The following is a 60,948-nucleotide window of genomic DNA, read 5'->3' as shown; positions in this document are numbered from 1 at the left end:
AATAAAATTTCTTAATTTTCAAGATAAGATATCTATAATGCAGAACTACCTGTAAAATGCAGGAATGTAAAATCAATCAACATAGATTACTATTATTTCAGGATTTCTCTACAGAAACCTCAGCAAAAAGAAGAATAACGGCTCCATTTTGTACAAAATTTATTAATGCTAAATTCCCAAGCGAGATTAGTCTATCTGGCAAAAATTATCATTAATGTGAATGGTATTACTCGAGTCATTACGGAAGCTGAGGCTGCACAATCATTATGTAAAGAGCTTAAACTAAGCTAGAAGGAATAGAATATTAGTTTTCCTTTCCAGTTTATGTTGCCAGAAATATGAATGGTGTTCCGGATTTCATGAATGTTGTAAGTTTCTGGGTTTCTCCTTTTTTTTTTTTTTTTTTTTTCCCTCTCTCTCGCCCCTCCACTTTGATACTTCTCTTTAGTCTTATAAAATGAATATAAATAAACTTCAATTTTTATATCTGGAACGTGGGTGGATAACATAAAAAGAAAGTCCAATATAAAACATTATTATCCTTAACCCACAAGTAGTCATTTTGCAAGAGAGACATTTAAAACCTGAGGAATCATTAAAATTAATAATCCAAATGGGTTGGAAATATAGTATACTCACCATATTGTGGGAGGAAATGGGGAGTGGCGGTTTTATTCAATAGGAGTTTGCAGTGTGATATTCTCTCCCAAATTAAAGATCAGAATGGGAGATATCTTATTTTAGAAGTATCAATTCATGGAGTAAAAATGGTCCTTATGTAACGTATATGGCCCTAATAAACCCGATAAAGTATTTTGGGATAACTTGAAGGCTAAATTGATGTATTACAGTAATCAGAAAATTATAATAGGCGGAGACTTCAACATAGCACCCAGGCCTCGATTGGATAGGTTCAAATGTTTAAATAAATGCGAACATGGGAATAACAGGACCCTTTCTAATTCTATGACAGATTTAAGGCTAACAGATATATGGCATACACAATTCCCGGATGTAAAAGCATATACATGCGAATCAAAAACAATTTAGTACACTTTCGCGTATAGATTTTTTGTCTCAGAATATGCATTAAATCAAGTCATTAGTGCAGATATTAAGGACATTGTCATCTCGGACCATGCGGTTATCTCATTGCTGATAAGACCGGACCAGACTCTGGCCTTAATTTCTCTAGGCTCTCCTTCCCCTTTTATTTAATAAATAATTTACAGTTTACCAATTGGTTGACTGATAAGTGGTACGAGTATAAGCATAATAATAACTCATATTTGGTCAAACCTGAAATCTTTTGGGAAGCATTTAAGGCTTTCATTAGGGGTGAAATAAGAGCATATCTGTGTAAGTGGAGAAGGAAAGGTAAGGCCAGAGAAATTCAGTAACGAACCAGGTCAGGAATGCCTACCATCAAATATAAAAAACCATGTTAAACTAGCCTGGGACAAATATTCAGAAAAAAAAATGTAAGGGATTTATTTATTAAGCACAAGACTATACAAGAAGATTTAAATAGAGAGCCAAATATCGTGGGAATTATGGAAGATCGGCTAGATATCTCTCAGTCTTGATCAAAAATTGACAAAGTAGTAATAGAATCCATAAAATTAGACTGGCAGGTAAAAGTGTCACTAATCCTACGGAAATAAAAGAAGCTTTTTATGAATTTTATAAAAAGATATACAAGGGGGAAGAAATTAATATCCAGAATAAACAAAGCTTTTGTAATAATCTTAAAATTCCTAACATTTCTGAACAAGATTTAGAACTATTAAATCTGCCAATTTCAGTGGAAGGAAGTGACAAAGCAGATTAAAATAGCCAAAAACCTATAAAGCCCCCGGTCCGGATCACTCTCAATTAAACTATACAAAATTCTACTAGAGCACATCCCAGACACTTTAGTGAACCTTTTTAATTTATATTATACCGAAAACAAAAAGCCTTCTAGATATTTCTTGGCGTCAACTATCACCCTGATACATAAAAAGAATAAAGATCCAGAAAATTTGTCTGCATATAGACCAATATCATTATTAAACTGCGACTATATAATTTTTATGGCTATCAATGCAAATAGGGTAAAAACCCATATAGGGAATTTAATTCATCCAGATCAAGCTGGTTTTATGCCAGGTAGAAATATATCTAAAATTATTCGTCGAGTTTTGACGGTTCTAGAAGTTTTTTGGGCTTGAAAATAAGGGTAAAGCACACCGAGAGAGATCTCAAATGGCACTTCTAGCTATTGATGCCGAAAAGGCTTTTGATCTTATCAATTGGGATCACCTATTTTTTTTCGCTAATGAGTTTCGGATTTAAGGGGAATTTTTTGAATATGATACATGCAATTTATCAAAACCCAATTTCCAATCTATTAATTAATTCTGAACTATATCAAGATATCACTCTAGAAAAAGGTACACGCTAGGTATGTCCCCTTTCTCCCCTTCTGTTTAATTTGGCATTGGAGCCCTTTCCGATTAAACTGAGACAAGAATTATCCGGGATAATGGTTGGCAAGGTTAAAATAGTTCTTACTCTTACTACTTTTATTTTTGAACAAATCTGATCATTCAATCCAGCATTTTTTGACTCTGGCAAAACAATTTGGGTCTTTTGCATGCTATAAAATTAATCCAGAAAAATCTGAAATTTTATGGATCACTCAAAATGCGCCCCCAAGTCTAAGATATCCTTTTAAATCAGTAGAATCAATAAATTATCTAGGGATTAAAATACATAAGGACCCTACCGCTTGGTACAACTTAAATTTTACATCTTATTTTTGCAAATATAAAAGAGAGATAGATAAGTGGATGTCGCTTCCAATTTCACTTTCAGCACGGGCTGTTATGGTTAAGACTCTTTTTTTCCCCCCAATTATTATATTTATTGCAAAATCTCCCGCTTTTGATTAAGCGTAAAGATATAGTTTTGTTCAATCGTATTACAGCAGGGTTTGTTTGGAAGCAAAAACGGAGACGGATATCCATACATAATATCTCGTTACATACATACGTAGGAGGCCTGGCATTGCCAAACCTTAGATACTATAATCTAGTCACGCAAAGCAAATATATTTTAGATTGAATTACAGAAATAGAGTATTCAACTAATCTGTACTTAGAGACGGGAATTGTGACGGCCATATTCACTGAAGGCATTGATCCATCTAGACAAGAAGGATTTTCCCAACCGGTTGGCTCGGATGGGGACGCTGTTGAATCCTATCTTGGCATGGCATAAACTATGCAATGAATTTAAAAATTAAATGGAAATCCTCCAAATACCTTCCAATTTGTGGTAATCCTAACTTCCCATCTGGAATCTCCTCTAGAACTTTTAAGGATTGGTCTAACAAAGGTCTGCAAGATGTGATTCAAATTCGGGACGATACGTTAGATATGGCTAAGTCATTTGTGGATCTGCTGAAAGAGTACGGGATCCATAAACATAGCTTTTTTGCTTATTTACAGCTGAGACATATGTATGGGATATTATGGCAGGACAATAAATCAGATTGGAAGTTAGGAGATATTAACTCAGCAATTAATATTTATAAACAGGGTAATAGGTCCATTTCTTTTATGTATATTTTGTTGCTTAATAAGGTTGGCCAGATACGTCTAGAGGAGTTATTAAAGAAATGGAAAATAGATTTCCCCTTTATTTCCTCTGAAGAGATTGAGGGTAGCTTTAGTTTAGTGCAAAAAGCAACTAGTACAATTTCTTGGAGAGAATCTCACTGCAAACTTCTTAATTTGGTATATGTCACTCCTGCACATCTTAAAAAATGGTACCCAACTGGTGATAATATTTGTTTGAAATGTAGTAATCCGAATGCAGATATTATGCATTGTTTTTGGAGATGCCCGAAAATCAAACAATTCTGGAATAAGGTAAACTTCTGGCTATCCTTAAGTTTAGACGATCAATTTATTATAAGTCCTCAAGATATTTTCTTTATGTGTAATTATGCAAAAAAATAAACAATATAAGACAATTAACACACTGATCTTAGCCGGATGCAATTTAATTTTGCTTAACTGGAAATCAGGCAGGCCCCCGTCTTTCCAAACTTTTAAAGCCTCGATTGCTAATATAATTATTATGGAACAATACTCTAGTGACATTTATCTAGAGGGGAAATTGGAGAAGTATCTCCAAAAATGTTTGGGCATAATGAAAACTTATCCCATGCCACTGCAACAACAATTTATAACTATTATTAAAAAAACAACTCTCTTTGATACTTGGATGCAGGCAGGAAGATTGCCCCTTGAGTGGGCATAAGTGTGTTATAGCAGATAGTTAATACCCTTATTAGTATTAGGGTTCCTGCGCGGTTTCTTTGGAGTGGAGAGGGGTGAGGCAGGGGCGTTTTTTTTTTCTCTTCTTCTCTTTTCCCATGATGTGTATGACTGTATGGCAGTTTTCTTTCTCTTTTTTTCCTTTCTTTCTTCGGCGGATCACCGAATACAAAAAAAATATATAAAATCTTACCAACAGTGGTTAAAACTATGGGTAGAATTTGAAGTAAAATCACCAGAAAAGTTGACGCTCTACCCAGATGTCTGGGGATAGGTCTAATGTTTGTATGATCTACTTTTACTTTGAACCATTATAATGTTAGCTTTTAGTTGATGTCAAGTTAAATCAACCCCTGTTTAGAGAAGTATTCATGTCTTTTTTCTTTTATGTATTTCTTTAACATTTATGAATTACCCTGCGTGGTGAAATGATTATGTGATTGTAAATTAACCTTTGCTATGACACATTAAGTAGTGGCAACACTGTTGGTAATAAATAATTTTAAAAAAAGAATATCAAGAGAACAAAGCAAAATTGGTAATAAAAGTAAATTGGAAAGTTGTTTAAAATTACATGCCCTGTTTGAATCATGAAAGTTTATTTTGGACTTGACTGTCACTTTAAGCCCATCTCTCTCATAAATGTATGGCCTGCTCTTGGTGAACAAACTCTTGATCCAGGATTGAATTTAGCATCCTCCACCATTGGTCCAGGTCTTTGAGATCTAGTAAATGTCTTGTCTTAGGGAAAGAGTGGGATGTGATGGTCTTAAATGTAGCCAGAGACCATTTTTTTCCAGGTCCTCAGTAAACAGATATCTCTCCACTTGGGACACCATGGCTTCACATGTAGTGGGATTATTTTGGCAACCCCAATCACAGAGACTACATGGGAGTTTATACAAGAATTGGTCTCAGAGTTTTTTACATTCTGCACTGAATTTTGTGTCCCTGGTTTCAGCATTTCTGTAACAGATGAATTAGGTTAAACAGCCTTTCTTTAATTGAACTGCCAGTTGTTGAAATGCTGTGCTATTACTCCATGGTCACCGTATCTTAAAGATATGTCTCTGTATTGTCCCTGGGAGTCATTTTCTTGAGGCAGTGACTTGCCAGTATCTTGTTTATTGTGATAGCTTGCTTAGGTATTCGCTGGATAGTTTATCTCTTTAAAGTTGGCAAATGTCAATTTTTGTACCTCTACTATTATTATTATCATTAATTTGTAGAGCACCAAAAGATTGCGCAGCTTTTTACACTGTCCCAAGTTATGTAGCCAGTAAATAGTTGTGTTCAGGTTAATTATTCACTGAAGCTGAGGCTTGCCAGTAAATTCTTGCTGTGCATTTATTGAAAATACAGCCTGGTAGCTAGTTTTTTGTTGCATTGCTGTAGAGTGTAGCAGGGTCTAGAATCACCATGTCAGACACTTTCTTTTTCTTCTTCTCTCCATTTTTTTATATTTGCAATAAATTTAAAGAGACATGAAACCCATTTTTTTTCTTTCTTGATTCAGATTGAGCATGTGATTTTAAACAACTTTCCAATTGACTTCTATTATCAAATGTACTTCATTCTCTTGGTGTCCTTTGTTGAAGGAGCAGCAATGCACTACTATGAGCTAGAGGAAAACATCTGATGAACCAATGACAATAGTTATTTGTGTGCAGACACTATTCAGCAGCTAGTTTCCAGTAATTCATTGTTGCTCCCACATAGGTATGCTTTTCATCTAAAGATACAGAGAGAATGAAGCAAATTAGATAGTAGAAAAATGGAAAGTTGTTGAAAATCACATGGTCTGTCTGAATCATGAAAGAAAAATGTGGGATATCATGTCCCTTTAAGGCTTTCACTGAAGCATTATTAACTAACTTTCAATCAGTCAAACATTGAAAACAAGTTTAATAGTTTATTGACATTGTGCTTACAAAGTTTTTCTCTGAAACTGAAACCCATACATATTTCCAGGATTCTCTCCCTGAAAGCTATCTGCCCACTTAATGAAAGAGGGGACTGACTATTAAGCTGCAGGCTGATTCTATATATGAACTATGCTAAGTACAGTAGAATATTCATGCATTAAAGGGACACTCTAGTCCAAAACAAACTTTCATTATTCAGATAGGGCATGTAATTTTAAACAATTTTCAAATTTACATCTATCACCGATTTTGCTTTGTTCTCTTGGTATCCTTAGTTGAAAGCTAAACCTAGGAGGTTCTTATGCTAATTTCTAAGCCCTTGAAGGTCGTCTCTCATCTCAGGGCATTTTGACAATTTTTCACCACTAGAGTGTGTTAGTTCATGTGTTTCATAGATAACACTGTGTTCACGCACGTGGAGTTCCTAGGAGCCAGCACTGATTGGTTAAAATGCAAGTCTTTCAAAAAAACTGAAATAAGGGGCAGTTTGCAGAGGCTTAGATACAAGATAATCACAGAGGTTAAAAGTATGTTAATATAACTGTATTTGTTATGCAAAACTAGGGAATGGGTAATAAAGGGATTATCTATCTTTTAAAACAAAAAATATTCTGGTGTTGACTGTCCCTTTAAAGGGATAGGAAAGTCAAAATTAAACGTGCATAATTCAGATAGAGCATGTCATTTTAAGACACTTTTAAATTCACTTCTATTTTTAAATGTGCTTTGTTTTCTTAGTATCCCTTGTTACTGCTGATTGGTGCCTGCACACATTTGTCTCTTGTGATTGGCTAACTAGATGTGTTCAGTAGTGCAATACTGTTCCTTCAGCAAAGGATAACAAGATAATGAAGCACATTTGATAATAGATGTAAATTGGAAAGTTGTTTAAAATTTTAAGTTCTATCCAAATCATGAAAGAAAATGTTGGAGTTTCCTGTCCCTTTAATTACAGGAGAAAATGGAGAGTGTGTGTGTGTATATGAATGTAGTGTAGCAATGTGTCTGCATATAAACCTGACATTAGTGGCATCTGTAAATAAAGACACTGAAATACAAGGTGAGCAAGAAAATATAGAACAGACTATAGTAAATGCACTAACTTCTTAACAATGATTGTACATAAAAAGATCCTTAAAGCTGTAATTACACGGATACATTCTAAAGGCTATTATACTGCTATATTGTTTAGAAATGCTTTTTAGACTAGTAGCTATGAGGATATCAAGGAAACTCATACATACATGCAGTTTAGACACTGGATTAATCCTTATTTCTTGGCTGTCTTCTGTCAGCTAAAGCTATTTTCTTTTTCTACTTCCTGCTTCAAACTCCTCAGGCTAAAAATGTGTTCAGAGTGTCAGCCCCTCTCTGCAGAAAGACACTCCTCTTTTTCTAGTTTAGCTGATTGCATTATGATTTGGGTAGGAGACACTACAGGGTTGCCAAATAATATATATAATATAGCAATATACTACAACACAGTTTCATATTATTAACATTGGGCAATTCTATCATTGAGCAATTCTATCTTACAGCATTACCCTTTTTTACTCTAAAACAAGTGTAGAATGTGTTAAGAAATTGCTATTGCTACATTGACCAAGGGATATTGTAATAGTGAAATTGAGATATTTTTGGTTGAGATAGAAACTCATTTTTTAAAGGTATTCCACATTTATTGCTCTATAACTCGTGTCTTATATCTTAAAAAACTAGATTACGAGTTTTTGTTGGTAAGACTTGCGGTGCTAACGAGCCTTTTTTTTCTCTGAATGGCTGCGTTAGCCTCAGAAAAGTGAGCAGAGAGCAAAATTTAGCTCCACATCTCACCTCAATACCAGCGCTGCTTAAGTCAGCGGTGAGCTGGCTAAACGTGCTCGTGCACGATTTCCCCATAGGAAACAATGGAGCTGAGCCGGCTGAAAAAAAACCTAACACCTGCAAAAAAAGCAGCGTTCAGCTCCTAATGCAGCCCCATTGTTTCCTATGGGGCAGTAAAAGTTACGTCTACACCTAACACCCTAACATGAACCCCGAGTCTAAACACCCCTAATATTACACTTATTAACCCCTAATCTGCTGACTCTGACATCGTCACCACCTGCAATATACTATTAACCCCTAATCTGCCCCTCCGGACACCGCCGCCACCTACAATATACCTATGAACCCCTAATCTGATGCCCCCAACATCGCCAACACCTACATTATATTTATTAACCCCTAATCTGCTGACCGCAACGTCCCCGCCACTATAATACGTTATTAACCCCTAAATCTAAATCTAACCGTAAACCTAACCCCCCCTAACTTAAATATAATTTAAATAAATCTTAATAAAAATACTATTATTAACTACATTATTTCTATTTAAAACTAAATACTTACCTATAAAATAAACCCTAATATAGCTACAATATAACTAATAATTACATTGTAGCTATTTTAGGATTTATTTTTATTTTACAGGCAAGTTTGTATTTATTTTAACTAGGTACAATAGTTATTAAATAGTTATTAACTATTTAATAACTACCTAGCTAAAATAAATACAAATTTACCTGTAAAATAAACCCTAACCAAAGTTACAATTAAACCTAACACTACACTATAATTACATTTATTACCTAAACTAACTACAATTAATTACAATTAAATTAAATAAACTAAATTACGAAAAACAACAAACACTAAATTACAGAAAATAAAAAAATAATTACAATTTTTTTAAACTAATTACATCTAATCTTATCCCCCTAATAAAATAAAAAAGCCCCCCAAAATAATAAAATTCCCTACCCTATACTAAATTACAAATAGCCCTTAAAAGGGCCTTTTGCGGGGCATTGCCTCAAAGTAATCAGCTCTTTTACCTGTAAAAAAATTACAATACCCCCCAACATTAAAACCCACCACCTACACACCCAACCCTACTTTAAAACCCACCCAATCCCCCCTTAAAAAAAACTAACACTAACCCCTTGAAGATCACCCTACCTTGAGACGTCTTCACCCAGCTGGGCCGAAGTCCTCCAAGAAGCTGGGCAGAAGTGGTCCTCCAGACGGCAGAAGTCTTCATCCAGGTGGCATCTTCTATCTTCATCCTTCCGGCGCGGAGCGGGTCCATCTTCAATCCAGTCGACACGGAGCATCCTCTTCCATCGACATCCTAACGAAGAATGAAGGTTCCTTTAAATGACGTCATCCAAGATGGCATCCCTTCAATTCCGATTGGCTGATAGAATTCTATCAGCCAATCAGAATTAAGGTAGGAAAAATCCTATTGGCTGATGCGATCAGCCAATAGAATTGAGCTTGCATTCTATTGGCTGATTGGAACAGCCAAGAGAATGCAAGCTCAATCCTATTGGCTGATTGGATCAGCCAATAGGATTAAACTTCAATTCTATTGGCTGATCCAATCAGCCAATAGGATTTTTCCTACCTTAATTCCGATTGGCTGATAGAATCCTATCAGCCAATCAGAATTGAAGGGACGCCATCTTGGATGACGTCATTTAAAGGAACCTTCATTCTTCGTTGATGGAAGAGGATGCTCCGCGTCGGCTGGATTGAAGATGGACCCGCTCCACGCCGGAAGGATGAAGATAGAAGATGCCACCTGGATGAAGACTTCTGCCGTCTGGAGGACCTCTTCTGCCCGGATCGGATGAAGACTTCTGCCATCTGGAGGACCACTTCTGCCTGGCTTCTTGGAGGACTTCGACCCGGCTGGGTGAAGACGTTTCAAGGTAGGGTGATCTTCAAGGGGTTAGTGTTAGGTTTTTTTAAGGGGGAATTGGGTGGGTTTTAGAGTAGGGTTGCGTGTTTGGGCGGTGGGTTTTAATGTTGGGGGGGTATTGTATTTTTTTTTTTACAGGTAAAAGAGCTTACTTTGGGGCAATGCCCCGCAAAAAGGCCATTTGAAGGTCTATTTGTAATTTAGTATAGTGTAGGGAATTTTATTATTTTGGGGGGCTTTTTTATTTTATTAGGGGGATTAGATTAGGTGTAATTAGTTTTAAAAAAAAAATATTCTTTTTTTATTTTCTGTAATTTAGTGTTTGTAGTTTTTCGTAATTTAGTTTATTTAATTTAATTGTATTTAATTGTAGTTAGTTTAGGTAATTAATTTAATTATAGTGTAGTGTTAGGTGTAATTGTAACTTAGGTTAGGGTTTATTTTACAGGTAAATTTGTATTTATTTTAGCTAGGTAGTTATTAAATAGTTAATAACTATTTAATAACTATTGTACCTAGTTAAAATAAATAAAAACTTGCCTGTAAAATAAAAATAAATCCTAAAATAGCTACAATGTAATTATTAGTTATATTGTAGCTATATTAGGGTTTATTTTATATGTAAGTATTTAGTTTTAAATAGGAATAATGTAGTTAATAATAGTATTTTTATTTAGATTTATTTAAATTATATTTAAGTTAGGGGGGGTTAGAATTAGACTTAGGTTTAGGGGTTAATACATTTAATATAGTAGCGGCGACGTTGGGGGCGGCAGATTAGGGGTTAATAAATGTAGGTAGGTGTCTGCGATGTTAGGGACGGCAGATTAGGAAATAACATTTTTTATTATAGTGTTTGTAATGTGGGGGGGGGGGCTCGGTTTAGGGGTTAATAGGTAGTTTATGGGTGTTAGTGTACTTTTTAGCATTTTAGTTAAGAGTTTTATGTCACGGCGTTAGCCCATAAAACTTTTAACTACTGACTTTTAAATGCGGTAGGAGTCTTGACAGGAGAGGGTCTACCGCTCACTTTGTCCAAGACTTGTAATACCGGCGTTAGGAAAATCCCATTGAAAAGATAGGATACGCAATTTACGTAAGGGGATTTGCGGTATGCTCGAGTCGTGGAAAAAAAGTGAGCGGTACACCTGTACCTGTCAGACTCGTAATACCAGCGGGCGTTAAAAAGCAGCGTTGGTACCTCCCAATGCTGCTTTTTAAGGCTAACGCAAGACTCGTAATCTCAGTGTAAGTTTCCACACTCCAAGTGCTAGCTCAAGGTCACTGGAAGCCCCTGAGCTGAAAGAGGAAATTGTCCTCTATGCTGTAAATGTAATTCTGACTATGATAGAGCCACAAATTCATAGGCCTTTTAAAGTTACTACTCTAAGGGGCCGATTTATCAAGCTCGGTATGAGCTCCGTTGATGCTTCTGTTTCCTCGCAAACCTTAAGGCTCGCCGGAAACAGCAGTTATGAAGCAGCGGTCTAAAGACCTCTGCTCCATAACTTGTCCGCCTGCTCTGAGGCTGTGGACAAAAATCAACACTGTCGAATAAGATCGGGTTGATTGACACCCCCTGCTAGCGGCCAAATGTGCAGAATTATATAACATTATTTGGTGGGTTTACTGTCCCTTTAATCTCAAAAGCAGCAATGCACTATGGGGAGCAAGCTATTGATTGGTGGTCTCACATATACGGCTCCTGTCATTGGCCCACCTGATATGTTCAGCAAGCTCCCAGTAATGCATTGCTGCTCCTTTAACAGAGAATACCAAGAGAATAAAGCAAATTTTATAATAGAAGTAAATTGGAATATTGATAAAAACTGTTTGCTCTGTCTGAATCATGAAAGTAAAATGTTGTGTTTGATGTCCCTTTAAATAAGTATATTACACTTTGTCTCACCAACTGTAAGCTTGTGCGTTTGTTTTAAAATACACATCCTCTAATTAAACTATCAATAAATGCAAGGTAAGTCAGTAATTTGTGTTTGCTGTTATTAGTGCTGTCACACTTTCTCTGCCCTGTGAGATTTTGCATTTTAAAGAGGTTCATTTCTTTCTATGGTCCTGGTTGGGCTTTATAATGGATTACATTGGCTTTAAAGGAACGTTAAAACAGTAGGATTGCATGACAAATTTAAAAGTTCTTTAAATTTCCTTGTCCTCTGTATTATGTGAAAGTTATTAGCCAATCACATGTAACTTAATGTATATATTGTGAACTATTGCACATGCTCAGTAGATGCTGGTACCTCAGAAAGTTTGCATATAAAAAGATTGCAATAATTGATAATTTAACTAAATTAAAAAATTTATAAAATTTTCACGAATCAAGAAAGTTTAACTTCAAGTTTAAAATCACTTTACATTTGAAAAATCAGTAAAAAAAAAAAAAAAACATGGACAATTTGACACATATCTACTAAAGGTTTGAAATAGACAACTGGTATACATGATTAGAGGACCTGTTTTAATGAATTCATAAACTTGTTTGAACTGTGTATGTTTTACTCTTTTACAAAGATATCACATGCGTTGCTTTTTACAACATTGAGTTTGGAATGTTGCCAGTCTACAACCCTTTAATGACTTGCATTTATTGATTTCTAAACTCAGTAGAACTGCACTTATTGTGTCAGAAACTACTCACACTGCTATTGGTGTGTTACAGAATGCTGCCAGACTATACTGTATGGAACACCCACACATACGGTACTATAAATACACATAAGCCTGCTCAGGTATGAAAGCTGCAAACTTTGTACAGAGTAAAGGGAAATCCAGAAAAAGTCACAGCAATGCGTAATCTGGATAAGAGAATTTATACAGGATCCATTTGCAGAAGATAATGTAACATATTTGTATGATTCAGTGTATTTATATTTACCAAGTTATCATTAAAGGGACAGTCTACACTGAAATTGTTATTGTTTAAAAAGATAGGTAATGCCTTCACTACCCATTCCCCAGCTTTTGCACAAACAACATTGTTATATTTATATACTTTATAACATTTAAACCTCTAAATGTCTACCTGTTTCAAAGGCTCTATTGACATCCTCTTAATCACATGCTTTTTTATTTGCTTTTCACAACAGGAGACTGCTAGTTCATGTGGGCCATATAGAACAATCAGCTAGATTACGAGTTGTGCGTTCGTGTTTTAACGCTGAAAAAAATGGTAATTTTAGCATTAAAACAGCACCACAGCCATTACAAGTCTTGTCGGTATAGCTGTACCGCAAGCCTTTTAGCCTGTAACGCAACGTCAGTGACACACTCGTAAAAATTACGTTTTTTCATGGGATTCCCATAGCACTGCCATTACGAGTTTTGCGGTGAGGCTAAAAAACCTGCGTTACAGCCCAAAACAGCAACATTCTTTCCGCCATCTAAAAGCAGTAGTTATGAGTTTTACGCAACAAAACTGTTACATAAAACTCATAAGTAAAGTGTTACAAAGTACACATAAACTACCTATTAACTCCTAATCTGCCGCAAACACTATATTAAATTTATTAACCCCTAATCTGCCGCTCTCGATATCGCCGCCACAAAAAATATTAACCCCTATTCCGCCTCTCCCAACATCGTCACTACTATAATAAATATATTAACCCCTAAACCACCGCCCTCCCGCATCACAAACAATATTTAAATATAATTAACTTCTAATCTGCCGTCCGCCCACATCGCCCCCACTATACTATAATTATTAAGCTCTACACCGCTGCCACTATATTAAAACTATTAACCCCCTAAACCGCAAGCCCCCACAACGAAATATACTAAAGTAAACTATTAACCCCTAAACTGAAAGCCCCCCACATCGCAATAAACTAAATTAAACTAGTAACCCCTAAACCTAACACCCCCCTAATGTTAGATTAAAATTACAATTTCCCTATCTTAAATTAAATTAAAACTTACCTGTCAAATTAAAAAAACTAAGTTTAAACTAACAATTAAACTAATATAATTATTAAACTAAAATTAAACTAACTATAAATTATAACTAAACTTCACATTAAAAAATCCTAACACTACTCTAAAAATTACAAACGATCTAATTACAAAAAATAAAAAATACTAAATTACAAAAAATAACAATCACTAAATTACGAAAAATAACAAACGAAATGATCCAAAATAAAAAAGAATTACACCTAATCTAATAGCCCTATCAAAATAAAAAGCCCACCCAAAATAAAAAAAACCTAGCCTACAATAAACTACCAATAGCCCTTAAAAGGGCCATTTTTAGGGCATTGCCCTAAGTTAAACAGCTCTTTTACCTGTAAAAAAAAAATACAAAGACCCCCAACAGTAAAACCCACCACCCAACCATCCCCCCAACTTAAAAAAACTAACTCTAAAAAAACCTAAGCTACCCATTGCCCTGAAAAGAGCTTTCGGATGGGCATTGCCCTTAAAAGGTCATTTAGCTTTTTTACAAGCCCAAACCCTAAACTAAAAAAAAAAAAACATCCAAAAAAACCCTTATAAAAACCTATCACTATCCACCGAAGATCCACTTACAGTTTTTGAAGTCCCCGCTTGAGCGATCTTCATCCAGGCGGCGACAAGTCTTCATCTAGACAGCCTCTTCTATCTTCATCCAGGCGGCGAGAAGTCTTCGTCCAGGTGGCCTCTTCTATCTTCATTCAGACGGCATCTTCTATCTTGATCACGGGGGCGCGGAGTGGGTCCATCCAAAAGACATCCGACGCGGAGCATCCTCTTCATACGGTCTCCACAGTACACTGAATCTTCAATGCAAGGTACGCGATTCAAGATGGCATTCCTATTGGCTGAAAAATTTAAATCAGCCAATTGGAATTAGAGCTGCTAAAATCCTATTGGCTGTTCAAATCAGTCAATAGGATTTAAGCAGCACTTTTTTGGGGGGCAAACTGAGTACTGGCAGACAGCTGCCAGTACCCAAGATGGTGGCAAATACAGGGCAACGCGTTTCTCAGCTCTGATGAAACAGCCTAGAGCTGAGAAACGCGTTGCCCTGTTTTTATTATTTTAATAAAACTTTTTTTATATCCTGAACACTTGCTACCATCTTGTTTGCTTTCCTTCTATCCCTCTGTTTGAGAGGGAGGCTCTTATCCTGGGTTATCCTGACTACTGGTGGTCCTGACCTTCATCTGTATCCAGTGGGCCTTTGCATAAGTCTGGCGGGTGACTACATTGATCCCATCCTGCCTCTATAGCATCAAAGGAGATGCTACAACTATTGTGAGTACCATTTTATCTTACCACATTGATCACCTTGTCAAGACAATACTAGGCCATATAGGAACCTATGTCTCTTTATGTCGTTTTGATACAGACATCATATCATTACCGGAGGTTGGTCCCCTGGGTGACTGTAAGAGATCCCAGACTGTCTCTATAGCACTAATTGAGGTGCTTAACCAAATGTGAGTTCAATCTTTGTACATCTATCAATACATTTTGGACCAAACAATATTGGGCCATGTGGCACATCTGTCTTCTCTTGTCTTTGTAGATTGCTGCTTTGGATCCCGGCCTGGATCTCTACAGATAGCTGCCTTGATCTTCACCTTAGTGATTCCTCACTTTATATCAATAGAGACTTTATCATTATATGATTTTATATTATATATATCCAGTGCACTGCTCAATCAATGTACATATCATATTGAGAGTTTGCTTATTTAGGTCTAATCACCTGCTTATTATTATTGTTTATCAATCTATCTTTGTCTTTCTCTTAGGAGGTTGTGCTTTATATCTATTATATCTATTTTGATGTTACAATTGTTAGATTAGATTGTATTGTCTTCTATACTAACATCCCTTCTCTCTCTTATGAGGTTGTGTCATATATATTTATATCTTGCCTATATTGACGGCTATAGAGGACTGACTAAGTCTCTTATATAATTATTAGGATTATAGACTATCCCCCATTATGGCGCCCCCTCCTTTGTTGATCTATTCTCATATACACATTTCTCTTCGATGTGATTCATATACAAATTGTCGCCCCATCATATGCCAATTTGTATATGAATCACATTGAAGAGAAATATGTATATGAGAATGAACTATTTAAACAGTATGGAACCACATGATGGCGTTTTATCGACGATGTGTTTGGCACACATGAACTAGCAGGTTACTGTTGTGAAAAGCTAATAAAAAAGCATGTGATAAGAGGCGGTCTGTAGTGACTTAGAAACAGGCAGAAATTTAGATGTTTAAATGTTATGAAGTATATTAATATAATAATGTTGGTTGTGCAAAGCTGGGGAATGGGTAGTAAAGACATAATCTATCTTTTTAAACAATAACAATTTTAGTGTTGACTGTCCCTTTAAGCAAGTGAAAGAGATGAGTACACAAACATTGTATTAAACTAATACATGACATTTTGAAATAAAAATACACAGCAAATATTGTACTGTTAAATTATTGTTAATTAAAAATGTGTTCTTTAAAAAAAAAAAAATATTTAAAGGGACATGATAACCATTTTTTTATTTAAAGGGTCATAAAACCCAAGATTTTACTCTCATGATTCAGATAGAGCATACAGTTTTAAACAACTTTCCAATTTACTTGTATTCTCTTTCTGAATCATGAAAGAAAAGTTTGGGGTTTCATATCCCTCTAATAATTCAGATAGATCATGTCATTTTAAACAACTTTCTAATTTACTTCTAGTATCACGTTTTCTTTATCCTCTTGGGTATCTTTTGTTGAAAATCCATTTGCAAGAGCACAAGATGGCAGCAATATTTCCTGCTATGTAGTGCTCCAGATGCCTACCTAGGTAGCTCTTCTTCAACAAAGTATACCATGGGAAAGAAGCAACTTTGACAATAGAAGTAATATGAAAACCTTTTAAAAATTGTATGCTCTGAATCACAAAAGAAAACTTTGGGTTTCATGTCCCTTTAAGGGAAACATTAAAAGTTGTATTAAAATTAAACAAAATGACTTGTTGCTAATAAGACTATATAATTGTTATCTAAGATGATCCCTTTAACTGAAATATAGATCATTTTACAAAAAGACACTCCAACAAAAAAACTATTTTGCAAGACAAATGTCAGTATGTATACAGGTACACGTGTCACACAAGGACAAAACTAGACCTCACATGACCCCAGGGCAAAGACTATGGTGGGCCTTGCATTTGAAGAGCACCCTTTCTTGCTCTTTACAGTCAGCAGAAGTTAAGTCTGAAATTAGAAAATGGGGCTACTTCTCTGTGATTTTGGTTCATGCTTCCCCCTTGGTTAGTCTGTACAAGAGGGTATGCACGTGCACATCCTGTACAAATATGGTGGCAGGTTGCTCTGTACAGTAACACTGTGAGGCACATGTTTAAAACCCTGGCATGATTTTGTAAAGACAAATCCTTTCACTTTATTTAAACGGTGTGGCCTTTTTTGTAGGAGGGAGCACACAGGGTGCAAGGAATGATGCAGGAGGGTCCCCTGTAGCAATGTCACTAATGATTGCAGAGGCAGATAGGGACCCTAGAGCTATAGGTCTTGTCTCAATTGTTTTATAATTTATATTTAATATTTCAAGAATACACTTTAAGATGAGTAATTTTTCATGTGCGCTAACCTGACACAGCGCTAGACCTAAAGCGTGAACCTCAAAGTGCATTACTCATATTTTACATTCTTCACATACATTTTTTTTTAAAATATATATCTCTATATATATCTGATAATGTTAATGTAATATATATATATATATATCTATATGAATAGATATACAGGTATAGGTAGATATACGCCCACCATCTTGACGTCACTCGTTCAGCTGTATCCAAGCCTGCTACACATTCTACAGCTGATGCGGTATAGTGAAGTTTTTTTATACTGTTTTCTACGAACTGTATTACTCTTCCATGAGAGACACTGAGTTGATTTGACTCTACATTGACACCAATATTGGATATCTTGTCTGGTCTGTGGGGGATTTGTTGAAAGCTTTGAAACTCTGAATGACTCTCCCATGAGGATGCTAACGTTTTAAGAACCTTTACATACCTCATATCATTTGAGGGTTTTAAGTGTGAGTGTGTATCTGTATCAATAATTTTTTTTACTGGTTTTAAACATACTGCACTTAGAGGGTTTTGCGCCATTCTTTTCTTTTCTCTATGTGCATAGCCTCATCCAGCGTCCAGACCTGTGTATTCTGAAGTGGCTGCATTCGTGACCCTCCAGCTGACATGCTTTGAGACTGATTCAAGGAATAAATATCCTTTATTCAGCATTTTTCTATGGAGCGCTTCTAAACTTTGTCTTTTTTATTTATAGGTAGATATATATATATATATATATATATATATATATTTACAATAAACATTTTATTTTCCTCTATGTAAAGAACATTGGAATCTTAGGCCCAGATTACAAGTTTTGCGTTAGAGGCTGTGCGGTGCTAACAAGCAGTTTTCCCTCACCGCTCACTTACATGCAGCGCTGGTATTACGAGTTTTCAGAAACCCGTCGTTAAAAGGCAAGAAGTGAGCGTTGAGCAACATTTTGCTCCTTACCGCACTCCAATACCAGCGCTGCTTAAGTCAGTGGTGAGCTGGTCATACGTGCTCGTGCACGATTTCCCCATAGGAATCAACGGGGAGAGCCGTTCAAAAAAAAGTCTAACACCTGCAAAAAAGCAGTGTAAAACTCAGTAGTGCAGCCCCATTGATTCCTATGGGGAAATAAAATGTATGTCTACACCTAACACCCTAACATACACCCAGAGTATAAACATCCCTAATCTTACACTTATTAACCCCTAATCTGCCACCCCCGACATCGCCGACATCTACATTATATTATTAACCCCTAATCTGCCGCTCTGGCAACCGTCGCCACCTACATTATACTTATAAACCCCTAATCTGCTGCCCCCAACATCGCCGACACCTACATTATATTTATTAACCCCTAATCTGCCGCCCAAAATGTCGCCACCACTATAATAAACATATTAACCCCTAAACCGCCGCACTCCCGCCTCGCAAACATTAGTTAAATATTATTAACCCCTAATCTGCCATCCCTAACATCGCCGCCACCTACCTACGTTTATTAACCCCTAAATCTAAGTCTAACCCTAAACCTAACACCCACTAACTTAAAAATAATTTAAATAAATCTAAATAAATATTCCTATCATTAAATAAATTATTCCTATTTAAAACTAAATACTTACCTGTAAAATAAACCCTAAGCTAGCTACAATATAACTAATAGTTACATTGTAGCTAGCTTAGGGTTTTTTTTTTAATTTTACAGGCAAGTTTGTATTTATTTTAACTAGGTAGAATAGTTACTAAATAGTTATTAACTATTTAATAACTACCTAGCTAAAATAAATACAAATTTACCTGTAAAATAAAACCTAACCTAAGATACACTAACACCTAACACTACACTATAATTAAATAAATTAACTAAATTAAATACAATTACCTAAATTAAATTAAATTAGCTAAAGTACAAAATCCCCCACTAAATTACAGAAAATAATAAACAAATTACAGATATTTAAACTAATTACGCCTAATCTAATAGCCCTATTAAAATAAAAAAGCCCCCCCCCCAAATTAAAAAAAACCCCCTAGCCTAAACTAAACTACCAATAGCCCTTAAAAGGGCATTTTGTGGGGCATTGCCCCAAAGTAATCAGCTCTTTTACCTGTAAAAAAAAATACACACAACCCCCCCAACAGTAAAACCCACCACCCACACAACCAACCACCCAAATAAAATACTAACTAAAAAAACCTAAGCTCCCCATTGCCCTGAAAAGGGCATTTGGATGGGCATTGTCCTTAAAAGGGCAGTTAGCTCTTTTGCCGCCCAAACCCTAACCTAAAAATAAAACCTACCCAAAACACCCTTAAAAAAACCTAACACTAACCCCCTGAATCTCGACTTACCAGGAGAAGTCTTCATCCAAGCCGGGCCAAAGTCCTCAACGAAGCCGGGAGAAGTCTTCATCCAAGCCGGGCGAAGTGGTCCTCCAGATGAGCAGAAGTCTTCATCCAGACAGCATCTTCTATCTTCATCTATCCGGCACGGAGCGGGTCCATCTTCAAGACATCCGGTGCGGAGCATCCTCTTCCAACGAAGTCTTCTTACTAAATGACGGTTCCTTTAAGTGACGTCATCCAAGATGGCGTCCCTTAGATTCCGATTGCTGATAGAATTATATCAGCCAATCGGAATTAAGGTAGAAAAAATCCTATTGGCTAAAGCAATCAGCCAATAGGATTGAACTTCAATCCTATTGGCTGATCCATCAGCCAATAGCATTGAGCTCGCATTCTATTGGCTGATTGGAACAGCCAATATGATTGAAGTTCAATCCATCAGCCAATAGGATTTTCTCTACCTTCATTCCGATTGGCTGATAGAATTCTAAAAGGAACTTAAAGGAACCGTCATTTAGTAAGAAGACTTCGTTGGAAGAGGATGCTCTGCGCCGGATATCTTGAAGATGGACCTGCTCCGCGCCGGATGGATGAAGATAGAAGATTCCGTCTGGATGAAGACTTCTGTCCGTCTGGAGGATCACTTAGCCCGGCTTGAATGAAGACTTCTCCCGGATTTGTTGAGGACTTCGGCCCGGCTTGGATGAAGACTTCTCCCGGTAAGTCGATCTTCAGGGGGTTAGTGTTAGGTTTTTTTAAGGGTGTTTTGTGTGGGTTTTATTTTTAGGTTAGGGTTTGGGCGGCAAAAGAGCTAACTGCCCTTTTAAGGGCAATGCCCATGCAAAGGCCTTTTCAGCGCAATGGGGAGCTTAGGTTTTTTTAGATAGTATTTTATTTGGGGGGTTTTGTTGTGTGGGTGGTGGGTTTTACTGTTGGGAGGGTTGTTTGAATTTTTTTTTACAGGTAAAAGAGCTAATTACTTTGGGGAAATGCCCCGCAAAAGGCCCTTTAGTTTAGTTTAGGCTAGGGGTGTTTTTTATTTTGGGGGGGCTTTTTTATTTTTAATTGGGCTATTAGATTAGGAGTAATTAGTTTAAATATCTGTAATTTGTTTATTATTTTCTGTAATTTAGTGTTTTGTTTTTTTGTACTTTAGCTAATTTAATTTAATTTAGGTAATTGTATTTAATTTAGGTAATTTATTTAATTGTAGTGTAGTGTTAGTGTAACTTAGGTTAGGTTTTATTTTACAGGCACTTTTGTATTCATTTTTGCTAGGTAGTTATTAAATAGTTAATAACTATTTAGTAACTATTCTACCTAGTTAAAATAAATACAAACTTGCCTGTAAAATAAAAAAAACCCTAAGCTAGCTACAATGTAACTATTAGTTATATTGTAGCTATCTTAGGGTTTATTTTATCGGTAATTATTTATTTTTAAATAGAAATTATTTATTTAATGATAGGAATATTTATTTAGATTTATTTAAATTATATTTAAGTTAGTGGGTGTTAGGTTTAAGGTTAGACTTAGATTTAGGGGTTAATAACTTTAATATAGTGGCGGCGACGTTGGGGGCGGCAGATTAGGGGTTAATAAATGTAGGTAGGTGGCGGCAAAGTTAAGTATGGCAGATTAGGGGTTAATAATATTTAACTAATGTTTGCGAGGCGGGAGTGTGGCGGTTTAGGGGTTAATATGTTTATTATAGTGGCGGCGACGTTGGGGGCAGCAGATTTGGGCTTAAAAAGTGTAGGTAATTTGCGTCAACATTAGGGACAGCAGATTAGGGGTTAATAAATATAATGTAGGTGTCGGCGATGTTGGGGGCAGCAGATTAGGGGTTCATAAATATAATGTAGGTGGTGGCTGTGTCCGGATCGTCAGATTAGGGTTTAATAATTTTATTATAGTATTTGCGATGCGGGAGGGCCTCGGTTTATGGGTTAATAGGTAGTTTATGGGTGTTAGTATACTTTTTAGCACTTTAGTTATGAATTTTATGTTACGGCGTTGTACCATAAAACTCATAACTACTGACTGTTAAATGCGTTAGGGATCTTGACAGGGTAGGGTGTACCGCTCACTTTTTGGCCTCCCAGGACAGACTCATAATACCGGCGCTATGGAAGTCCCAGAAAAAAGACTTTACGAAGTTTACGTAAGTTGTTTTGCGGTAAGGCCAAAGAAGTGCGCGACGCCCCTAAACCTGCAAGACTCGTAATACCAGCGGGCGTAAAAAAGCAGCGTTAGGACCTCTTAACGCTGCTTTTTTACCATAATGCACAACTCGTAATTTTTAGCGTTACTTACGCACAGGGTTTAGTGCATAACTTGTAATCTCGGTGGATGAAAGCTTATTCCACTAGAATTCTAGACTTCTATATAGTGTCGGCAAGTTGGTTAGCTCTGAATTCTATGGTCCCCCGTATGAAGTTATCAATAAGTAGAATTCCTGGGATGAAAAGAGACATGGCATGGCCCTCACTTCATGTGCAGCTCAATGTAGTTTAAATTTACTTTAAAAATGCAAAGTACAGTTGCAGCAAGTTATACTAAAAGTCCAACAATTAGATGATTATTTTAAGGGCACATTTGGCATAAACAAAACTGTTTGCATATATATATATATATATATATATATATATATATATATATATATATATATATTGTATATTCAGTTTTAATTCCAAATATAGGAGTGATTACAATCCTTTAAAAATGCTTATCAAATTATTTATCTACAAAAATACCAATATACTTAAATAATGTTGAATTTTGTAGAAAAACAGATAAACCCAAGGATTGTGATTGACCATGGGGTTTGTTTGCTTTAACTTGTTTAATATAAATAGTATTGTCCCTGTGTGCATCTTTTTTGTTCCTTTCATGGGGTACTTTGATTATTGTGTAGTAAAGAATACCAAGAGAAAGAAGCAAACTTGATAAATGAAGTTAATTGGAAATTTGTTACAAATTCTCGCCTAGATTACGAGTTTTTGTCGGTAAGGCTTGCGTTGCTAACAAGCCGCAAAAAAGTGAGCGAAGAGCAAAATTTAGCTCCACATCTCACTTCAATACCAGCGTTGATTACATTAGCGGTAAGCTGGCAAAATGTGCTTGTGTACGATTTCCCCATAGGGATCAATGGGGCTGAGCCAACTGAAAAAAAGTCTAACACCTGCAAAAAAGCAGCGTAAAGCTTTTAAAGCAGCCCCATTGATTCCTATGGGGAAAAACATTTTTTTTTTTTTTTTTTTAATCTCTTTTATTGATTTTCAAAGTTTACAATGATATATGAATAGCATGAATTCAACATCAAAGAAGTAACAAGATATTGATATGAATAACAACAATAAAAACAACAATAACGAAAGGACTTCATAGATGATACAACCCCTTCTATAGGGGCAAGGTTATTATGCAAAAGTCTTGATTTGAGTGAAGTCCATGAACAAAAGAACGATAAGAAGTTACCCATCTGATATACACATTATTATTTATGAAGTGTAGCAGGATACTCCTATTACAGTAGGTATTTATGACTAGCTATAGATTAATATGAACAGGAACAGCAGTTAGGTGAGGAAAGGAGGAGAAGGGGAAGGGAGGGGAGGGAAGGGAAATTGTGATTAGGGCCTAACAGAGAGCGCTAGAGGTTATATTAGGTTAGTCTATGAGAATGCGCATCTAGGGGGTGGGCGGGGACTGGAGGCCGAAGACTCTTTCAGATCCGCCTGCTCCCATATGAATATAATATCTAAGATTTCATCGGCCTTACCCTGGAAACTATAATTTAACTTCTCCAGTGATAGAACATGGTCAACTTCGCGGATCCACATTTGTGGAGAGGGGACCTGCGTTTTTTTCCAGAACCTAGGAATTAGGCGCTTGGCGCAATTAAGCATGCATTGCAATAGTCTCTTTCTGTAATGGCAGTGGAGGTTTGGTATATCATTGAGCAGGACCATAGTGGGGTTTAGGGTAATATTTGAGCTAAGGATGTGATTTATATGTGCATTTATTGTGTGCCAGTAGTGTTTAAGCTGAGGGCAATGCCAGAAGACATGGGTGAGGGATCCAATCTCTCCGCAGTGTCTCCAACATTGGGACAAAGCCCCTGAGAAGATGTTATGGAGCCTAACGGGGGATAGGTACCAATGCATTAGAATTTTGTAGTTGAGTTCAGTTAGTACTGGTGATATAGATGATTTTTTTGTCGATAAGAATATATTCTGTAGCTGCTTTTGAGTAAATGTCACATTAAGTTCCCTCTCCCATTTTGTCATGTATGAAGGCGAGGGTATAGGGGAAGCGTTCTGCAAAATTTTATGAATCAGGGATACATGGGATTTTAGGAGGGAGGGGGTTGTACACATTACTTCAAATGGTGTCAGTGGGCTTGTGAGAATTAGCTTATGCGGGGAGGTTAGTATGGCATGTCTGATCTGAAAATAGGAGTACCATTTGTGGAAAGGAGGGCCGAATTCAGAATTCAAGTCTATCTGTGAACGAAATTGTCCATTGTGGAAGAGGCGGTATACTGGGGAGGGAGTATGGTGGGTCGAAATATGTGAGCTGTGTATAAGATCTGGGGTAATGAACGTGGTGTTGTTGAGCAGAGGGGTTAGAGGGGAGATTGCACGGAAGGCGTGTGAGGCAGTTTTTACGGTCTTATCCCATACCCCCAGGGTAGATGTGATGTAATAGTTGGGTTGGTGCTGTATCGGTCTGTGTCTCTCTGGGATCCAGCAAATTTTGGCTAGATTGTGTTCTGGTAGGAGCGAGGCTTCTAGCTGGACCCATGGCTTGGCGGGGGAAGAATGGTTCCAAGCTACAACTCTGGCCAAATGTGCCGCCTTATAATAATCTGTTAGATTGGGAATCCCTAGGCCTCCCTTCTCTTTGCTGAGGTATAGATTCTGTTTTGCAACCCTCGGGCGTTGATGTGACCACACGAAGGATTCTATTAATTTCTGCTGTGTGTCTAGGTATTTGGGTGACAATTCCAGAGGGAGAACCTGAAACAGGTATAGATATTTAGGGAGTATGGTCATTGAAACCGCATTTACCCGGCCTAGCCAGGATAGGTGGTTCTGTCTATGCCAGTTGTTGAGTAAGATATGGATTTCTTTTGAGAGGGCCTCATAATTGTGTTCAAAAAGGGCTGGGATGGATGGGGAGATCGTAATACCGAGATATTTTAACGATTTGTCTATCAAAAAGTTAGTGTGTTGGGAGAGGAAAATAAGTTCCTCTTCAGTTAGATTTATCGGGAGAAGGACTGATTTGTCCATGTTGATAGAGAAATTCGACACTGCCTTAAAGGTCTCGAATTCTGTCAAAAGGTGAGGTACGGAGACAGTTGGGGTACGTAAAGTAAAGATAATGTCATCCGCATATAGCAGACATTTTTGGTGTATAGAGCCAAAATCCAGTCCTTTAATGTTTGCATTATTCCTAATATGGGCAGCTAGGGACTCAACTGTGAGGGCAAACAGGAGAGGGGAGAGGGGGCATCCCTGGCGGGTGCCATTATGTATTTGGAAGCTGTGGGACGTAGTGTCGTTTGCTCTTACTGTTGCTGTAGGAGTGGTATACAAAGCTTTGATTCTATTAATAAACACATCGGAAAAGCCAAATTTCGACAGGGCCGACCAGAGAAAATCCCAGTCGACCCTGTCGAAAGCCTTCTCGGCATCTGTAGAAAGCACAATCATCGAAGTGTTTCTGGTGTAGGCTGTATGTAGTGATTGGAGAACGCGGATGGAATTATCCTTAGCCTCCCTCCCAGGTATAAAACCGACCTGGTCAGTGTGGACCAGGTTCGGAAGATACTTATTGAGGCGCATAGCCAAAACCTTAGCATATAACTTAATGTCTAAGTTTATGAGAGATATTGGGCGATAGTGTTTAACTTGATCTGGGGACTTACCGGGTTTGGGGATAACTGTGATAGCTGCCTCCAAAAGATTTTTGGTGAATGTGCCTTGCTTATCTATGGATTGGAAGAGCTCGAGAAGGTGAGGGCTAAGTAAGGAGGCAAATACATGATAGAATTTCGGCGTAAATCGGTCAGGACCAGGGGCTTTCCCCGGTGGTAAAGATTTAATGGCAGCTAGTATTTCAGAAATGTGAAACAACCGGTCTAGTGAGGAAATGTCTTCTGCTGAGAGTGTCGGGAGTTCGATTGTCTCAAGGTAGTTGTTAATTAGATTAGTTTTAGCCTCGTAGTCATGGGAGTCCAAGTTATAGAGAGAAGTGTAGTAGGAAGCAAAACTATTCACAATTGAGGAGCTGTCAAAGGAAATTTGTCCAGAAGGGTTTGTTATCTGTTTTATAAAAGTTTTAAATCTCTTTTTTTTGAGGGACCTGGTGAGCATTCTACCAGATTTGTTCTTTTCAATGAAAAATTTAGATTTTTGGTTTAAAGACCGTAAGTGTGCGCACTTTATAAGGTAGTTATTCAGGTCTTCCCTGGCTTGTTGTAAAGTGTCATAGTGTAGATGAGATTGAGGGTTAGTTTTATGAGCCCTTTCAGCTTGTGTGAGTCTGTCAGTCAAAGAGTTATAAAAAGCTGCTCTCTGCGTGCGCTGTCTTTTAGTATACTTAATAAGTTCGCCCCTGATAAAGCATTTGTATGCTTCCCAGTTGTTAGTGTTAGATGTATCTATGGGTTTGTTGATAGAAAAGAATTCCGTAGTTTTTTTTGTGATTTCTACTGATAGTTGGGGGTCTGAAAAGACAAGATCATTAAGTTTCCATGATGGGCGGCTAGGGGGTCTAGCTGATCAGGTAAAAGAATCAATCACTGCGCTGTGGTCAGACCATGCCATGTGACTGATTTTAGAATATAATAAAGAGGTTAGTATCATTTGGTCACAGAGGAGGTAGTCCAATCTTGTATATGTTTTTTGTGAGTGTGAGAAAAAGGTGAAGTCTTTGGTTCGTGTATGTGATATTCGCCAGGTGTCATATAAAGGGAGAGATTGAATTGCAGACCAATTGGCTTTGATTTTTCTGTGATTAAGGTATTACTTTCCTGTGGAGGTGTGCAGAATTGGGTTAATAGGAAAATTTTAATCTCCACCTAATATGATCAGGCCTTTAGCAATATCCATTAGCTGATTAATAGTTTTACGGAAAAAGGAGGGGGTTGGGCGGATGGGAGCATAAATATCAGCTACTGTAAGGGGTCTACCAAATAATAAGCCCACAATAATCAATACCCTGCCCTCAGAGTCTGCATACTTCTGGAGAAGTTCGAAGGGGGTCCCCCTTCTGAAGGAGACACAGACACCATTTTTCCTACCGGGTCCAGAGCTCATAAAATGCTGGTCATAGAGGAAGGTTGATAATTTGGGTTCCTTAAGTGTGGTAAAGTGGGTCTCCTGTAAGAGAAGGATGTCAATTTGTTTTTTATATAGGTCGTGGAAAGCTATAGACCGTTTCTCTGCTGAGAGAAAGCCCTTAACATTCTGTGTAGCTATAGTGAAAGAGTTAGTGGTAGGGTTTAATGGCATGTTGATAGGGTAAGGGACGTTTCAATTTTTAACTAGTGGTGTCTCTGCGCTCTCTGTATGGGGGGGAGGGGGTACGGAGGGGAAGGGTTCAAGCAAAGGGGGTAAAGGTACGAGGGGGATGTGTGCTGCTGTTTACAAAGTACTGCAACGAGGTACCAACAGTATCTGATGGAGATGAGAAGACAGAAAAGGAACTAAGGAAGGGGGAAAAAGTGGAAGCGGTAAGAGGAGAAAGAGAAAAAAGAGAGGGTGGAGAGAGAAATAGGAAGAAAGAATTGAAACTACAAAGAATCAGTGTGCTGTAACAGCGTGAGAGGAGGGGAAAGAGCAAAAGGAGAAAAGGTAGGGGCTTAGCACAGAATGAGAAAGCCCGCCATCATGTCCTAGAACTAACATAATGGAACAGATATAAAGGAGTAAGAAGAAAATGAAAAAAGATCATAAAAGATAAACAAAACAGGGATGTAAATTGCTAAACATTTCCCTTTTCTTATCTGCAAGACATGTATAGGGAAAACACGAAACAAAAACTAAACATTAAACAGTTGACCTGAACAAATACAATTTGTTAACAGTTAGCATACTGAACTTAATGCATGCTGGCTTACATACTAGAATTTAATTAACAACTTACAATCTAATTGACTATAATGTATAAGAACATTATTAAGGTAATTAGCCCCCGCTAAGGAATTCAAGGCTAGAGGGCCAACGTAGTTTGAGAGACTCACGTGAATGACTTAATATGACAGTTCAAGTGTCCGAAGGAGAGCTTCTGCATACAGGTTTCTTCTTGGCTTGTTTATTCACCACTTCAGACCATGTGCTTTTTTGAGTTAGAGAGGTGCTCAATGTGGTCTGTTTCTATTGTGAGGGTGTATTTGTAGAAATCTCTGGAACAGGAACTGCAAGAAGATTGTAAAATGAGGCAGCTTCATTTGGATCTTTACACTCCAGTTTCTTACCATCCTTGAGGACTTGAAGTGATACAGGGAACCCCCATCTATAGGGGATCTTATGTGCTCTGAGGTGCGATGTGACCGCATTGAATTCTCTGCGCAGCTGCAAGGTTCTGATCGATAGGTCTTGAAATATCTGAATCTTTGATCCCATATGTGAAACGTTTTGCTGTTGTCTAGCATAGTTGAGGATTTTTTCTTTATCTTTTAAACTCTGGAAACAAACCACTATATCTCTCGGTGGTTGATTCTCGCCCGGTTTAGGGCGTAGAGTGCAATGTGCTCTTTCTATAGGGATCTCTTGGATGACAAAGGAGTTTGCGATTGCTAGGGCTTGAAAGATTTCCTGAAGGAAGTGGTGTATGGCATCTCTAGCTACTGTTTCGGGGACTCCCCTTATGCGGAGGTTATTACGCCTTGTGCGGTTCTCTATGTCGTCCATTTTAGTTTCCAACATAGTGATTGTACTTTGCTGTGTCTGGATCTGTTGAGACATGACATTCATTTCTTTGACAAGTTCTTCCCTTTCATCTTCAAGTGTTTCCACTCTAAAGCCCAGTTCGTTGATTTCACGCTTTAAGTCAGCGCATTCCTCATGAATACACGTTTTCACCTGTGTTATCAAACTTTCCATAGCTTTTAATGTGACTAGGCCATCTTCCGGTTGTGATTCTGTTGTGTCAGTTAAGGATTCATCGTCGCCCTCCATTAGTGAGGGGTCAGTGACTTTTTTCTTTTCAAATTGTTTGAAAAACACACCAGCAGGGCTTTGACCTGCTGCAGCTGTTTTCAGCACCTTGTCTGCTTTTGTCATTCTGCGATGTGCCATCTTTTGGTTCACCTTGTTATCAATGAAATAAACTACTCTTTATGTGCCAGGTGGCTTAACAGTCTAGAATTATATTGAACACACTGCAGTTCAGAGGTAGAGGTTATCAATTAAAAGCAAGATCCTCAGTACAACTAAGGGGCTAATTTAAATATATAGAGATGAGTTTGGATGTCAGTAAAGTCACATTCCCAATGTGGAGTAATCCTCAGTAAATATGCATCACAAAGTAGGCCCCAGTTTTATTCAGTTGTCATTTCATTACAACATCAGCACTGTATCAGTGGATATAGATAAAAGGATATGTCTCCTTGTGTTGTATTAGATGTTGTCCCATTAATTTAGACATAGTGAAGCGCTTTGCTGAGCAATTGTTAAGTAAAAGTTCACAGCGCTTTTAGTGTGATCTCAGGGAGGCTGACCACGCGGTAGTGCCGTGTGTGTTAGTTTTTTATGTCCAGCTGGGCCCCAGAAGTTGTAGCCAAAAAAAAAAGAAATGTGCCCTTACACAGTTAATATCGGCACTATGGGAGACTCAAGTGCGGCACCAGCCACCGCGTGGTTCACTCACCCCGGGCTTGCAGGTTGCGGCCTTTCACATCACCGCCTCAACGAAACTGTTCCGTCTGCCGCGATGAGTGGAACTATAAGTGCGGCACTCAGTCTGCAGGCTCAGTAGGTGTTCCGGTGCCCCCTCCGGGTTTGCATGTATCCGGAGGGGTTTATGGCTCAAACCGTGGCGGGTTTTCTCTAGCCCGTGAAGAGAGCCTCAGGGAAGTGCAGCCATCTCAGATGCCTGCAGGCTCCGCCCCCTGTATGGGGAAACACATTTTATGTCTACACCTAACACCCTAACATGAACCCCGAGTCTAAACACCCCTAATCTTACAATTATTAACCCCTAATCTGCCGCCCCCGACATCGCTGCAACCTACTTTATATTATTAACCCCTAATCTGCCGCCCCCAACGTCGTCACCACTATATTAAAGTTATTAACCCCTAAAACTAAGTCTAACCCTAACACCCCCCTAACTTACATATAATTTAATTAAATCTAAATAAAATAACTACAATTAACTAAATAATTCCTAATTAAAACTAAATACTTACCTATAAAATAAACCCTAAGATAGCTACAATATAACTAATAGTTACATTGTAGCTATCTTAGGGTTTATTTTTATTTTACAGGCAACTTTGTATTTATTTTAACTAGGTACAATAGTTATTAAATAGTTATTAACTATTTAATAGCTACCTAGTTAAAATAAAGTCAAATTTACCTGTAAAATAAATCCTAACCTAAGTTACAATTACACCTAGCACTACACTATAATTAAATTAATTACCTAAACTAACTACAATTAAATACAATTGAAAAAAATTATCTAAAGTACGAAAAAAAACACACACTAAATTACAGAAAATAATAAAATAATTAATTACAAAGAGTTGGAGTACAAGATAACCAAAGCAGAAGTAGATCCTGCAGCCAGATATATTCTCCTTCAAATTCAAATAAAAAATATTATATTTGTGCTATGTAATGTTTATGCGCCAAATACATTTTCTAGAGAATTTTGGGAGAAATTAAAATTGAAACTATTTCCTTTTATTAGTGAGAATTTAATATTAGGGGGAGATTTTAATGCAACTTTATGTCCTGTATTAGATAGATTCTCTAATAAAAACAGGTCGATACATGATAAAAATGCTAAATTTTTAACACAATTCTGCGCGAGGTTGAAATTAGTTGACGTATGGTGATTAAAAAATTGGGAGTCTAAAGCACATGGAACCTTTTCCAGAATAGACTTTTTTTTAATCGCAGAGACATTATCCATTTAGAAATTAGAGACAGAAATGGGGGATATTATTGTATCAGATCATACTATTATCTCATTGTTATTTCCCATATGTAATAAAGATAGGACCCAAACGCCGGGATTTTTCTTTCCTTGATACCTACATACTAATACCAAATTTGTTAATTATTTAAGATCGACTTGGCAGCGGTATTATTCTGATAATTTAAATTATCTCAATAAACTGGAAATTTTCTGGGAAGCTTTCAAAGCGGTCCTGCGGGGAGAGATACAATCATTGTGAGCATAGGGAAGAAAAAGAGCAGAGTATGGGAAATACAAATTACTACGAATAAAGTTAGGAACTCATATAGAAAATACTGTTTAAATCGTACGGTGGGAAACTGGAAAAAATATCGAGATAGCAGGAAGGGAAGAGATCTTTTCTTAAAACAAAAATTATTAGAGGAAGAAGCAAAAATAAATCTTCATTTTAGAGGAGTTCATGGCTGTTCTGCACAATATCTTGCCAGACTTACTAAAGCCAGAAAAAAGAAAAATCTTATTCTTGCTATTCAAACTAATAAGGGCAGATCTACAGAGATTAAAGAAATTGCAGAGGCTTTCTATGCTTATTATCAACACTGCTTTATTCTAGAGTTAAAATAGATAACTGTAATCAAGACATTTCTTGGTCCATGATAAAGTTACCTCAATTACATAGTGAGGATCTTATGCTGGTTAATGCTCCGATTTCAACGGAAGAAATCAGAAAAGCTATAGATAATTTGAAGATGAATAAGGCAGCTGGACCAGATGGGTTCCCTGCGGAGCTCTATAAATGTCTTGGTGAGGATCTACTTCTAATACTAGAAAAACTTTTTAATTTTTATTATAGCACAAAGAATTGTATCTCAAGCTATTTTTCTGCGGCAAATATCTCACTTATTTTAAAGAAAGACAGAAACCCTGAAGATCCAGCCTCTTATTGGCCTATCTCAGTGTTAAATATAGATTATAAGATCCTAATGGCTATTATCGCCTCAAGATTATCTGTTTGTCTGCACAAAATCATCCACCCAGATCAGACAGGATTTATGGTAGACAGAAACCCAGTAAAGAAAACTACCTGATTGCTCCGTTCGCGTTAAAAGCCATTCTACACTCTCCGGCTCAGAAGCTCCCTCAGAATGTCAGTTGCCTTATTTCTATTAAAAATATAGTCTTAGCGTGGCAAAAGTTTTGTGCAATTTTAGATATGGATTTTACATTTTCGGAACTTCTACCGATCCCAAGCAACCCAAGTCTTCTCCCTGGTCTATATCAAAAAGTATTTAAAGAGTGGTCTGAAAAAGGACTACACTACGTAAAACAGTTACTTGATGAAAATTATCAAATGTTAATGGCAGGTGCTATTATTAATAAATATGAACTAGCCAGGCCTAACCTATTTGCGTACTTTCAAATCCGCCACTTTATCTCATCTCAAAATTGGTGTGCCTCTTCCTTAAGTGCTTGGGTTGATATTAAGCTCTGTATACAAAAATGTGTAACAGGAGATTCTTCGATATCTCTGATGTATGATATTATGCTGACTAAACAGAGCCTGCCTTATATGGATAATATCTGTAAGTCCTGGCTACCAATGATCCCTTCTGTAGACCATGGAAAAAAAAACAGACTTTTGACTCATTACGTAAGTGCAAAGTCCCGGTGTCTTGGAACGAATCGCATATGAAACTGATTAATCATTTCTTTTTTTTCCATTAAATGATTTTTATTGATTTTAAAACATTTTAAACATTGTAAACATTATAAACAGGTGTACAGAAACATTGTTCCATCCGAAGTCACAGACAAAAGTACAGTATACTTGAAGTAAAGATTGTCCCATCACAGTATGCTTATATTGCACCATATATATAATCCTAGACACACATAAGGAGATAGCTGTATGAAAAACAATTGCCTCTAGGATTGGACTCCTATCTCTGCTCCCAAATGTACAATATATCTGCAATAAAATTTTGTTTTCCTACAAATGAGTAATGTATTTTTTCTAATGCTAACACATGGTCCATCTCTCTCTCCCACATCAACTGATTAATAATTTCTACCTCTCACCTTGGAAATTGTCAAGGTTTTATCTAACTTCGGCTAGTTCATGTCCTCGTCGTTCACATGACAGGGCAGATATATCTCATATGTTCTGGACATGCCCTAAAGCTAGACAATTATGGTTGAAAATTATTTTCTGGTTCAACAAACTATATAAAATAACAATAGGATTATCTTTAGAGGATGTTATCTTCTTATTTCCTCCACAAGATGCCTTTAACAATAATACCATAAATAGCTTAAACACCATTATCCTCTCCGTCAGATACTGTATACTCAAAAACTGGAAAGCCAGGTGTGTACCGGCATTAGCTATGGTTTTTAAAACGCTCCAAGATCAAATTGTTTTTGAATCATATCATCTCCATGACGCTTCAGAGAAAAGGATTAAGAATTTTCTATGGAGATGGTCTCCAGTTATTTTATCTTATCCAAATCCCCTTCAAAATCAGATTCTCTCTCCTTTTCTATCATCAATGAGCTTTGCGCAATTGACTTTACTTAATGTTTTTCCACATACGTGGATTGAGCATCCCGGAGAGGGTCACTAGGCGGGGATGATCGGGGGATGTGGGGTGGGGTGGAGGAGTGGGGGAAATTTTGCGGTGTTTTGTTTTTATTATTTTTTTCCCTCTGCTTGTTTTTTGTTCTGTTTTTTGTTGTGTTTGTCTTGTTTGGTTTTGTCTGGTTTTGTTTGGTATTGTCTTGTTGTTGAACTATATATCTTTGGAAGAAGGAATAGGTACAGATTCGGAGCTCGGTTTCCAAAGAACCTTATTGCTAGTTTGGAAGCTGTAGTGTTACAAATGTTTATATATTTTATTTTTTTTGGATTGTTGTATTTTATTTTTCTTCATGGTTTAAAGTATAGGCGAAGTGTGGGTGCTGCGACTCTCTCTTTATAATTATGGAAGCTGTGTTTTCACGAATGTTCGCTGCAGGTTTCTTATGTTTATTTCCTCTTCCTTTTCCTTTGTTTGTTGAAATGTCTCATTGTGTGAAAAAAAAAAAAAGGAAGACAATGGAATATAGAAATTTGAAAAAACAAACAAACAAATGTGGTAGTTGTGTAACTTGCAACACCATGCTTACTGGTGAAACATTCAGACATCCTTATAGAACGCAACATTATACTATCAGACACAAGTTAACATGTTCTTCAGACTTTGTCATTTATGTCATTATTTGCTCCTGTGGGAAGTACTATGTTGGAAAGACCTGTACAAAGTTCTGGGAACGTCTTGCCAATTGTAAAAGTGCCATCAGGGCTGCCTACAAAATAATGAAAGTGAACAACCAGTAGCCCGTTATTTCTTAAAATGTGGTCACTCTATAGCTATGCTCAGAACCATATTAATAGATAGGGTTCCCCCACTCAGGAAAGGAGGCAATAGGGACGAGGAATTGTTAAAAAAAGAGGCACTTTGGATACATAGACTGGGCACGATGTGCCCCAAAGGTCTTAATACCCAATTAGATCTATCCTTGTTTTATTAACCACATGTAGTGCATCATATGCTACTAACTAATATATATTTTGTTAAATGTTGTGGTCCCTAGGGACCATTCTTATTTGGTTTCACAATGGTACAAGTCCTTTTGCCTTTTATGTAGGGTTACTATTTTATAGACGTAGCAATTTATGTTATTACATGTATGACTCTGGTCATTGAATAGCCTTTTACATGATAGGTTTCTTTAAAGTTACCATAGTATTGTTTTTTTCTCTGCAGCGCAATATGCATATAGAATATGGGGTTAGTCATTACATCGTAACTGGATAGTTACTTCCTGTACAAATATAAGTCAGTTTCGTTACACACCTCTGAGCCTGTTAGCCTATCACTGCATACGATGTGCAATGACGTAGGCCCTATAGTGGCTATTTCAGATCAGTGCAATTAGCTTATCTCTATACTCCTATCGTGGATGGCGGCATGAGAAGCCGTATTGCTTACACGCTAAGGTAGATATTGCCCGGACTTGGTTATACGGTTAAAATGGCAATTTAATGTTTAATATATTTTGTGTGATGTTTCAATTCGAGGTTGTTGTTATATGGATATTTTTGATAGGGGACATTATAACTTTTACACATATTATGGAAACTGCATTGTATCATGTTTTTGTGCAATTTGCAACATTGTTGGGTTATTCGACACAGCTTGTTATAGTGTGTTTGCAAGTTATCACCCTAAATATAACAATCTCCAGTGGAATCTGTTAACAATGATTTGGGTTAAAGGTTTTAGTTGTGCTACTGATCAGATTGCGGTTTCAACTTCATTTTGTTTAACACATTTGTAAATAGATCATATGGGATATATATACTTCGAACACTGCTGGATAAGATGACACAAATTGGTTTATACTTTTTGTGCACACGTTTTAATGTTATAAATAATTAAAGGGACACTGAACCCAATTTTTTCTTTTGTGATTCAGATAGAGCATGCAATTTTAAGCAACTTTCTAATTTACTCCTATTATCAAATTTTCTTCATTCTCTTCGTATCTTTATTTGAAATGCAATAATGTAAGTTTAGATGCCGGCACATTTTTGGTGAACACACTGTGTTGTTCTTGCTGATTAGTGGATAAATTCACCCACCAATAAACAAGTGCTTTCCATGGTCCTGAACCAAAAAATAGCTCCGCTGCCTCAAAGTCATGCTTGACTCAAATCTGTCCTTCATTCCCCACATCCAACTGCTCTCTTCATCCTGCCGCAACCACCTACGCAATATCTCCAAAATTCGTCCGTTTCTGAGTGCTGAAACTACCAAACAGCTCATCCACTCCTTGGTAATTTCCCGACTTGACTACTGTAACAACTTACTAACTGGCCTCCCTCTCTCCCGCCTCTCTCCCCTCCAATCCATCCTAAATGCATCTGCCAGGCTAATCCACCTCTCTCGATGCTCTGTTTCTGCTGCACCTCTCTGTGAGTCCCTTCACTGGCTCCCCATTCACAACAGAGTTAAATTCAAAATTCTCACCCTGACCTACAAAGCCCTCACCAATGCTGCCCCACCCTACCTGTCCTCACTCATCAACAAATATACTCCTGCCCGTCCCCTAAAATCCAACAATGACCTGCTTCTTGCATCCTCTACCATCACCTCCTCTCATTCTAGACTACAGGACTTCTCTCGTGCGGCACCAACCCTCTGGAAAGCACTTCCTCGAGATGTCAGACATGCCCCTAACCTCTCCTCCTTTAGACGTTCCCTAAAGACCTTTCTGTTCAGGGAAGCTTATCACCCGACTTATTAACAAACTAACTTCAATTAACTAACAGTTGCCCTCTATCTCCTCACTGATATCATTCTCACCTCTGCAGTCCCCACCTCCTGTTTCCAATCCTCCTACCCATCTAGATTGTAAGTTCCCACGGGAATAGGGCCCTCAATTCCCCCTGTATTTGTCTGTAAAATTCTGTGTCTTATCGTATTGTTTCTCCACTGTACTGTTATCCTTGTACCCATGGGCAGCGCTGCGGAATCTGTTGGCGCTTTATAAATAAAGAATAATAATAATAATGCCTTCTTTTTCAAATAAAGAAAGAAAGAGAACGAAGAAAAATTGATAATAGGAGTAAATTAGAAAGTTGCTTAAATGTGCATGCTCTATCTGAATCATGAAAGGAAAAATTTGGGTTCAGTGTCCCTTTAAGATAATATATTGTTTTAAAGGGCTCGACCACGGTTTGGTGGGATTATTATGAAATTGTTTTTTAAGATTTCTATATGTACTGAGCAACACTTAGGAATAATATATTGTATGTTTGAATTGTAGATTGTCTTGAAAAAGGCTGTCTATATCAGCCGAAACATCTTCTAACACCACACACCTGCCATTTTTAACCCCTAAAAACTGCTTCATGCAGTATTTATAAAAAAATAAAAAAATGCTACACACTTTATTTTGGGGCAAATTGGGATATTTAGAAAATTAACCAGAGGTCTGATCTCTGGTTAATTTTTGGAGCTCTAATTGCTACCGCGAGCTTGCGGTAGCAATAACCAGCCACTTGTAATCTAGCCCTATATCTCCTTTGCATATAATCTACTTTTGATACTAATTAAAGTGATTGTAAAGTTTAGTAGTTTAATACACAGTATATAAAATTATTTATAAAAAACTTTGGCACTTTAATTCATTAAAATATTTAAAAATGCTTCCTTTGTAAAATATTTACCATTTAGAAATGGTAAACATTGCACCATTTGCATTAGCACAGGTCGAGATAAGCAATATTGTGCAGCTATTACAAGTTGAAAATAAACACGACCGCACAAGCTCAATCGAAATTTGCACTTGTCGGGTTAGCACAACTAAAGATGTTGCGTAAAGGGTTAGAGGTAAAATTAAAGTTGCACTAAACACAACATAAATACATAAAAATAAATTGTTACAGTCATATATACACTATCTAATAAAAATGATTTATATAAATATTACAAACAAGTTATAAGGGTAAAAAACTTTTTCTTGTGCAATGATAAATGCTGCCAGCAGATGCTATCTTGCTCCATCCCAAAATCTGGAACCTTGTCCACCTGCATTTTATTAAATGGGATCCTACTTAAAGGGACAGTCTAGGCCAAAATAAACTTTCATGATTCAGATAGAGCATGCAATTTTAAACAATTTTCCAATTTACTTTTATCACCAATTTTGCTTTGTTCTCTTGGTATTCTTAGTTGAAAGCTTAACCTAGGAGGTTCATATGCTAATTTCTTAGACCTTGAAGCCCACCTCTTTCAGATTGCATTTTAACAGTTTTTCACCACTAGAGGGTGTTAGTTCACGTATTTCATATAGATAACACTGTGCTCGTGCATGTGAAGTTATCTGGGAGCCATCACTGATTGGCTAGACTGCAAGTCTGTCAAAAGAACTGAAAAAAGGGGCAGTTTGCAGAGGCTTAGATACAAGATAATCACAGAGGTTAAAAGTATATTATTATAACTGTGTTGGTTATGCAAAACTGGGGACTGGGTAATAAAGGGATTATCTATCTTTTAAAACAATACAAATTCTGGTGTAGACTGTCCCTTTAACTAAAATATGGGTGACTTTACTTTCACCCATATTTCTACAAAAAATTTTTTGCTTTGAATGAGAAGTACGGCTAAATACGCTAGCTAAATAAATTATTTGCTTTGAATTCATGTTATATTTCCCATGTAACAATTTCACTTGATACATCACTACCATCATAATTGTTAACCTGTTTTTGTTTGTCTTTGATTGACGTATGTATTAAGCTGAATGAATTCTGAATTTTTTACCTGTCTTTTCTTTTTTGAAATTTACTTTATGCATAATTACATAAATAGGTGAAGTATAATTATTAAAATGTGAGATCAACTATTTTGTGCTGCATGTATATTAAAAAAAAAAAAATCTACGTATTTTTGTAGTTTGAAGAATTTGCCCTGGGGAAAATCTAGCCAGGACTGAACTCTTCCTGTTCTTTACAAGAGTACTGCAAAAATAACTAATGTTATTTAATTATAAGGACTTTTATATCCTTTAAAATGTTTTAATGTACAGTTGTCATCTTATATTTTGTAGTGTACCCCTATAATTTATCATCAAATATGAATTCCTTTTTTTTATACATAAACATGCATAATCATTGGCATTATTAAAAAATGTGTTCATTAGAATAGAGCAACATCATTAAGACATGATCTTCTTCTTAAATGGATAAATCAGAAGACAAAAATAAAAATCCTACTGTACCTCCGGTTGTCTAAAAATGAACGCACCAATAAAATCCCTCTGGTCACTAATATCCAGTTCTTCTTTATACTTTGTATGAGTTTCCTTAACAAATCTCTATAACTCATTTTAATTCACCTATTTGTGATTTCCAGAAAGCTAATAAACCAAAGATGAAAATATATTCTACCACTTTTAAGAATAAAAAAAAGTGCATTATTTTTTAACACACACATTTTTGTGAAGCCACATCTTCACTCTATTCCCATGACACCCCCCTCAAAAAGTGTCCAGGGCGTCTATGTGTGAGCATTTGAATGTCTATGAATTTGAGTAGTAATAGTATGGAGGTTATGTCAAACACCTTTTTTTCAGGTGGACACGCCCCATTCCCCTCCCCTAACCCCGCTCCTTTCTACTCCCACTTTTATGCCCCTTTTAAATATCAAATTGATATAAAAAGAGATTTTGATACAAATTTTATATAAAATTGATATTAAAAAAGTGTTTTTAATACGAATTTGATATACGGAATGTGGCGGCGCTATACAAATAAATGATAATAATAATAATATAAAATCTATATAATTTTTTTAAAATTAGGATTTGGATTAAAAGGTTGTAAGAGGGTATTAAACTTAATTATTTTGATATTGTTGATTAGGAGATTTATAAAAGACTATAAAGTTTAATCTTATTTAATTAAAATGGTGTAAAGTATACTTTGATATTGTATACTATTAAAACGGATATAAAATCTTAATATATATATATATATTCTCTATAATGTTCAATAGGTTTAATAAGGCATGTCAGGTTTTATCTTTTGTCAGAAAATGCTACACGGCATGTTAGGACATGTCTTTTACTCAAAACAGACTAATACCTCACAAGTATTTAGTAAAAAACATATAAAACAATGTTTTATGAAAAACTCGCTGTATACTGCCTAAAGAATGGAGTCTGTTAACGGCCATTGTGGATTTGTATTAAGAGAATTATATCATAATCCTACAATCCCCGGATCATTAGGCGGTGTTGAAAATCTGTACAAAGCATCTAAAAAATATGGATTCAACAGAAAAAAAAATTGTAAAATGTTTTAAATCAGCAAGATGTTTACACGCTACATAAACCGGCCAGTCGTATTTCTAACCGTTATAGATTGTTTTTCTAAATAGGCTTGGGGCGTTGGATTGCATAATAAAACTGGTCAAAGCATTGCAAAGGGTTAACACATAGTAACACGTAAATATATATGTATATAATCATATACATATATATTTAACATTTGCTGCCCATCACTGTGCGACTTACCCCCTTCGCTGCTCTAGGTTCTCATGCCTTGTTTCACGGCATGAGAAAGAGGCTCCCATTGGAGCCTATAGAAGCACGCTCTCATGAGCACAATTCTTCCATGCAATGTGAATGCATGTGGCTAACTTTTAATATCAGCGCACATTTTCGTGCTCTGGTATTACTAAGTGGAGCGCAAATATTGCTTTTGTGAAAGCAATATTTTGCGCTCCACTTGTAATCTAGCCCATAGTCTCATAGTATTTTATTATTAAGAGGTTTTACAAATAAGTCTCTAAAAAGGATGGAGGAGGTAGATTCCAGATTTACTTGCACTCAGATGTGTTCAATGGCAGCCTTTTGCCTGCAAGCGTGTAGGATTTACACCCTACCTCACAAGCTCTGCACGGCATTAGTAATTATTGTGTTAATGATGTTCCTCTTTCATCCTGCGCTCTGTGTTTATCATGCGATTTAGTAAACAGCCAGAACTTTAAGTGGAAATTTGTTTTCTCCTCCCAATCACCTCTCAATAGAAGCTACAAAAAAAAAAAAAAAAAAAAATCCTATAATTGCAATATTGCATTTTCCTCACTGATCAAACAAACTCTGCCCAAGTAAGTCCCCCCCCCCCATATGTAACAGTAAGTAGCTAACGGTAATGAAAATAACTCATAGGGGCCGATTTATCAAGCTCCGTATGGAACTTGATGCCCCTTGTTTCCGGCGAGTCTTCAAGCTCACCGGAAACAGAAGTTATGAAGCAGCGGTCTAAAGACTGCTGCTCCATAACTTGTCCGACTGCTCTGAGGCCGCGGACAGAAATCATCCTGATCGAATATGATCGGGTTGATTGACAGCCCCTGTATCTGCAGGGACAGCAAAACACATGGAGACCGGCATTGTAGTCCCCATTGGTATACACAAGTAATGCGTAGCTATATTTATATGTAGAATTGACATATACAGTTGATGAGAAAAAATATTCTACATTTGAAAAAAAGTGTTTAGTCTGAAATGTACATTTGCTCCTTTATGTGTTTTGTCTTTTTTACATTGGAATTTTTGTGTATTGAAATTGTTTTTAATTGTGACCAGTAGATGTCAGTATATTCGAATTGAAAAGAGCCAGATATGAAAGGGTTATATACCTTTCAATGCATTTGTTGAACTTTACTATGATTGGCTGGCTGTCTCTTTAAATAAGACACAGGTATATCACTATGTATGCATGATTAAGGGACTAAGGTCCCGAAACGTCGCATATCCATTCTGTTTGTGTTTTTATATGCTGTAAAACAATAAAAGAAGATTATTAGACTACTTGGTGCTGTGGAGTATTGGAATTGGACCTGTATCTGCAGGGGGCAGTATTGCACAAGACGTTTACAAGAACTGCTGGTGCAATGATAAATGCCGGCAGCATATGCTGTCGGCATTTATCAATGTGCAGCGGACACGATACACTATATCGTATCATGTTCGCTCGCACTTTCATAAATATGCCCCTTAATCTATCTATAAAATATTTTAAACAATATGTCATGAATGGGATTGTATAGTGATAAATACTCTCTATATTTAGCCTTGGTTGTTTGCTGATTTGTTTATGATTAATTCATGAAAATAAAGCAATTCGCTTTGTAACATAGGTAATTATTGCTTACCGTTTAAAAGCGGTGTCTTCCGTATTGATGTTGGCTTACAGAGACTCCACAAGTCTCATGAAAAAAAACTCATCTATTTAGCACAGGAGCACACCTGCCTTTCAAAAACCAAAAACCAAATAAAAGAAAAATTGGACTATATTAATCACTGTCTGATAGGAACAATTCACACATAAATTGTTGTCTTATTTAGAAGCACCATACTGGGGTGTGAAATAGTCTCTTTTAGCTGAAACAAAGAAAAAACATTGAGTACAATGTCCTTTCAAATATAGAAGGAGCATTAATTGTATACTACTAAAAGGTACATAGTATAACTGTATGGGTATATCCTATTCCAGCGGAAAATCTTACAAAAATATTCCGTCAAAATAAAACATTAAAGTCTAGGGAAATTTTTGTAGATAAGCAGAATATAATATAACAATTAGTGCTATAAAGAAAAAGCACATATCTGTAAAAGAATATCTATAGTAGCAGTAGTTTGTTACAATGAGAATTGAGAAAGCTGTACATAATGAAAGGTCAGAACTTCTTATACTAAAAAGGGCAAAAACATGGAAAAATATGCCATGAAAAGTGTTTTCTGGTGGATTGAAATACCACTGTCTAATTGTGTTTATGTAATATATACTGACTGTGCAAAGCCACTGAAAAACGTGTTGATAATTGGGTTTTCTAGTAGATAAGAATTGCTTCAAATTTGAGGAAACAGTAAAAGTTTAAAACCATGTGGAGAGCTTGACATATCTCTTCTAAAAGATTGAAATAGACACCTAAGATTGTTATACATGAAATGACCTGTTTTTGAATTCATAAACTTGCTTGAACTGTATAATTTGAACCTTTGTCACTGAAAGTGCACACACATCTACAACTAAATAAAAGTAAGAATAAAACAAAAAATAGTACAATGTCCTGTTAAAAATTAGGGTTATTATTCATTACATAATTTATGTGTATTGATTTTTATACTCCCATGAACTGCTTGATTTCACAAAGCTACACACACTCGGCTAGATTACTCGGAAATACCGCAAATCCACTTACGTAAATTGCGTATCCTATATTTTCAGTGGGACTTGCATAGCGCCGGTATTATGAGTCTGACCAAAAGTGAGAGGTAGACCCTCTCCTGTCAAGACTGATACCGCATTTAAAAGTCAGTAGTTAAGAGTTTTATGGGCTAACGCCGTAGCATAAAACTCTTAACTAAAGTGCTAAAAAGTACACTAACACCCATAAACTACCTATTAACCCCTAAACCGAGGCCCCCCACATCGCAAACAATAAAATACATATTTTAACCCCTAATCTGCCAAACCGGACATCGCTGCCACTATAATAAACATATTAACCCCTAAACCGCCACACTCCCACATCGCAAACACTAGTTAAATATTATTAACCCATAATCTGCTTGCCCTAACATCGCCGACACCTACCTACATTTATTAACCCCTAATCTGCCGCCCCAACGTCGCTGCCACTATATTAAATGTATTAACCCCTTAACCTAAATCTAACCCTAAACCTAACCCCCCTAACTGAAATATAATTTTAATAAATCTAAATAAAATTACTACAATTACCTAAATAATTCCTATTTAAAACTAAATACTTACCTGTAAAATAAACCCTAAGTTAGCTACAATATAACTAATAGTTACATTGTAGCTAGCTTAGGGTTTATTTTTATTTTACAGGAAACTTTTGCCTAGATTACGAGTTTTGTCGGTAAAGACCTGCGGTGCTAACGAGCCTTTTTTTTCCAGCGCTCCCTTAAGCCAACGCTGGTATTACGAGCTAACACCTGCAGAAAAGCAGCGTTCAGCTCCTAACGCAGCCCCATTGTTTCCTATGGGGAAATACATTTTATGTCTACACCTAACACCCTAACATGAACCCGAGTCTAAACACCCCTAACCTTACACTTATTAACCCCTAATCTGCTGTCCCCGCTATCGCTGACACCTACATTATATTATTAACCCCTAATCTTCCGCTCCGGAAACCGCCGCCACCTACATTATAGCTATGAACCCCTAATCTGCTGTCCCTAACATCGCCGACACCTCTATTATAATTATTAACCCCTAATCTGTCCCCCCCCAATGTCGCCGCCACCTACCTACACTTATTAACCCCTAATCTGCTGACCGGACATTGCCGCCACTATAATAAATGTATTAACCCCTAAACCGCCGCACTCCCGTCTCGCAAACACTATAATAAATTGTATTAACCCCTAATGTGCCCTCCCTAACATCAACGCCACCTACATACAATTATTAACCCTTAATCTGCCGCCCCCAACGTCGCCGCTACTATAATAAAGTTATTAACCCCTAAACCTAAATCTAACCCTAACCCCAACACCCCCCCTAAGTTAAATATAATTTAAATAAAACAAACTAAAATTACTATCATTAAATAAATTAATCCTATTTAAAAATAAATACTTACCTATAAAATTAACCCTAATATAGCTACAATATAACTAATAGTTACATTGTAGCTATTTTAGGATTAATATTTATTTTACAGGCAACTTTGTATTTATTTTAACTAGGTACAATAGCTATTAAATAGTTAATAACTATTTAATAGCTACCTAGTTAAAATAATTACAAAATTACCTGTAAAAATAAATCCTAACCTAAGTTACAATTACACCTAACACTACACTATCAATAAATTAATTCAATAAATTAACTACAATTATCTAAACTAAAATACAATTAAATAAACTAAACTATAGTACAAAAAAAACCAAATACTACATTACAAAAAATAAAAAAATATTACAAGAATTTAAATCTAATTACACCTAATCTAAGCCCCCTAATAAAATAAAAAAGCCCCCCAAAATAATAAAATTCCCTAACCTAAACTAAATTACAAAGTAATCAGCTCTTTTACCAGCCCTTAAAAGGGCTTTTTGTGGGGCATTGCCCCAAAGTAATCAGCTCTTTTACCTGTAAAAAAAAATACAATCCCCCCCCAACATTACAACCCACCACCCTCACACCCCTATTCTAAAACCCACCTGATCCCCCCTTAAAGAAACAAAACACTACCCCCCTGAAGATTACCCTACCTTGAGCCGTCTTCAGCCAGCCGGCCACCGATGGGACAGAAGAGGACATCCGGACCGGCAGAAGTCCTCATCCTATCCGGGCAGAAGAGGACATCAGGACCGGCAGACATCTTCATCCAGGTGGCATCTTCTATCTTCATCCTTCCAGAGCGGAGCGGAGCCATCTTCTATCCATCCGACGAGGAGCCATCCTCTTCTTCCGATGTCCTAAGGCCGAATGAAGGTTCCTTTAAATTACGTCATCCAAGATGGCGTCCCTCGAATTCCGATTGGCTGATAGGATTCTATCAGCCAATCGAAATTAAGGTAGGAAAAATCTCATTGGTTGATTGAATCAGCCAATTGGATTGAAGTTCAATCCGATTGGCTGATTGGATCAGCCAATAGAATGCGAGGTCAATTCTATTGTCGGATGTCTTGAAGATGGGGCTGCTCCACGCTGGATGGATGAAGATAGAAGATGCCGCCTGGATGAAGACTTCTGCCCGTCTGGAGGACCACTTCTGCCCATCTGGAGGACCACTTCTGCCGGTTTCGTGGAGGACTTTGGCCCGGTTGGGTGAAGACTTCTCAAGGTAGGGTGATCTTCAAGGGGTTAGTGTTAGGTTTTTTTTAAGGGGGGATTGGGTGGGTTTTAGAGTAGGGTTGGATGTGTGGGTGGTGGGTTTTAATGATGGGGGGGTATTTGTACTTTTTTCTTTCAGGTAAAAGAGCTGATTACTTTGGGGCAATGCCCCGCAAAAGGCCCTTTTAAGGGCTATTTATAATTTAGTGTAGGGTAGGGCTTTTTTTTATTTTGGGGGGCTTTTTTATTTTGTTAGGGGGATTAGAGTAGGTGTAATTAGTTTAAAATTCTTGTAATTATTTTATTTTCTGTAAATTAGATTTTTTTTTTTTCTTTCTTTCTGTAATTCTTTCTGTAATTTAGTGGGGGGTTTTTTGTACTTTAGATAATTTATTTAAATTGTAATTAATTGTATTTAGTTTAGGTAATTAATTTAATTATAGTGTAGTGTTAGGTGTAATTGTAACATAGGTTAGGTTTTATTTTACAGGTAAATTTGTATTTATTTAAACTAGGTAGTTATTAAATAATTAATAACTATTTAATAACTATTGTACCTAGTTAAAATAAATACAAAGTTTCCTGTAAAATAAAAATAAACCCTGAGATAGATACAATGTAACTATTAGTTATATTGTAGCTAGGTTAGGGTTTATTTTACAGGTAAGCATTTTGTTTTAAATAGGAATAATTTAGTTAATGATAGTAATTTTATTTAGATTTAAAGGGACATAATACTCATATGCTAAATCACTTGAAACTGATGCAGTATAACTGTAAAAAGCTGACAGGAAAATATCACCTGAGCATCTCTATGTAAAAAAGGAAGACATTTTACCTCACAATTTCCTCAGCTCAGCAGAGTAAGTTCTGTGTAAAAAGTTATACTCAGCTGCAGGTAAAAATTAAAAAAAAAATGAAGAAATGAACAGCAGCCAATCAGCATCAGCAGTGCTGAGGTCATGAACTCTTACTGTGATCTCATGAGATTTGACTTAACTCTCATGAGATTTCATAGTAAGCTTCCTTTACCTGATTGGTGAAATAATATGAGAGTTCACGAGGCTCATCCCCATAGCTGTCCTAGGACAGACACACTAAAATGCTGCTTAGAAATCCTTTACAATGGGAGGTGGCTACTGAGGAACTTTTGAGGTAAAATATCTTTCTTTTTTACATAGAGATGTTCAGGAGATATTTTCTAGTCAGCTTTTTACAGCTATGCTGCATCACTTTCAAGTGTTTAAACATTTGGGTATTATGGCCCTTTAATAAAATTAAATTTAAGTTAGGGGGTTAGGGTTAGGGTTAGACTTAGGTTTAGGGGTTAATACATTTAATATAGTGGCAGTGACGTTGTGGGCAGCAGATTAGGGGTTAATAAATGTAGTTAGGTTGCGGGGACATTGGGGACGGCAGATTAGGGGTTAATAATATAATGCAGGTGTCGGCGATGTCAGGGGCAGCAGATTAGGGATTAATAAGTGTAAGATTAGGGGTGTTTAGACTCGGGGTTCATGTTAGGGTGTTAGGTGTAGACATAAAATGTATTTCCCCATAGGAATCAATGGGGCTGCGTTAGGAGCTGAACGCTGCTTTTTTGCAGGTGTTAGACTTTTTTTCAGCCGGCTCTCCCCCATTGATTCCTATGGGGAAATCGTGCACGAGCACGTTACACCAGCTCACCGCTGACTTAAACAGCGCTGGTATTGAGCTGAGATGTGGATCTAAATTTTGCTCTACGCTCACTTTTTTGCGGCTAACACCAGGTTTGTAAAGACCTGTAATACCAGCGCTGTCTGTAAGTGAGCGGTGAGGGAAAACTGCTCGTTAGCACCGCACCCCTGTTAACACAAAACTCATAATCTAGGTGACTATTTTTTGGCGCATTAGCAATAGAATAAGGCTATATTACTATATGCAACATCCCCCTGGGCTGTATTATAGAGTCCTCTGAAAAAGAAGTAAACTTTAGATTTGTTACCGTAAAAGGAAATATACGCAGCAGAATATACTCTGGTTAAGAGCATGTATAAAGGATTATTATTAACCTGTTATATTTTGTACTTACATATGTTTATATTGAACTAATTATAATTAACATTTCAGCATTTTAAAACGAAACTGATAGTAGTGATATTTGCTTTCTGATTATATAAATGGTAGAAATATTATTATTTTCATTAATAATATTCTTGCTGCTATAATTCTATAGCTTGGTGTTCTCAGAATGATTGCAGAATAATAGGAATTAAATATTCTGATTGTCTAATAGGTCAACAGACATACATATTTTTACTAGAGAGGAGGGAATAAAAATTTTGTAAGAACATACAAGTCAAAAAAGATCTTTCATCTACTCACTATTGCAGTTGTGTACATATATGACATTATTCAATATATTTGTCCACAATACAGATATTGGAAAGTTTATTATCATAATTATTTTTGCTATTACATGTTTTGTGTGATATCATTCTCCCTTTTTATTTACCTTATTCCTGTAACCTATGTTCTGCAATACAACTATTTTCATAATCATTATTATTATTAATATTATTATCATAATTTATTTGTATAGCACAAAATTCCACAAAATACCATGTTGTGTTGCAGGGTATAGGTTACAAATGTATAGTGCACCATACAAGCATACCTCGGAAATATCGCAATAAAACGAGTTACACATTTTTTAATTAAGCGTGCAATAGCATTGTGTCTAAAAAAAAAACAATTTTACAAGATACAATGCCCTCGCTAACGTATACCCCCATAGAAGTCAATGGAGCAAAAAAAGTTGAAAAAAAACCTAACAACCTATTAACGTGCAAACCCAATCGAATAATCTCAAGTGCGTTAACCCGACATGAAAATATTTCACATACCAATGTTCTTCACATAGCAGAATATGTTCATCTTATTCATAAATACACATATATATACATACATGATTATATATATATAATTGAACACTAGAAATGTGTGATTCGTTTCGGATCGATTCGGAAATTCGGTCGAATTCATTCAATTCGGAGATTCGGATCGATTCTAATTTCCGAAATTGAAATAGTGCAGAATCTACCGAATAAATCCGAATAAGTTCGGATTTATTCAGTAGATTTGGATGGCCATGGATTACACTAGTATTGTACAGTATATTAGGTTATATCACTCTGCTAGGAGTTACACCTAATATACAGTACATAATACTAGTCTAATACACAGCACATCCCATCTAACACATACCGAAATTCCGAATTTCCGAACCGAATCGAACCGAATCCAGCCGAATTTATTAGAATCCGAATAAATCCGAAATGAATACGAACCAAATTGATTCAAATTTTTCCGAATTCGAATCGATCTGAACCGAAATTCAAAAAAATCTGAATCGATCCGAACCGAACCAAATGTTTTTGCCATGCACATGTCTATTGAACACAAAATAAGAATGGCATAGTTTTCTATAGGACATTGCTCTATGCTAAAACCATGTTGTCTGCAAAAAGTATTCTACAAATGTGCTGATGTAGCACACTGTTACAATACCCTTTTGTTTCTGTCCTTCCCCACACCTATCCTTTTCCTCCCTTTTGTCACTTGTGTCATTGTTATATTTATTTTATCTTTTCTTTGATTAGTGTTTTTGTCGTGCTTTTTATTATTTTTATGTGTGTATATCTATTATTTTTATTTATTTATTTTTCCTTAATCTATTGTTTTTGTTATTTATTTATCTTCATCCATCTTTATTGTTTTGTTGTTTTTTTTCTTTGTTGTCTTGTTTGTACGTTTCCTTTACATTTATTTCTATATTTGTTTTTGTCCATGTTCTGTGAACATTGTATGATGGCATGGTATATATATGTGCTGCACCTCCAGTTATGACTTAGGTGAAATAATACTTGTCTGTAAGGAGATATTAGCACCGTATATTATCATAATATGTAAGTCGTTTCGAGCAATTATTGCTTATCGCAGATTCCGCTTTAAATAAATTGAGAAGGGCGGTCTTTTGTTTAGGATCTACTGTGTATGACATACAGTATATGTGTTTTGGTGTTTGGTATTCTCCATTTATATGTATATACAACAATGCATTATCTATAGTGAGTGTATAGCATATTGTTGGTTTTAATGTTATTTTTCCCTGGTGATTGTCACGATTAGGTAGTATGCTGTATTAGCATCCATTGTTGACAATGGATTGCTATGAAACTGACGCCGCCTGATGACATGCGCACCGAGCCACGCGCCTTTTGTAATTCACTTGGTGATTGTGGATACTGGAGGTGAGTGGGTATTTAAGATTCTGGTAATGTTTGGTTATTGTTGTTTGTTTGAAGATGGGGATTATACCTCGAAACGTCACATACTTTAGTAATTAAAGAATATACCCCTATTTAAATCCAGAGAGTGCCTTCCTTCAATTTGAATATTGCAATTTATCCAGTGCCCCCCGGTACAGAACGGTGACCATGAGTGCTAGGCCACACTGGACATATATTTGTATAACTGCCTGTGACTCTGGTGACAGCACAGCTTTTTGGGAGTGCTATTTAAGCACCCAGGGCTGGGATGTTGCAGATCATTGGATATGTACCCGGTCCGGTCTTGGAGTGCAGTCTCCTTCCGTGTCTTGTATTTCTCTGGGTGATTACATATACCTGTGCACCCCTCCCTTGTTCCCAGTTTGTTTGGCTTTGTAAGCGCGCATTGTGTGGCTGTGTTAGGGACTGAGGCAGTGGAAAGGACCTTGACGAGGTGCCTGAGCTTTTCCCATTTGGCCAGATGCGGTAACTAACCTTTGCAGTTGTGTTTTTAAATCTTAGCTGTGAGCTAGCTGGTGAGTGCTGGGTATCTCTATGTGTTGTATTATTATTTGTTTGTAATAGAAAATGGACATAGTGCAATAAAAACCCTAATTGGCTAAGATAACTAATTTAAGGTAAGAATACCTTACAGCCGATACCAGTCTTGAGAAAGGTCCTTACCGACCGAAAACGCGTAGATTGATACTGGTATTACGGCTCAGGCGTATTTGGTAAGTACAATACCTATTCTGTTCCAATATAGAGGCATTATTGCACTATGTCCATTTTCTATTTCTTTATAGGATTTTGATGTCACTTTTACATTACCAGAACCACATCTGGAAGAGGAATATCAATAGAGGTTAAAATTATCAGACCAAAACATCACAACTACTATCACATTTGGGATATTACACTCAATGGGATAATAAGGATTCACTTATAAAAGGATCCTCAACAGACACATACCAGTCTGAGGGTACATCCTCAGCACTTCTCTCATTTTTTAGAGCTTTTTTAGGACTTTCCATATTTTTAGGTGTACACCTTTTTTCACTTTTGGCCACATTTTTCTCACATAACACACGTTTTAATTTTTTGATTTTATTTGCATTATAATTTTTGGAATACACATATTTTTTGGATTACCTTTTGGATATATATTTTTGATATTTTTTGGATATTTTGGATTTTTTCACATTACCCACCCTACACGGATTCACCATCACCACCACTGATATTTTATTTTGACGCAATTTGAATATAACTTATTCTTGGACAATTGATTGTGGGACTTGTTTTTCTTTGGACATTTTTGAACTATTCACTGGCCTATTTTGCCAGAATTCTATATTTCCTCCAGAATCAAATATCTTATGCCTTTCTTATGCCTTTTTACTGAGCATTAGATGATAGAACGCCATGTATTGAGACTTTTATCTGTACCACATTGCATATATTTGTATTATTCCTAATATAATAATTTTAAATATTGTATTATATTGTAAGTTTTAAACATTGTATATCATCAATATAGTATTTATCATCAATATATCATCAGTATTTTTAGCAGATTGTTCAATAAATTATTTTTATAAATTGTACTATACATATCTCTAACATCCAGCTTTATTATCAAGATTCATCTTATATTTTATGTTAATATACATTGTGGACACCACCTTAAGCAATTTATCCCTTAGCATTGATATTGTAGCGCTCTTTCTTGGCATCTTTCTGATTGGCCCATAATAATAATCAAAAAGTTCAAATATTGCGAGAGTTACCAACATGTGACAGAGACACAAAGTGATGAAATACTGTTGGAAAAATGGCACAGATAGACTTGCTTAACTCAGGGTCACCACTTGTGCACTTATATTAATGTCTATAGATGTAAACATATGTATTTATGAGTTTCTATGTGTATATGTCTATAAAAACATCAAAAAAAAGAGTGCTGGATGCTCCGGTAAAAAAGTAACAATTTTATTAAGTCTTCATAAAAACAGCGATAACATGGAGAGACTGATAGACACAAGTGCAGGCGCAGCACCAGGGATTGCGCGTTTCGGCTATAGAGCCTTAATCATAGCATACAGGTGCTGGGCCTGACAGGTGCATTTAACACCTTAGGTTGATTCTTATTGGTTAAAAAGAAAATTTAAAAGAAAAACAACCCGCCCGCTTGGAAGTGTCATAATAAATACGTAAAAAATAGCAAATACTACAACAGAGAGATATACTGTGAATAAGTGAAGAGAAAAGAAACCTTGTTATACAAAAGTACAAATTTAGACTTAATAATAAATGCTGGGAGATATAATAAAACAGGACACTGGTTACATAGAAAACAAAAGGAAATAACAAGTGAAGTATAAGGTGCTAAAACATATGCAATGGATTGTGAAAAATTATTGTATACAGAATATATGTCAACACCTTATAAATATAATATGGTATAAACAATAGTGATTCAATATAATAAGGCCTGGACAAGAAACAAATCCAAACTGTATAAGTATACTATCTACACTGAAATATGTATGAGGAAAAAGGCATGTATTAACAAATAAAATTGATTGTTTGAAATGACTAAAGGGCAGAAAGGGACATAGAGAAATGTCAAAATAATGATAATAAGAAGAACCAGTTATGAGAATTGTGCAAAGTATAGAGTATAAACTGTATTCACAAAATAGATCATGAGATTCAGAAAGACTCACGATTTGTGTAAACTGTACACAATATCTACATCTAACTGGATAATGGGTATCTATGTTAGGTGGTTTTAGCCCTGTAAGCAGAAGACAGCCTCTAGGGAGGGGAAAACGACTTTGGTCCAGGAGAGATAACAGAGGACTGGTGTTTATTCCCAGTAATTTATTAGATCATACCTGGAGTTAAGTCCTTTTGGTATTCTGGTGTCGAGTTTAAACATCCAGAATGCCTCTCTCTTGGCAAGTAATTGACTAAGATTCCCACCTCTACTAGGCAGAACAACTTTTTCAATGATGCACCATCTGAATGAACTAAGATTATTGCCATGTTTGCCATTGAAATGAAGTACCAAAGGTGTGGTGGCCTTTCCTATATTGAAAGATGACAAGTGTTCTCTAAGTCTTGAATTCATGTCCCTAGAGGTAAGTCCTACATATTGCAGGTGACATTGAGTGCAGGAAATGAGATATATGACATTGCTGGCTGTGCAGTTGAGGCAAGTCTTGATGTCAAAGGTTTGGCCGGTAGTGTAAGACGTGAAATTATTAGTGACCTGGACAAAGTCACAGGGTTTGCAACGTCTGCTGCCACATTTGTACATCCCGCAGTGCCTCAACCATGAGCTTTGGTTAGTCTCAGTCTTTCTAAGCTCTGTGGGTGCTAGAATGCCCCCCAGGGTGCTACTTTTTCTATAGGAACATTTCAGTCCTTGATCAACTGTAGTTACTAATTTATCATCAGCAGCAAGTACAGCAAAGTGTTTTTTCACTATGCTACATATTTTATTATACTGTGCACTAAATTGTGTGACAAAGTACACTCCTTGAGGAGATTTTGACGTGATGCTACTTGGTTTGTCTTGTAAGAGTGTCTTCCTATCTGTGTGTTCAAGGGACCTTTTGGCCCTTATAACATCATGTGAAGGGTACCCTCTCTCGCGCAGTCTTTCTGACAAAAGGTCAGCTTCCTTGTCATAGGTAGATCTATCAGAACAGTTCCTCTTCAGTCTAGTGAATTGTCCTTTTGCAACAGCGAATCTCATTTGTTTGGGATGGCTGCTGTTGCCATGCAACAGGGTATTCCCTGAGATAGGTTTACGATAAGCACTCATAGAGACACCACTACCCTGTACACCTGTTAAGGTGAGATCTAAATAGTTAATATGCGTGTTGTGTAACTCAAAGGTAAACTTTAAATTCAAATCGTTAGAATTTAAAAATTCTAAGAAGAGTGGCACATCGGACTGACTACCTGACCATACCAGGAGGAGGTCATCGATGTACCTCCTATAGAATTTGATGTCCTGTTTAAAAGGATTACTATCTCCAAAGATGCAGCACAGCTCCCACCAACCTAAATATAGGTTGGCGTAAGAGGGAGCAAACTTGGCTCCCATGGCTGTGCCGCATCTTTGGAGATAGAAATCCCCCTCAAACTTAAAAAAGTTGTGCGTCAGAAGGAACTCAATTACCGTAATCACGTAAGTCTGAAACTCAGAGGAAAAAATCACTGTGACTCTGGAGGAAAGAAGAAACGGCTTGCAGGCCCTGCATGTGGGGTATGGATGAGTAGAGGGCTACTGCATCTATGGTTACCCACGCATATTCATCTTTCCATTCGAACGTCTCCAGAATATTGATTATATGCTTAGTGTCACAGACATATGATACTAGGGATAGTACCATAGGCTGTAAAATAGAGTCAACCCATTGCGAGAGGTGCTCCAAAAGATAGTCGATCCCACTCACAATGGGTCGGCCCTGAACTTGGGCAATACTTTTGTGAACTTTCGGAAAATGGTGGAAACAGGGAGTCCTAGGAAATTGTACATCTAGATATTTGACAGTCTTGTCATCTAGGAATCCCTGTTCCCTACCATCGTCCAAAATGTGTTTCAATTGAGATTTGAAAATATTAGTGGGATCTCTATGGAGCTTTTCATAATCGTCTGTGTTAAGTAGTTGGCGTTAGTAACTACAGTTGATCAAGGACTGAAATGTTCCTATAGAAAAAGTAGCACCCTGGGGGGCATTCTAGCACCCACAGAGCTTAGAAAGACTGAGACTAACCAAAGCTCGTGGTTGAGGCACTGCGGGATGTACAAATGTGGCAGCAGACGTTGCAAACCCTGTGACTTTGTCCAGGTCACTAATAATTTCACGTCTTACACTACTGGCCAAACCTTTGACATCAAGACTTGCCTCAACTGCACAGCCAGCAATGTCATATATCTCATTTCCTGCACTCAATGTCACCTGCAATATGTAGGACTTACCTTTAGGGACATGAATTCAAGACTTAGAGAACACTTGTCATCTTTCAATATAGGAAAGGCCACCACACCTTTGGTACTTCATTTCAATGGCAAACATGGCAATAATCTTAGTTCATTCAGATGGTGCATCATTGAAAAAGTTGTTCTGCCTAGTAGAGGTGGGAATCTTAGTCAATTACTTGCCAAGAGAGAGGCATTCTGGATGTTTAAACTCGACACCAGAATACCAAAAGGACTTAACTCCAGGTATGATCTAATAAATTACTGGGAATAAACACCAGTCCTCTGTTATCTCTCCTGGACCAAAGTCGTTTTCCCCTCCCTAGAGGCTGTCTTCTGCTTACAGGGCTAAAACCACCTAACATAGATACCCATTATCCAGTTAGATGTAGATATTGTGTACAGTTTACACAAATCGTGAGTCTTTCTGAATCTCATGATCTATTTTGTGAATACAGTTTATACTCTATACTTTGCACAATTCTCATAACTGGTTCTTCTTATTATCATTATTTTGACATTTCTCTATGTCCCTTTCTGCCCTTTAGTCATTTCAAACAATCAATTTTATTTGTTAATACATGCCTTTTTCCTCATACATATTTCAGTGTAGATAGTATACTTATACAGTTTGGATTTGTTTCTTGTCCAGGCCTTATTATATTGAATCACTATTGTTTATACCATATTATATTTATAAGGTATTGACATATATTCTGTATACAATAATTTTTCACAATCCATTGCATATGTTTTAGCACCTTATACTTCACTTGTTATTTCCTTTTGTTTTCCATGTAACCAGTGTCCTGTTTTATTATATCTCCCAGCATTTATTATTAAGTCTAAATTTGTACTTTTGTATAACAAGGTTTCTTTTCTCTTCACTTATTCACAGTATATCTCTCTGTTGTAGTATTTGCTATTTTTTTTACGTATTTATTATGACACTTCCAAGCGGGCGGGTTGTTTTTCTTTTAAATTTTCTTTTTAACCAATAAGAATCAACCTAAGGTGTTAAATGCACCTGTCAGGCCCAGCACCTGTATGCTATGATTAAGGCTCTATAGCCGAAACGCGTAATCCCTGGTGCTGCGCCTGCACTTGTGTCTATCAGTCTCTCCATGTTATCGCTGTTTTTATGAAGACTTAATAAAATTGTTACTTTTTTACCGGAGCATCCAGCACTCCTTCTTTTGATGTTCTTATCTCCAGACCACTGGTTTGCTGCCGATTTTGAGCTCCACCAGTCCCTCTTTGTGACTGCCCTATCCCCCAAGCTGCCGCTGTTGCACATTGGATCTCTTGAATCCCTCTGACGTATTCACACGGAGGTGGATACGGAGGTGGACGCTGACCGAGACGCTGCTCCTCGGTAATACACACAGATTTGGAACCAGCTACACACTGCACAGCGACCTCATCACACACCGCCCAGCACAAGCCAGCCGACAGATGTTCGTTTCTTGAGAGCTGAGGAACCACCAGTTTTAGGTGAGTCTGGCGTACAGTTATGAAAAGCCAGTGTTCCCATTGTCTCCGACGAGTCTGCATATTTGAATAAGTGCTGTACCCTGCTTGTACTGAAGTGTGTATGTCAAGTGACTATATTGACTCTTACTGTTGGGGAATTCGGGCAAGTCTCAAAGCGCAACTACTTTTGCTGTAAATGACATTCACGCTATTGTGGACCACCTGACTGTTTTCCTTCTACTGCTCATATTGTATATGTCTATAAATACATATATATCCATAAATACATATGTACACACATATAAATATATATATATATATATATATATATATATATACACACACACACTCACCGGTCACTTTATTAGGGACACCTGATCAATTGCTTGGTAATACAAATTGCAATTTGGCAGCAACTCAATGCATTTAGGAATCTAGATGTGGTGAACACAACTTGCTGAAGTTCAAACCGAGCATCAGAATGGGGAAGAAAGGGGATTTAAGTGACTTTTTTGTTTAAATAATTTTTATTGAGGTAAAAGTCATGATACAACACCACTGTGGTACATCAAAATATGCATGAATACAGAAAAAAAAACATAATATGCACATTATTAAACACATAAAATCATTTCTGTTTCATCACAGAAGAATCCAACCAAATAAAGAATAAGCTAAACCTCGCTTTTTCAATTTTAGGGCAACATAAAATATAAAGATAAATGGACAAGTGTACAATCTAGAATATTAAGAAATATGCAAATATTATTATCCATCAGCAAACTAAACATTCCATACGTCAGTATACAAAATATCTAAAGAAAATATTTAAACGCGGTATGTTTCGAGGGAAACCGCACAAGAATGCACTAGCATATCACATACATAGAATATAGGAGCACTGACATATAGAAATGGACAAATGTACAATCATATATTTCACACCAGTCTGAGATGTGCATTGCACAGTGATGTGCATTGCTATAACAACATATGTTCACATTTTCAAAGTGAACATTTTATAAGTGATTCACTAGCAATATAGCAATAGAATTATACAAGAACTGCATTCACTACTCAGCACAGTGCTGCTTATTAAGAGAACATGCTGCCTATTGACATCTGCTGAAAAATTGCACACTGCATCAAGCTAACCCTATTCTCTCTCCTCTGCTTTCATTCTGCAACTATTCACTGCTCTCTGGTGTTTTTTACTCTCCTGTAACTCTCGTCTGGTACGTGAATAGAGACCCTGTCATTCTGCAACTATTCACTGCTCTCTGGTGTTTTTTACTCTCCTGTAACTCTCTTCTGGTACATGAATAGAGACCCTGTCATTCTGCAACTATTCACTGCTCTCTGGTGTTTTTTACTCTCCTGTAACTCTCTTCTGGTACGTGAATAGAGACCCTGTCATTCTGCAACTATTCACTGTTCTCTGGTGTTTTTTACTCTCCTGTAACTCTCTTCTGGTACGTGAATAGAGACCCTGTCATTCTGCAACTATTCACTGCTCTCTGGTGTTTTTTACTCTCCTGTAACTCTCTTCTGGTACGTGAATAGAGACCCTGTCATTCTGCAACTATTCACTGCTCTCTGGTGTTTTTTACTCTCCTGTAACTCTCTTCTGGTACGTGAATAGAGACCCTGTCATTCTGCAACTATTCACTGCTCTCTGGTGTTTTTTTACTCTCCTGTAACTCTCTTCTAATACGTGAATAGAGACCCTGTCATTCTGCAACTATTCACAGCTCTCTGGTGTTTTTTACTCTCCTGTAACTCTCTTCTGGTACATGAATATTTACATAGAGCAAATGATTTTAGTTTGTTAATTTAGTCCTACATCTGTTGTACTTTTATCCAATGTGTTATTTTTAATGTTCATTTAACTGCCATGTGATGTTCAATCCTTATCAATACTTGCTATTATTCTAAAATGTATAGCTGTCTTATTCCATAGTTTTAACCTCCCCCAAATTTTATTGTCTGTTTACTTAACATCTCACCCGGACCAGACCAGAATCTAACTTTCCAATTGGCCTTTCCAATTGTCTTTGATTAGCAATCAACTAAATTTAGTGGACTCAGCTGACTGCCCTCCCTGCATATATTTCACACCAGTCTGAGATGTGCATTGCACAGTGATGTGCATTGCTATAACAACATATGATCACATTTTCAAAGTGAACATTTTATAAGTGATTCACTAGCAATATAGCAATAGAATTATACAAGAACTGAACAAGGATTGGGCAAGGGGCAAGACACAAGGCAAGTACTTTTGTAATATTATGTTTGATATACCTTACTGTTTTCAAATGCGATTGCTACTGTAATACTGTGTCTTATGTGTTTAACTGGTTCCCTCTTTTGTAAAAATGCCTAATATCTTCTTATTCCTTTTTGCTGCCTTTTGTCTCTATAACAAACTACATTATTCAATTACTCCTTCTCCCTCTCCACCTGCACTGTTTATTAGCCCATCTCTCTTAAACTCACATTACTTTTGTACTCATGAACTTTACCTATTCCTAAACACTCTCTCTCCCCCCTGCACCTTGTCTCAAAAGCAGTCTCACTACTGCAAATCTGTATCTCATCTTATGTCGCTCTCCCTCTTGCTTCTACTAACTGCTGGCGACATCTCCCCTAATCCTGGTCCTCAACAACTGCCTAGACATGCACATCCATGTGTACCATCCCACAGACTCAAAAAACAAAACTCTGACAACCTTACTCACATTCCTCTTGCATCAAAAGCCACTTCCCCTTTCACTTGTGCACTTTGGAACTCTCGCTCTGTTTGCAACAAACTCACTTCTATACATGACCTCTTTATCTCCCGCTCCCTCAACCTTCTGACCCTAACAGAAACCTGGCTCTCTCCCCTAGACACAGCATCCACTGCTGCTCTGTCACATGGGGGTCTCCACTTCAGCCACACTCCTAGGTCTGGTAATAGACAAGGAGGTGGTGTAGGTATTTTACTTTCCTCTCATTGCACCTTTCAACAAATACATCCCATCTCTTCCCTCACATTTTCTTCATTCGAAACCCACATGATTCGCTTATTCTCTCCTCTTTCTATACGTGTCGCAGTCATATACCGTCCTCCTGGCTCCTCAACTCAATTTCTAGATCACTTGGCTGCATGGCTACCTTATTTCCTTTCCTCAGACACCCCTTCCCTCATTCTTGGTGACTTCAACATCCCTCTTGACAATCCCACTGCCTCCTCTGCAAAACAACTTCTGCAACTCACTTCCTCTTTTGGTTTGTCACAATGGACTGATTCTCCCACTCACAAAGATGGTCACTCCCTTGACCTGATCTTTAGCTATCGATGCACCCTCTCAAACTTCACAAACTCCCCCTTTCCTCTTTCTGACCACCATCTCCTTACTTGCAACATATCATCCCTCCCTACAACTCTCCCTCCTTCTGCTCCTCACACCAAACTTCACAGAAGCATTACGTCATTAGATCAACAACAGCTTTCTTATTCCATCAAACCTCTCCTCTCATCCTTCTCCTCCTTTTCATGCCCTGACCAATCTATCTACCACTATAATTCCACCCTTACATCCGTCCTTGACAATCTCGCCCCTCTTACCATAGCTCGGAAATCAAACACTCATCCTCAGCCCTGGCATACTCCTCTGACACGATACCTACGCAGATGTTCCCGTACTGCTGAGCGGCACTGGAGAAAATCTAGGAGTTCAGCTGATTTTCAACACTACAAATTTATCTTGAACTACTACTACTCTGACCTTAATTTCCATAAGCAACACTACTTCTCTACTCTTATCTCTAATCTTTCATCAAACCCAAAACGTTTGTTCTCCACTTTCAATACTCTTCTCCGCCCTCCCCCACCTCCTAATACAACTTCTCTGTCAGCTCAAGACTTTGCCAACCACTTCAATAACAAAATCAACTCCATCAGAAATTAAATCAGCTCTCAACATAATTCTACTCTCTCACCCCCTCAAATGCTCTCAATCAACCACAACCCACATAACCTTAAACTTAGCTCATTCTCCCCTGTTACTGAGGAAGACGTTTCGGCACTTATACTTCGCTCTCACCTCACTACCTGTCCCCTTGACCCTATCCCCTCACAGCTACTCCCCTCCCTCTCTGCCACCCTTACCCCTATACTCACACACACTTTCAACCTCTCCTTCAGCACCGGTATATTTCCCTCATCGCTGAAACATGCACTGGTCACACCTATCCTCAAAAAACCTTCCCTTGATCCTACCTCCCCATCCAACTACCGCCCTATTTCCCTCCTCCCTCTTCCATCAAAGCTTCTCGAAAAACTAGCTTATGCACGCCTTTCCCATTTCCTTACAATAAACTCCCTCCTTGACCCATTGCAATCTGGATTTCGTCCCCATCACTCCAAAGAAACAGCAATTGTTAAGGTTACCAATGACCTACTTACAGCAAAATCAAAAGGTCACTTCTCTCTGCTTATTCTCCTTGATCTGTCCGCAGCCTTTGACACTGTTGACCACCCTCTCTTGCTCCAAACCCTCCAATCCTTAGGCATATGTGACACAGCCCTTTCGTGGCTCTCTTCCTACCTGTCAAACCGTACCTTT

The 60,948-nt window shown here is 37.0% G+C and overlaps 1 long non-coding RNA gene across 1 annotated transcript; it reads right to left on the bottom strand.

Annotated features, from left to right (window-relative positions):
• Positions 1-4,814: 4,814 nt before the first annotated feature.
• Positions 4,815-7,563, bottom strand: LOC128655974 (uncharacterized). The gene is made up of 2 exons (XR_008401951.1): positions 7,498-7,563; positions 4,815-6,060 (listed from the first exon to the last, which is right to left on the bottom strand). It is a non-coding gene; the product is annotated as an uncharacterized LOC128655974 (long non-coding RNA).
• Between the last annotated feature and the right edge of the window lie 53,385 nt (positions 7,564-60,948).

This window comes from Bombina bombina, chromosome 4 (genome assembly GCF_027579735.1).
Source record: "Bombina bombina isolate aBomBom1 chromosome 4, aBomBom1.pri, whole genome shotgun sequence".
NCBI classification, from domain to species: Eukaryota; Metazoa; Chordata; class Amphibia; order Anura; family Bombinatoridae; genus Bombina; species Bombina bombina.
Note: the sequence above shows the minus strand (reverse complement) of the source record. Positions and strands in the feature narration are given on the sequence as shown.